This window comes from Poromitra crassiceps (genome assembly GCF_964638095.1).
Source record: "Poromitra crassiceps genome assembly, chromosome: 23".
Taxonomy (NCBI): Eukaryota; Metazoa; Chordata; class Actinopteri; order Beryciformes; family Melamphaidae; genus Poromitra; species Poromitra crassiceps.
This window is the reverse complement of record NC_139639.1, coordinates 7,723,369-7,780,868: the sequence shown is the minus strand read 5'-3', so window position 1 is coordinate 7,780,868 and position 57,500 is coordinate 7,723,369. Positions and strand designations below refer to the sequence as shown.

Here is a 57,500-nt window from a genome sequence, read left to right as displayed (position 1 = left end):
AGGGTGCTAGGCTACCAAATGGATGAAATAATGAAACAATGCAGACTATTTGAAGTGAATAAAGCATGCTATCTTGTACCATAACACAATACACTCATGTGGAGCCATGCATGTACAGAAAAGCTCTCAGACAATTGTGCTTCACTGTCTCGTTAGTGTGTGTACTCCTTTGGTGGTGATTTTTTTTTTTTTTGCCAGTCTACTCTGATGTCTTCTTCTGTAGTCTTTTCCTTTCTTCTTCAGCCACGGTGATGAACAGAAGAAGCAAAACATTTCATGAACTGGCTATAATATTAGGTGACTTTATTAGGTGACTTGTGTTCTATATAAGAGTAGCAACATGGGAATTTATTTCAATGAAGATGTGACAGGTTATGACTTTAATGCACAGACAGAATGAATTGATACCATGTAGAATCAGGACAACTATCATCCCCAACATTTGACACAAAATAAAACTGTGTTCACTTCAGATGGTCCCAGTGGTTAAACTAAAACTGTGTTCACTTCAGATGGTCCACAGTGTTTAAACTAAAACTGTGTTCACTTCAGATGGTCCACAGTGTTTAAACTAAAACTGTGTTCACTTCAGATGGTCCAGTGTTTAAACTAAAACTGTGTTCACGTTAGATGGTCCATAGTGGTTAAACTAAAACTGTGTTCACTTCAGATGGTCCACAGTGGTTAAACTAAAACTGTGTTCACTTCAGATGGTCCACAGTGTTTAAACTAAAACTGTGTTCACTTCAGATGGTCCCAGTGGTTAAACTAAAACTGTGTTCACGTTAGATGGTCCATAGTGGTTAAACTAAAACTGTGTTCACTTCAGATGGTCCAGTGGTTAAACTAAAACTGTGTTCACGTTAGATGGTCCACAGTGTTTAAACTAAAACTGTGTTCACTTCAGATGGTCCCAGTGGTTAAACTAAAACTGTGTTCACTTCAGATGGTCCCAGTGGTTAAACTAAAACTGTGTTCACTTCAGATGGTCCCAGTGGTTAAACTAAAACTGTGTTCACTTCAGATGGTCCAGTGTTTAAACTAAAACTGTGTTCACTTCAGATGGTCCAGTGTTTAAACTAAAACTGTGTTCACTTCAGATGGTCCATAGTGGTTAAACTAAAACTGTGTTCACTTCAGATGGTCCATAGTGGTTAAACTAAAACTGTGTTCACTTCAGATGGTCCAGTGGTTAAACTAAAACTGTGTTCACGTTAGATGGTCCACAGTGTTTAAACTAAAACTGTGTTCACTTCAGATGGTCCCAGTGGTTAAACTAAAACTGTGTTCACTTCAGATGGTCCCAGTGGTTAAACTAAAACTGTGTTCACTTCAGATGGTCAACAGTGTTTAAACTAAAACTGTGTTCACTTCAGATGGTCCACAGTGTTTAAACTAAAACTGTGTTCACTTCAGATGGTCCACAGTGTTTAAACTAAAACTGTGTTCACTTCAGATGGTCCCAGTGGTTAAACTAAAACTGTGTTCACGTTAGATGGTCCACAGTGTTTAAACTAAAACTGTGTTCACTTCAGATGGTCCCAGTGGTTAAACTAAAACTGTGTTCACTTCAGATGGTCCACAGTGTTTAAACTAAAACTGTGTTCACTTCAGATGGTCCACAGTGTTTAAACTAAAACTGTGTTCACTTCAGATGGTCAACAGTGTTTAAACTAAAACTGTGTTCACTTCAGATGGTCCCAGTGTTTAAACTAAAACTGTGTTCACTTCAGATGCTCCAGTGTTTAAACTAAAACTGTGTTCACTTCAGATGCTCCAGTGTTTAAACTAAAACTGTGTTCACTTCAGATGGTCCCAGTGGTTAAACTAAAACTGTGTTCACTTCAGATGGTCCACAGTGTTTAAACTAAAACTGTGTTCACTTCAGATGGTCCACAGTGTTTAAACTAAAACTGTGTTCACGTTAGATGGTCCACAGTGGTTAGACTCGGCATAGAGGCTAAATAGCCAGATGGATTCTCTCGCGAGATCTCTTGACGAGATTTTTTTGTGTTGTGAAAACAACACCGCCCCCATCTGGCAGCATCAGGTTAAAATAGCCTGCCCTATAGGGTAAATAGCCTATGTTCAGTTTTAAAACAGCCGAGTTGCTCTTTTAGGCTGTTCAGCGACAACTTAAACGCTCATAAGTAACTCTGTGGCTTCTGTATAGTCCAAAAGCTTTTAGAGAGTTTTTAATTTCAAAATAACAATCAGATGTCATTACAGCCATTTGCATTTAATTAGGAGTTCTTCTAATGGCCTATTAAGTGCCAGGCTTTCTCTGGCACCAACATGGCCTCCGCTCAGTATGGTTTGGGGGGGCAGCTGACTTGATCTCTGGCACCAACATGGCGTCCTCTCCGTATGGTTTGGGGGGGGCGGGGGGGGGGGGCTCTGGCTGTAGGTGTAACTTTGTGGAGCACATGTTGAATGGAGCGCTGTGAGCACGACCCAGCAGCCCTATAAAAAGAAAAAAGGAAAATAGTCGTGGGTTTAAGTATTAATTTCAAAAGCACACTGACACATTGCTGCGCTATTCGTGGTTTGGCGGTTTTGATTGGTGTGTTCGTTTAAAGAGCTTATGTGCACTGCAGGCCTGCAGTATCTCAATCTGGACTTTTTATGATTCATAAAAATAAATTGATTGAATTCAAGAATAGAATTTACTGGGCTAATTTCACATGTCATGGATCAAACTTATTCTTTTATACATTTATTTTCAGTGAAGTTTTCAACGGAAAAGTTGTAACCGAGTTCAGGCTTAAAACTTTATTTTCCTTCTCAGGCTCTCTGCTCTCTGTTGGACACACACAGACACACACACATGCACACGCGCGCACACACACGCACACACACACATCACACGCACACGCACGCACGCACACGCACACACACACACACACACACACACACACACACACACACACACACACACACACACACACACACACACACACACACACACACACACACACACAGGCTCTCTGTAGGATGGAGTGTTTTAGCAGGAAAACTTATGAGGGCCTACAGGGAAATTGTGAGCGACAGAGTGGCCCTGTGGACTAGTTACTGTGTGTGTGTGTGTGTGTGTGTGTGTGTGTGTGTGTGTGTGTGTGTGTGTGTGTGTGTGAAGCACTAGTGCTAAAGTGTTGCAGTACTGTAGCTCACATGTCTTAAAAGTGTCTACATGTCCAGCGTGTCACTCAACATGTCACATGTCATCAGGTTAACTGTCTGTATTGCTGTCGCCATGTCAGTCAACCATTTAGTATCTATTATAGTACAGATCTATAGTATCTATAAGTCCCACACACACACACACACACACACACACTCTCTCTCTCTCTCTCTCACACACACACACACACACACACACACACACACACACACACACACACACACACACACACACACACACACACACTCTCTCTCTCTCTCTCTCTCACACACACATGCACACAGATGTATTTCATATTACAGCAGGCAGCATGTCTAAGCATCACTGAGGGTTGCCCTGTCTGTCTGTCTGTCTGTCTGTCCAGTGGAGCAGCTTCTCTCCTGAGCGTGACGGCTAAAGCTGCGCTGATCAAACTTTACGGAACAGAAAATCTATTCCACAGATTCAGCAGGATCTCATCTTCACTTCACAAACTGTGTCACTGTCCTATTTGGACAAGTCAGCAATTCAACAACACACATTCAGCTGATTGAGATCCAGCGTTCAATTGGCACCAAGCTGAGCATAAACAAACAAGTTTCATTCATCTCATCTGCTGCATCATGTACTAAAATCGTCTTCATAATCAAATCAATGACGTGGCTATGAAATGGTTTGTATTGATTGGCAGCATTGTGCTGATGTTGTGGTACTGCAGGTCCAGCCAACCTGTGTCCACTCCAGACAACCAGGTCCTGTAGCATGTGTCTCCAGCTGTGTGTACATACAAGCCTGAGCAAGAAATAAACTAACAAATTAGAGCTGAAGAAACAAACACAATTTGCCAGCTGGACAAACTCAGGTGGCCGTGGGCACAGCGTGGGGGTGGGGGCACAGTGTGGGGGTGGGGGCGGGGGCACAGCGTGGGGGTGGGGGCACAGTGTGGGGGTGGGGGGGGGGGCACAGTGTGGGGGTGGGGGCACAGCGTGGGGGTGGGGGCACAGTGTGGGGGTGGGGGGGGGGGGGCACAGTGTGGGGGTGGGGGCACAGCGTGGGGGTGGGGGCACAGTGTGGGGGTGGGGGCACAGTGTGGGGGTGGGGGCACAGTGTGGGGGTGGGGGCACAGCTTGGAGGCGGGGGCACAGTGTGGGGGTGGGGGCACAGTGTGGGGGTGGGGGCACAGTGTGGGGGTGGGGGCACAGCTTGGAGGCGGGGGCACAGTGTGGGGGTGGGGGCACAGTGTGGGGGTGGGGGCACAGTGTGGGGGTGGGGGCACAGCGTGGGGGTGGGGGCACAGCTTGGAGGCGGGGGCACAGCTTGGAGGCGGGGGCACAGTGTGGGGGTGGGGGCACAGTGTGGGGGTGGGGGCACAGCTTGGAGGCGGGGGGCACAGTGTGGGGGTGGGGGCACAGTGTGGGGGTGGGGGCACAGTGTGGGGGTGGGGGCACAGCGTGGGGGTGGGGGCACAGCTTGGGGGTGGGGGCACAGTGTGGGGGTGGGGGCACAGTGTGGGGGTGGGGGCACAGCGTGGGGGTGGGGGCACAGCTTGGGGGTGGGGGCACAGTGTGGGGGTGGGGGCACAGTGTGGGGGTGGGGGCACAGTGTGGGGGTGGGGGCACAGCTTGGGGGTGGGGGCACAGCTTGGGGGTGGGGGCACAGTGTGGGGGTGGGGGCACAGCTTGGAGGCGGGGGCACAGTGTGGGGGTGGGGGCACAGCTTGGAGGCGGGGGCACAGCTTGGGGGTGGGGGCACAGTGTGGGGGTGGGGGCACAGCTTGGGGGTGGGGGCACAGCTTGGGGGTGGGGGCACAGTGTGGGGGTGGGGGCACAGCTTGGAGGCGGGGGCACAGCTTGGGTGCGGGGGCACAGCTTGGGGGTGGGGGTGGGGTTGGGGGGTGGTTCAGCTCAAATGTGAACAAACTGCTTCTTGAACTATTTCGCTGAAGAGTAAAGCTTCGTTTACATGGCAGCATTTCTTCAAAGATGGGCCAAGAACCAAATGGGTCACTGCACTGGCATGTTTCAGTGGGTCTCTACATGTTTCAGTGGGTCTCTACATGTTTCAGTGGGTCTCTACATGTTTCAGTGGGTCTCTACATGTTTCAGTGGGTCTCTACATGTTTCAGTGGGTCTCTGCATGTTTCATTTGGTCTCTACATGTTTCAGTTGGTCTCTACATGTTTCAGTTGGTCTCTGCATGTTTCATTTGGTCTCTACATGTTTCAGTTGGTCTCTACATGTTTCAGTGGGTCTCTGCATGTTTCATTTGGTCTCTACATGTTTCAGTTGGTCTCTACATGTTTCAGTGGGTCTCTACATGTTTCAGTGGGTCTCTACATGTTTCAGTGGGTCTCTACATGTTTCAGTGGGTCTCTACATGTTTCATTTGGTCTCTACATGTTTCAGTTGGTCTCTACATGTTTCAGTGGGTCTCTACATGTTTCAGTGGGTCTCTACATGTTTCAGTGGGTCTCTACATGTTTCAGTGGGTCTCTACATGTTTCAGTGGGTCTCTACATGTGTCAGTTGGTCTCTACATGTTTCAGTGGGTCTCTACATGTGTCAGTGGGTCTCTACATGTTTCAGTGGGTCTCTACATGTTTCAGTGGGTCTCTACATGTTTCAGTGGGTCTCTACATGTTTCAGTGGGTCTCTACATGTTTCAGTGGGTCTCTACATGTTTCATTTGGTCTCTACATGTTTCAGTTGGTCTCTACATGTTTCAGTGGGTCTCTACATGTTTCAGTGGGTCTCTACATGTTTCAGTGGGTCTCTACATGTTTCAGTGGGTCTCTACATGTTTCAGTGGGTCTCTACATGTGTCAGTTGGTCTCTACATGTTTCAGTGGGTCTCTACATGTGTCAGTGGGTCTCTACATGTTTCAGTGGGTCTCTACATGTTTCAGTGGGTCTCTACATGTTTCAGTGGGTCTCTACATGTTTCAGTGGGTCTCTACATGTTTCAGTGGGTCTCTACATGTTTCAGTGGGTCTCTACATGTTTCAGTTGGTCTCTGCATGTGTCAGTGGGTCTCTACATGTTTCAGTGGGTCTCTACATGTTTCAGTGGGTCTCTACATGTTTCAGTGGGTCTCTACATGTGTCAGTTGGTCTCTACATGTTTCAGTGGGTCTCTACATGTTTCAGTGGGTCTCTACATGTTTCAGTGGGTCTCTACATGTTTCAGTGGGTCTCTACATGTTTCAGTGGGTCTCTACATGTTTCAGTTGGTCTCTACATGTTTCAGTGGGTCTCTACATGTTTCAGTGGGTCTCTACATGTTTCAGTGGGTCTCTACATGTTTCAGTGGGTCTCTACATGTTTCAGTGGGTCTCTCTACATGTTTCAGTGGGTCTCTACATGTTTCAGTGGGTCTCTACATGTTTCAGTGGGTCTCTACATGTTTCATTTGGTCTCTACATGTTTCAGTTGGTCTCTACATGTTTCAGTGGGTCTCTACATGTTTCAGTGGGTCTCTACATGTTTCAGTGGGTCTCTACATGTTTCAGTGGGTCTCTCTACATGTTTCAGTGGGTCTCTACATGTTTCAGTGGGTCTCTACATGTTTCAGTGGGTCTCTACATGTTTCATTTGGTCTCTACATGTTTCAGTTGGTCTCTACATGTGTCAGTGGGTCTCTACATGTTTCAGTGGGTCTCTACATGTTTCAGTAGGTCTCTACATGTTTCAGTGGGTCTCTACATGTTTCATTTGGTCTCTACATGTTTCAGTTGGTCTCTACATGTTTCAGTGGGTCTCTACATGTTTCAGTGGGTCTCTACATGTTTCATTTGGTCTCTACATGTTTCAGTTGGTCTCTACATGTTTCAGTGGGTCTCTACATGTTTCAGTGGGTCTCTACATGTTTCAGTGGGTCTCTACATGTTTCATTTGGTCTCTACATGTTTCAGTTGGTCTCTACATGTTTCAGTGGGTCTCTACATGTTTCAGTGGGTCTCTACATGTTTCATTTGGTCTCTACATGTTTCAGTTGGTCTCTACATGTTTCAGTTGGTCTCTACATGTTTCAGTGGGTCTCTACATGTTTCAGTGGGTCTCTACATGTTTCAGTGGGTCTCTACATGTGTCAGTGGGTCTCTACATGTTTCAGTGGGTCTCTACATGTTTCAGTGGGTCTCTACATGTTTCAGTGGGTCTCTACATGTTTCAGTGGGTCTCTACATGTTTCAGTGGGTCTCTCTACATGTTTCAGTGGGTCTCTACATGTTTCAGTGGGTCTCTACATGTTTCAGTGGGTCTCTCTACATGTTTCAGTGGGTCTCTACATGTTTCAGTGGGTCTCTACATGTTTCAGTGGGTCTCTCTACATGTATCAGTGGGTCTCTACATGTTTCAGTGGGTCTCTACATGTTTCAGTGGGTCTCTGCATGTTTCATTTGGTCTCTACATGTTTCAGTTGGTCTCTACATGTTTCAGTGGGTCTCTACATGTTTCAGTGGGTCTCTACATGTTTCATTTGGTCTCTACATGTTTCAGTTGGTCTCTACATGTTTCAGTGGGTCTCTACATGTTTCAGTGGGTCTCTACATGTTTCAGTGGGTCTCTACATGTTTCATTTGGTCTCTACATGTTTCAGTTGGTCTCTACATGTTTCAGTGGGTCTCTACATGTTTCAGTGGGTCTCTACATGTTTCAGTGGGTCTCTACATGTTTCATTTGGTCTCTACATGTTTCAGTTGGTCTCTACATGTTTCAGTGGGTCTCTACATGTTTCAGTGGGTCTCTACATGTTTCATTTGGTCTCTACATGTTTCAGTTGGTCTCTACATGTTTCAGTTGGTCTCTACATGTTTCAGTGGGTCTCTACATGTTTCAGTGGGTCTCTACATGTTTCAGTTGGTCTCTACATGTTTCAGTGGGTCTCTACATGTGTCAGTGGGTCTCTACATGTTTCAGTGGGTCTCTACATGTTTCAGTGGGCCTCTACATGTTTCAGTGGGTCTCTACATGTTTCAGTGGGTCTCTACATGTTTCAGTGGGTCTCTACATGTGTCAGTGGGTCTCTGCATGTTTCAGTGGATCTCTACATGTGTCAGTGGGTCTCTACATGTGTCAGTGGGTCTCTGCATGTTTCAGTGGATCTCTACATGTGTCAGTGGGTCTCTACATGTGTCAGTGGGTCTCTACATGTTTCAGTGGGTCTCTACATGTCTCTACATGTTTCAGTGGGTCTCTACATGTTTCAGTGGGTCTCTACATGTTTCAGTGGGTCTCTACATGTGTCAGTGGGTCTCTACATGTGTCAGTGGGTCTCTACATGTTTCAGTGGGTCTCTACATGTCTCTACATGTTTCAGTGGGTCTCTACATGTTTCAGTGGGTCTCTACATGTTTCAGTGGGTCTCTACATGTTTCAGTGGGTCTCTACATGTTTCAGTGGGTCTCTACATGTTTCAGTGGGTCTCTACATGTTTCAGTGGGTCTCTACATGTTTCAGTTGGTCTCTACATGTTTCAGTGGGTCTCTACTTGTTTCAGTGGGTCTCTACATGTTTCAGTGGGTCTCTACATGTTTCAGTGGGTCTCTACATGTTTCAGTGGGTCTCTACATGTTTCAGTGGGTCTCTACATGTGTCAGTGGGTCTCTACATGTTTCAGTGGGTCTCTACATGTTTCAGTGGGTCTCTACATGTGTCAGTGGGTCTCTACATGTTTCAGTGGGTCTCTACATGTCTCTACATGTTTCAGTGGGTCTCTACATGTTTCAGTGGGTCTCTACATGTTTCAGTGGGTCTCTCTACATGTTTCAGTGGGTCTCTACATGTTTCAGTGGGTCTCTACATGTTTCAGTGGGTCTCTGCATGTTTCATTTGGTCTCTACATGTTTCAGTTGGTCTCTACATGTTTCAGTTGGTCTCTGCATGTTTCATTTGGTCTCTGCATGTTTCATTTGGTCTCTACATGTTTCAGTTGGTCTCTACATGTTTCAGTGGGTCTCTACATGTTTCAGTGGGTCTCTACATGTTTCAGTGGGTCTCTACATGTTTCAGTGGGTCTCTACATGTTTCATTTGGTCTCTACATGTTTCAGTTGGTCTCTACATGTTTCAGTGGGTCTCTACATGTTTCAGTGGGTCTCTACATGTTTCAGTGGGTCTCTACATGTTTCAGTGGGTCTCTACATGTTTCAGTGGGTCTCTACATGTGTCAGTTGGTCTCTACATGTTTCAGTGGGTCTCTACATGTGTCAGTGGGTCTCTACATGTTTCAGTGGGTCTCTACATGTTTCAGTGGGTCTCTACATGTTTCAGTGGGTCTCTACATGTTTCAGTGGGTCTCTACATGTTTCAGTGGGTCTCTACATGTTTCATTTGGTCTCTACATGTTTCAGTTGGTCTCTACATGTTTCAGTGGGTCTCTACATGTTTCAGTGGGTCTCTACATGTTTCAGTGGGTCTCTACATGTTTCAGTGGGTCTCTACATGTTTCAGTGGGTCTCTACATGTGTCAGTTGGTCTCTACATGTTTCAGTGGGTCTCTACATGTGTCAGTGGGTCTCTACATGTTTCAGTGGGTCTCTACATGTTTCAGTGGGTCTCTACATGTTTCAGTGGGTCTCTACATGTTTCAGTGGGTCTCTACATGTTTCAGTGGGTCTCTACATGTTTCAGTGGGTCTCTACATGTTTCAGTTGGTCTCTGCATGTGTCAGTGGGTCTCTACATGTTTCAGTGGGTCTCTACATGTTTCAGTGGGTCTCTACATGTTTCAGTGGGTCTCTACATGTGTCAGTTGGTCTCTACATGTTTCAGTGGGTCTCTACATGTTTCAGTGGGTCTCTACATGTTTCAGTGGGTCTCTACATGTTTCAGTGGGTCTCTACATGTTTCAGTGGGTCTCTACATGTTTCAGTGGGTCTCTACATGTTTCAGTTGGTCTCTACATGTTTCAGTGGGTCTCTACATGTTTCAGTGGGTCTCTACATGTTTCAGTGGGTCTCTACATGTTTCAGTGGGTCTCTACATGTTTCAGTGGGTCTCTCTACATGTTTCAGTGGGTCTCTACATGTTTCAGTGGGTCTCTACATGTTTCAGTGGGTCTCTACATGTTTCATTTGGTCTCTACATGTTTCAGTTGGTCTCTACATGTTTCAGTGGGTCTCTACATGTTTCAGTGGGTCTCTACATGTTTCAGTGGGTCTCTACATGTTTCAGTGGGTCTCTCTACATGTTTCAGTGGGTCTCTACATGTTTCAGTGGGTCTCTACATGTTTCAGTGGGTCTCTACATGTTTCATTTGGTCTCTACATGTTTCAGTTGGTCTCTACATGTGTCAGTGGGTCTCTACATGTTTCAGTGGGTCTCTACATGTTTCAGTAGGTCTCTACATGTTTCAGTGGGTCTCTACATGTTTCATTTGGTCTCTACATGTTTCAGTTGGTCTCTACATGTTTCAGTGGGTCTCTACATGTTTCAGTGGGTCTCTACATGTTTCATTTGGTCTCTACATGTTTCAGTTGGTCTCTACATGTTTCAGTGGGTCTCTACATGTTTCAGTGGGTCTCTACATGTTTCAGTGGGTCTCTACATGTTTCATTTGGTCTCTACATGTTTCAGTTGGTCTCTACATGTTTCAGTGGGTCTCTACATGTTTCAGTGGGTCTCTACATGTTTCATTTGGTCTCTACATGTTTCAGTTGGTCTCTACATGTTTCAGTTGGTCTCTACATGTTTCAGTGGGTCTCTACATGTTTCAGTGGGTCTCTACATGTTTCAGTTGGTCTCTACATGTTTCAGTGGGTCTCTACATGTGTCAGTGGGTCTCTACATGTTTCAGTGGGTCTCTACATGTTTCAGTGGGTCTCTACATGTTTCAGTGGGTCTCTACATGTTTCAGTGGGTCTCTACATGTTTCAGTGGGTCTCTCTACATGTTTCAGTGGGTCTCTACATGTTTCAGTGGGTCTCTACATGTTTCAGTGGGTCTCTCTACATGTTTCAGTGGGTCTCTACATGTTTCAGTGGGTCTCTACATGTTTCAGTGGGTCTCTCTACATGTTTCAGTGGGTCTCTACATGTTTCAGTGGGTCTCTACATGTTTCAGTGGGTCTCTGCATGTTTCATTTGGTCTCTACATGTTTCAGTTGGTCTCTACATGTTTCAGTGGGTCTCTACATGTTTCAGTGGGTCTCTACATGTTTCATTTGGTCTCTACATGTTTCAGTTGGTCTCTACATGTTTCAGTGGGTCTCTACATGTTTCAGTGGGTCTCTACATGTTTCAGTGGGTCTCTACATGTTTCATTTGGTCTCTACATGTTTCAGTTGGTCTCTACATGTTTCAGTGGGTCTCTACATGTTTCAGTGGGTCTCTACATGTTTCAGTGGGTCTCTACATGTTTCATTTGGTCTCTACATGTTTCAGTTGGTCTCTACATGTTTCAGTGGGTCTCTACATGTTTCAGTGGGTCTCTACATGTTTCATTTGGTCTCTACATGTTTCAGTTGGTCTCTACATGTTTCAGTTGGTCTCTACATGTTTCAGTGGGTCTCTACATGTTTCAGTGGGTCTCTACATGTTTCAGTTGGTCTCTACATGTTTCAGTGGGTCTCTACATGTGTCAGTGGGTCTCTACATGTTTCAGTGGGTCTCTACATGTTTCAGTGGGCCTCTACATGTTTCAGTGGGTCTCTACATGTTTCAGTGGGTCTCTACATGTTTCAGTGGGTCTCTACATGTGTCAGTGGGTCTCTGCATGTTTCAGTGGATCTCTACATGTGTCAGTGGGTCTCTACATGTGTCAGTGGGTCTCTGCATGTTTCAGTGGATCTCTACATGTGTCAGTGGGTCTCTACATGTGTCAGTGGGTCTCTACATGTTTCAGTGGGTCTCTACATGTCTCTACATGTTTCAGTGGGTCTCTACATGTTTCAGTGGGTCTCTACATGTTTCAGTGGGTCTCTACATGTGTCAGTGGGTCTCTACATGTGTCAGTGGGTCTCTACATGTTTCAGTGGGTCTCTACATGTCTCTACATGTTTCAGTGGGTCTCTACATGTTTCAGTGGGTCTCTACATGTTTCAGTGGGTCTCTACATGTTTCAGTGGGTCTCTACATGTTTCAGTGGGTCTCTACATGTTTCAGTGGGTCTCTACATGTTTCAGTGGGTCTCTACATGTTTCAGTTGGTCTCTACATGTTTCAGTGGGTCTCTACATGTTTCAGTGGGTCTCTACATGTTTCAGTGGGTCTCTACATGTTTCAGTGGGTCTCTACATGTTTCAGTGGGTCTCTACATGTTTCAGTGGGTCTCTACATGTGTCAGTGGGTCTCTACATGTTTCAGTGGGTCTCTACATGTTTCAGTGGGTCTCTACATGTGTCAGTGGGTCTCTACATGTTTCAGTGGGTCTCTACATGTCTCTACATGTTTCAGTGGGTCTCTACATGTTTCAGTGGGTCTCTACATGTTTCAGTGGGTCTCTCTACATGTTTCAGTGGGTCTCTACATGTTTCAGTGGGTCTCTACATGTTTCAGTGGGTCTCTCTACATGTTTCAGTGGGTCTCTACATGTTTCAGTGGGTCTCTACATGTTTCAGTGGGTCTCTGCATGTTTCATTTGGTCTCTACATGTTTCAGTTGGTCTCTACATGTTTCAGTGGGTCTCTACATGTTTCAGTGGGTCTCTACATGTTTCATTTGGTCTCTACATGTTTCAGTTGGTCTCTACATGTTTCAGTGGGTCTCTACATGTTTCAGTGGGTCTCTACATGTTTCATTTGGTCTCTACATGTTTCAGTTGGTCTCTACATGTTTCAGTGGGTCTCTACATGTTTCAGTGGGTCTCTACATGTTTCAGTGGGTCTCTACATGTTTCATTTGGTCTCTACATGTTTCAGTTGGTCTCTACATGTTTCAGTGGGTCTCTACATGTTTCAGTGGGTCTCTACATGTTTCATTTGGTCTCTACATGTTTCAGTTGGTCTCTACATGTTTCAGTTGGTCTCTACATGTTTCAGTGGGTCTCTACATGTTTCAGTGGGTCTCTACATGTTTCAGTTGGTCTCTACATGTTTCAGTGGGTCTCTACATGTGTCAGTGGGTCTCTACATGTTTCAGTGGGTCTCTACATGTTTCAGTGGGTCTCTACATGTTTCAGTGGGTCTCTACATGTTTCAGTGGGTCTCTACATGTTTCAGTGGGTCTCTACATGTGTCAGTGGGTCTCTGCATGTTTCAGTGGATCTCTACATGTGTCAGTGGGTCTCTACATGTGTCAGTATGTCTCTGCATGTTTCAGTGGATCTCTACATGTGTCAGTGGGTCTCTACATGTGTCAGTGGGTCTCTACATGTTTCAGTGGGTCTCTACATGTCTCTACATGTTTCAGTGGGTCTCTACATGTTTCAGTGGGTCTCTACATGTTTCAGTGGGTCTCTACATGTGTCAGTGGGTCTCTACATGTGTCAGTGGGTCTCTACATGTTTCAGTGGGTCTCTACATGTCTCTACATGTTTCAGTGGGTCTCTACATGTTTCAGTGGGTCTCTACATGTTTCAGTGGGTCTCTACATGTTTCAGTGGGTCTCTACATGTTTCAGTGGGTCTCTACATGTTTCAGTGGGTCTCTACATGTTTCAGTTGGTCTCTACATGTTTCAGTGGGTCTCTACATGTTTAAGTGGGTCTCTACATGTTTCAGTGGGTCTCTACATGTTTCAGTGGGTCTCTACATGTTTCAGTGGGTCTCTGCATGTTTCAGTGGGTCTCTCTACATGTTTCAGTGGGTCTCTACATGTGTCAGTGGGTCTCTACATGTTTCAGTGGGTCTCTACATGTTTCAGTGGGTCTCTACATGTGTCAGTGGGTCTCTACATGTTTCAGTGGGTCTCTACATGTCTCTACATGTTTCAGTGGGTCTCTACATGTTTCAGTGGGTCTCTGCATGTGTCAGTGGGTCTCTGCATGTGTCAGTGGGTCTCTACATGTTTCAGTGGGTCTCTACATGTTTCAGTGGGTCTCTACATGTTTCAGTGGGTCTCTACATGTTTCAGTGGGTCTCTACATGTTTCAGTGGGTCTCTACATGTTTCAGTGGGTCTCTACATGTTTCAGTGGGTCTCTACATGTTTCAGTGGGTCTCTACATGTTTCAGTTGGTCTCTACATGTTTCAGTGGGTCTCTACATGTTTCAGTTGGTCTCTGCATGCCAAGAATACTAATATGCTTTAATGAGCCGATGTTCCACACTCACTTTCTCAGTTCAGTTTTAAAGCCTAAAGATAAAGATAAATCAAAGCAGACACCCCAACTGAACTAAATACTAAAGACCCTTTTCTGATATTGGCTCACATTACTGTAAGTAGTGGCTCTTGGTCTCAATTGAGGTGTAAGTTGTAACTGACAGTATATTGCTTTCTGTTTGTAGCTAGATTGCTCTCTGCTGGTCATATTGTATATTGCACCACAGACCAAGAAGAACACGTCCTAATTTACAGCAAGTAAGGTGTAAGTAAAGGCAACTTCCTTCGATTTTCTTTCAAATAATATCATAATAGAAGAGATCAAATCTAAAAGCAGAAGCATACATATAAATTCACATCTGACAATTACAGAACCTTTAGTTTACAGCACATTCAAAGTGAAATCTTCCTGGTTCACTCACAATAGTGTCCTTACTGAAACCTTCCCTCCACATCTGCTCTTTCATGCAAAGCAGGAATAAAAGCATTTTTTTTTTTACATTTTATGTGCCCTGCAATTTATTCTGTGCACTAATGAGTCGCTTTGGGGTGCCAAAACCACTACTACTAGCCTGCAGGTCTACTAGCCTATGGAGTTTCATCGTAGCTTCGACCAGGGGTTTTTGGAAGCTTTGGCAAGAAAACATAAATAAAATAGGGGAACATTTTAATTGACCCACCACCCATTTCTGAGGCCCCAAACTTTGAAAAGACATTTAAAATCACAGACTTAAAGGATGGCCATTAAATACTGAGTGTGTGAGAGAATTGCAAAATTACTATCATTTGCTCCCACTCAAAGCACACACAAACACAGGCCGAGAGGAGCTTTAACTTCAGGGACAGAGTGACTGACAGAGGGAAGAAACCAGGGCCTTGGTACTCCTCTTCATTCTCTCCCTTTCTTCTCCCTTTGCCCTCTGTCTCCTCCACCAGTCTGTCTCCTCACCAGTCTGTCTCCTGCCCCAGTCTGTCTCCTCCACCAGTCTGTCTCCTGCCCCAGTCGGTCTCCTCACCAGTCTGTCTCCTCCACCAGTCGGTCTCCTCCACCAGTCTGTCTCCTGCCCCAGTCTGTCTCCTCCACCAGTCGGTCTCCTCCACCAGTCTGTCTCCTGCCCCAGTCTGTCTCCTCCCCCAGTTTGTCTCCTGCCCCAGTCTGTCTCCTCACCAGTCTGTCTCCTCCCCCAGTCTGTCTCCTGCCCCAGTCTGTCTCCTCACCAGTCTGTCTCCTCACCAGTCTGTCTCCTGCCCCAGTCTGTCAAACTTCCTGGGTGGTTTGTAAGAGTGCGCTCACACATGTGTGTGTGTGTGTGTGTGTGTGTGTGTGTGTGTGTGTGTGTGTGTGTGTGTGTGTGTGTGTGTGTGTGAGTGAATGTATACACAACACACACACACAGGCATGTGTGTTTATTTAGTCTGTATAGAGGTGATGGGAACACAGCCATGGCCTCTGCCAATTTTCTTTACACTGAGAAAATAAAATCGGCCTCTGGACAGCTGGAAAAAGGGGAGCAGTTAAACAGACTCGGGGCCAACAGATACAAGGGCCCCTCCTTCCTCAAATCAACCACTGCAGAAGGAGAAAGCAGCACCTTCAACCTCTGCTGCATGCTTTACTACTTTACTGCATGCTTTACTACTTTACTGCATGCATGCTTTACTACTTTACTGCATGCTTTACTATTTACTACTTTATTGCATGCTTTACTACTTTTCCACGGCTGCAGGCTCCAGGCTAACCTGACGCTGGCAGATGGATGGGTTTGCTTCACATTTGGTGGTATTGTGAACTTGTGAACTCAATACCGCCCCATCTGGCCGAGTCCGGTTAGCTCCAGGCAGCACACTGTCAGAGTGAGAGAGAGAGAGAGAGAGAGCGAGCCCACCACTCAATGTGAAGGGCCGGCAGCAAACTTCCATCCTGCCGAAGTGCCCTTGAGCAAAAGTTTGGCTCCTTACCAGCATGAGCAAACACATGGATCAGTATGTGGGAGTTGTGTGTTATGCTGGCAAGGGTTTGTGTGAGGAAGGGCCCGTGCGGCAGGCTAACTGCTGTAACTATGCACCTAAAGAAGCTAACGTTAGCTGTGGAAGACAACTCATTTATGATCTTGGGCATGTAGATTTCAAATAGCCTGTTTCTCCCCTCACCAATGCATGTACGTTATATTTTGTACAGTGTGTGTGTGGGGTGGGGGGTACAGTAGAAGGTCTGGTTCTGATAGGCAGGGTTCGCCACTGAATATGTATATTATATCATTACATTACGTTTCATTACATACGTCTTTGGACATAAAGCTATGTAACAAAATGTTACAAATGTTAGCTTTATGTCTTTGGACATAAAGCTATGTAACAAAACGTTACAAACGTTAGCTTTATGTCTTTGGACATAAAGCTATGCAGTTTCTGTGTGAGTGTATGAATGTTTGTGGTGGAATTGGCTGTGACATGTTTTTTTTTGTTGGGTTTTTTTGGCCGGGGAAGGGAGGGAGGGAGTGTGTGTGTGGGGGGGACGGTGGGGGACGGAGGGGGGGGCAGCAAAAATCCTGCCTAGGGCACCAAATTGGTCAGGCACGCCACTGGCTCTAAGGCATAACTTACAAAGTTAGTTGAGATAGCATATCACAGTGTGTCATTGTGCTCTCTAATAGACCCATTTAACAGCAACTGTTTTGAGGTGCTAAAGCAGGTGTAACCAATAACATTAATGATGGTTCAATTCCATTTAGGTGTTCCAGTGCCAGGGCCCTCATTATTGGTTACACCTGCTTTACCACCTCAAAACCGTTGCTGTGAAAAGTGCTTATGGCCTACCACTTTCATACCAACGAGCAGTTTGACCAACCCTTCTTTTGTAAATTCACTAAGTCAGTCAACCCGGGTTAATCCCTGCTCATGACAACTCAGACCTGACCAGGGTCACAACCTGGCAGTCATGCATAACAAATTCAATGAACATTAGTAACACAATACATACTAGCATTAGCAACACTGAAATTAACCCTGGTCCAAACCACCTGTTGATGGGGGTCGCCAAGCCGGGTTAAAACGTTCATAGCGAATCAACCTGGGAAATAACCCTGATTGGACCATTGGTGTGGAAGAGGTATAAGTGAAGACAGTCACCATGACAGCAAACTCACTCTCTCTCTCCTCCCTGTGGAGTCACACAGTTGCCGTGAGAGGCTATGAGAAGATGAGGACCACCTCAATACTGAGATTTGATATACATACTGACACACACACACACACACACACACACACACACACACGCACGGTAATGGAAAAATGCTCTCACAGCACACACACACACACACACACACACACACGCACGCACGCGCATGCACGTTTATTTGAATCCAATGAACCAATCCAAATACAAGAGTTTCAAAGTGTCTTTAGAGACATTAAGTTTACAAAAATATCTAGCCTTCCTCCCTCCACACACACTTGCTTCATCTCTAGATCTCCATCAGTAATCATCAAGACATTTTTTTTCTCCTAGATTCCATTGGATTTCATTTCAAATTAAGATTGTAAGGAAATGCTCTGCGATCTGTTCCATTCCTCGGATAACGATTAGAGCAGTTTTCACAAGACTGGAGAAAGTCTGAGTGAACGGATTGATTTTCACCTCAAGAGCAACTTTTCATATCAAACGTTTGACTTGGATGTGATCGTGCAAAAGAGCAGAACACAAGTGCTTCAGTCACAACCTGTGATAAATCAGGACCAAGATCACGAGTTCATATGATGGCACAACACACACACACACGCACGCACACACACACACACACACAAATCACCACGGCCGACGAAATCAAGTAAAGAACAACAGCTTTAAACACATTTGAGGCAGACAAGAGTTCAACACTGTCCCATACAAAGCCCTGGGGGAAGTGTTGGGCATTGGAACTAGCCGCGAGAATGGATGTGAGAATGGATGTGACTGGAGGTCCCTGAAGATCATCAAAGACACAAACCATCCCCACAACAGCCTGTTCTCCCTGTTACCCTCAGGGAGGAGATACAGGCTCCCAAAAGCACGCACAAATCGCTTGAGGGACAGTTTCTTCCCGCAGGCCACGAGACTCCTTAACATAGTGTAGTAGCTGTACTGTACCGCACTGTAGATGCTACCATTATGTATGTCTAATGTTTAATTGTATGTTTAATTAGGTATATGCTATTTGCATCTGTACGTCGAATTTAAAATGTTTAAGTACGTCCAAAGTATACACATGACATGTGCAGTGAATATGCCACTGTCTCTGACTTGTCTTATCACTCTACTGCCTTATTGCTTGTTGTGTCTCTTGTTGTTTTTGCACTCATATGCCCTGTTATATTTGTACTATGTTGTAAATGGAATTCACAGCACAAGAATTTCACACGTGATACTTGTACCATGGAGTGACAATAAAAATCTTGAATCTTGAATGTGAGATTGGATGCACTGACCGACTTCTAGGAGGAAGGAGGGTAAAGAGGGAAGGAGTGGAGGCCGTGGGGTAAAGAGGATTGGATGAAGAGGGGAAGAGGAGAGCAGAGGAGGGGTGTAGAGGCTGGGGGGGGGGGGAGGGGGAGGATGAGAGAGGATGGGGGAGGGGCATACCACCCACTAAGCCAGAGCTTGTGTGTGTGTGTGTGTGTGTGTGTGGGGGGGGGTTAGGCCGCTCACAGGAAACAGTTGTGGCTCCGTCCCAGGCCTCACACCGAGCTGCTCGGGCCACCCAGTCACCAGCAGACAGACCCACCAAACAGCCCGGCCGGCCGGCCCCGCCCACACACACACACACACACACATTTGTTTATTTTTATCCTTTGGTGGTTGGGGGGGGGGGGGGGGTTGTTCGGTGCAAGCTGTTTATTGGACCTTTGATTTGTCATGTGTCAGCGTTCATGTGTGTCATGTGACAGCGTTCATGTGTGTCATGTGACAGTGTTCAGCTTGCAGGGAATGTGTTTACATGAAGCTCAGCTTGTGTATAGTTAGGAGGCCGAGGCGGGGGGGGGAGGGGTGTGTGTGAAGGGGGTGTGGGTCATTCTCCAGCTGGCTCTGCTTGTTGATGTCATGAGGGGCTGAACCCCCGGGCCTGGTGTGCATGGGGGGGGGGGGGGGAGATTCCTTCGCTCAATGGCTGAGTTGTGGTAAATGAGCTTTTAGCAGGATCTGGGCACATCTGTAGACTAATAAGTCAACAGCACTCGGAGGTATAGCGAGTGACGGGTTTAGCGTGTTATTCAGCAGAAAGGATTTATTTTTTCAGAAGAAAAATTATAAGAAAAAGACTTAATTCTTTTGTTTAACTTGTAAACGGCTTACTCTTTTTATGGGAGAAAATTTAACAGGGCAGTGCAGTAAGTAGCCTACCATGATACCCGAGTTGACATTTGCTTAAAGGCAGTTGTCGTGATAAAGAAATAGACCTACATGATGTGGTAGAAATATGTATAATAAATAATTATTTATACTTCTCAGCACAGAAAAGTTGATTGGACACACTTTCAGCGACCTGAATCCAAGACTGATGGGAGATTAGTTACATTTTCATACCATTCATATTTGCTGTTACAGCATTGCAAGTATATTTTGTATAAAGGAAGTATTGTTAGTCACTATGTGCAAGCAGAGTGGCTGGACAAACTCAGATTACAGATAGGCAATGCAAAAATAATTTAATAGAATTTTTGAAGAGATTTAACAACGTACATTGCAATCAAAACATTGTAAAACTTTATCCGCCAACAAGACTACATCCAGTAAAGGAAGCTTAACGCTGCCGTTGAGCGGAAACATTATATCTCCAAATTGAGCACATTTCTTAAATGGATTTAATGGGTACCCAATACTAACCTGTGAAAGTTTCAGGTACTTTGGATGAGCGAAATATGTTATTACCATTACACTGTTAAATGTGAATTTTTTTTCTTCCTCGTGAAAAATTGCTTTTTTGGACATACAAGGTTGCCCGACAGACGTTATGTGGACATCTTGAATTCGATGCATTTTAAAGTGATAACAAAGCTCCCCAGGGAGAGGTCAGTTCAAATGTACCAAGCTGAGATGAATGTCCTTCCCCAGGCTCAATCACTTCATTTAGATGAAAGTTGCAAAAGTACTTTAATGGGAAAAGCTTCAGGTGTGGATCTGACTTAAGGCAATTATCTGTTGTAATTGGGGGTAAGGAAAAAGCATCTTACTCTTGGTGTAAAACCTCAGTGTGAAAACTCAACACTGGCTGAACACATGCAAACCATTGCTTCTCTATACACACTTCAAGTTCACACATTTTGGAAGCATGAAAACTTGGCTCAAGGCAACAACTGAAGAGAAAAGTAAAACAGATATGTTTAGGTTTCCTTTTATCCTTTAATATAATTGGGGGATCACAATAAAATCAGGAACACCAGACAACCTTAAAATAATAGAATATAAAACATAAAACTTGAGAAACGCCTCAACGCTCACCACATGGCACCACATGAGGCACTTAGTGTTAAACAACATGGTGGTGATGATGATGTTGGTGATGTCATTTCATCCTTAATCGTTGCTCTTGTGCCACTCCAGACCTCAAAGCTTTCACAGCATCTGTGGATGACAGGTAAGATACAGGTAAGATCTACAGGTAAGATACAGGTGATCTACAGGTAAGATATACAGGTAAGATCTACTTGACATTCACTCGCACATACATCGGTCCTGCCCGCAAACAAGAGCGCGCGAGATGCCTAGTTATCCAAAACGTGCAGCAATGGGACAGAGAAAAATCCAGCTGTGTACAAACCCATCAGTTTCCCCACGTGCTCCTCGAGGTCTGGAAGGCCTGTCTCAATATCATAGGACGTGTCCTCCATTGCCTTTATGAGCTCAGTGCTCCCCTGGGAAGCAAGAAAATGAAAGAGGTGTGAGGATTAACTAAGTTAAATCATGTTAAATGAAAGAGGTGTGAGGATTAACAAAGTTAAATCATGTTAAATGAAAGAGGTGTGAGGATGAACTAAGTTAAATCATGTTAAATGAAAGAGGTGTGAGGATTAACAAAGTTAAATCATGTTAAATGAAAGAGGTGTGAGGATTAACAAAGTTAAATCATGTTAATGGCATTATGGCTTCTCTGATTAATAGGAGACTACAGTAATGAGAAGGAGAAATGATACCTGGAGCTGCACATAAACCCTCTCCTCCAGCTCTGCAACCTGAGATATGGCGTCGTACACACTGGCATCCACAGACTCCTACAGCAATGAAGAGCAGGCTTTCACAAAGCTGTACCTGATACACCATCAATACATGAGACATCATCAATAGCAATACTGATTCTGGATGTATTTGCAACCTCTTCTGATTTGCAGTCCTCTGATGAGCTATCCATGGGCTCTGGTGCCTTAGCTGCTCCACCAGCTTTGGCTGAACCATTCAGCTCCTTGACCCTGTCAAAGAGGGGGACAGACGTTTCCAGTGAGGTGAGGAAGGACTTGAGCATTTGTGTGTATCCCTTTAAGACAGCGAACCGCGTCACGCGGTCTTAACCCTAGAACACTAACGTCGGGTGATTTTCACCCGGACAAATTAATTCACGTGATTTTCATTGTCTTGCTGCTGTCTGAGGTGGGCGGGTCCTTAGGTACCTTCAGGATGCTCACTGACGTCATTGAATGTAGGTTTGTTTCCCTGCTCCCATTCATGGTTTTTTCTACCGGCTACGTGTTCGGGTGATTTTCACCCGACGTTAGTGATAGAGGGTAAAATATCTTCGCGTTAGTTACAATGGTATTGTGGTGACTTTTTTTTTTTTTTCACCACACAAGTCCCATGAATGGGTGGACCGAAGGAGAAGTTGGGAGCTCCTGTTTTTTTGGGAGGGGGATTTTTTTAATAACTATTACCTCATTTTTCCCGAATTTGACATTTTTTATAGTGTCCCCCATAATTAACTTTCTTGTGTTTTTTGTGATATTTCACATTTAAAAACAAAAGAAGAGTACCTCAATTTGCCATGTATTGTTGTACTTTAAGATATTTTGATGAGAAGTATGTTTTATGGGGTATATTGCATCGGGTGAAAAACACCCGACGTTAGTGATGGTGTGACTTTAAATCACGTTAGTGTTCTAGGGTTAAAGGGATACACACAAATGAGGGATACACAGATTTCAGATTCAGATTTCAGATTTGGGCAACACACAAATGTTGCATCAGGTATCAATGGGTTAAACAAACTGAATTACAGCAGCAAACGAGGAAGCAAATGAAGACTTTTGTCCAATTGCGTGGGAGATCCTAGTCACGATGAAAGTTTGTTAATAATGTACTTCAAATCAAGGAAAATTCATCAGTTGAACTGCCTATTTTCAAAAACCTTCAATGCCCTGATTATTAAAAAAAAATCTAATTCAATGATTTCAAGGACCTGGAACCCTGTTTGCAAGTTGGAGAATGACATTTATGGGAGTGCCTTCTAGTGGTTTATGATTTAGTTCTTACTTTGCATGAGCGGTTAAACAAACCATTTACCCGTCAGCAAGCGGTTAAACAAACTATTTACCTGTCAGCGTAGCGTAGTGTGTTCATGGTGTAGTCACATGATGCCATGCCTGGGGATACCATTGCAATCTGAGAGGAGGTAGATACACAAACAGATAATCAAATACATACTGGATATTGTAGGATTTGCTTAAGATTAATTGGTACAGCATATTCTGGGTCTTTACCTCATTAGCAGGTAGCGCACGTTACACTTTGATGATGGTCTCTCAATAAGATTCTCCAAGTATGGTGATAAAGATCTGTTTCACTGCAATCATACGTCAACCCTGCTATGCTATTCCATTTCCACCTCATGTAAACAAAACGGTGCACTTCAAAACCAAATAAAATATTCTAAACCACTGTGTGGAGCTCTTGATCTTCATTTATGCTTTAGTAACGTTTGATATACCGTGTGCTATTGAAATACTAGACTTAACAGTGAGGCATACTTTGTGCAGTCTACCGACGCCCTGTGCACATACGGTAAGCGACATTCATTTTGTATTGGATACGTCGCCAGGTATCCCCCAGCATGCTTTGCAAGGCGATGAGCGGCGGACGGCAGCTACGAGGGGAGGGGCCAATATTTGAAATCGACCAATTGAAGACGGAAATACAGCAAGACAGCCAATCGAGCTGCAACACCAAGCGACCAGCAGGTGTATGCGTCATCTTTATTTACACGGCTATATATCGTCTGCCAGAGTAACAGTATGTCAGATTTGGTGTGAAACGCACCATGCAGGTCCTGGACTTCTCTCCGATGAAGGAATCTCGGAGGACTTTGGTCAACGTGCTCATCCTGAATGGAATGTGATCGCTGTTCATTCCCAGTGAACGAATACACTCCTGAAGGAAGAAGAGTGGAAGCAACTTTAAATCACATGTTTTCAAATACCGGCTGAAGAAACCTGTACACTAAGCAGGGAGATTAGTACTGCAAAAATATAACTCTTCAAATCCACTAGCTGATGGATGGAACAAAGGCCAGGTAAGTAAATTAATACCTTTTTACATCAAAAGTCCCACTAGTACAATTTTTTTTTAACCCAGCTAATAGCAGCAGCATCAACCTTTTAGGCTTTTAGATCGCACTCTGAAGCCGTTCAGTTTCTCCACTGCTATGGGCTCTCTGTTCCCCCTCCCTTCTCCCCTTCTCAGACGGCTTGCCCAGGCCTAGCGTCAAGCCAGCCAAAACAAAATGGAAACTTCAGGTTAGAACTTGCAAAAATAATGTCATTTAAAAACAAGTAAATAACCTTACTGAAGCCCGTTGGCGAAAAAGGTGTTTCAACAAACGAAGCAGCAAACGTATCAAAATACTTGTGATGTTAAGATTACATACATGGAGTGAAACTGTGGCTGTTATTAACATTAGAAGAAGGGTTTTATTTTGATAGAGCTAAAGCGGATGACCTACTTAGTAGTACTTACATTCGTGAGGCAGTCTATTCGGCCTGTCGCTGGTACAGGAGACATGCTTTTTTCTGTTGGCATTTTACGTCAATGTGAAGTAATTAACCGTTAAGAAAATCTAATTTCAGCCTGTGGGAATCACTGAAACGTGATAGTTTGTGGATACTAGTGGGATTTTTGGCCAATCTAAAAAAGGGGCTTAAGCCAGCCAGTCTACCTTGAGAGCCAGGAGACTGCGGTTGATCTCGGCAGTCTCAACCAGAATGCTGCGTTCGTTGCTGCTGACGTCCGTGCCGCGCTCGTTGCCCGCCAGGTCGACCAAGGAGAACTTGCCATGCAGCGTGGTGGCGCGGTCACTGCGTCGCAGCGTGATCTGGAGGATGGCGTGTGAGCGGGATGAGTTGGCGTTGGCAGACGTCTGGCCTGACGTCCTGCGACAGATGTGAGGGAGGGGGGGGAAGCGCAGGCAACCAAGTCACCACCATGTGTCATTAGATGCAGCACGTGTGAGTATGAAGCTGATAAATATGTACAGTCAGCTGCTTACTTCTCAGCACACTGTATATTCACTTTATGACGCATGAACCGAACATCTGACTAAAAACCTCTTTACTAGTAAAAAGATAAATAGCATTGGAATGCAACTCATCAATGAGGGATCTCAGCTGGTAAACACTTGTCAGCATGGCTTAGATATTTGCTGACTCGTTCATGCAGAACTACGCTAGAGAACAAAAACACCACCTCTCATCCGTACCTGCAGCCAGTGCCTATCTCGATCATCTTGATGACATCTTCTGCTGTGGACACGCACACCTCCCGCAGGCCCACCACCTGAACCTGCTGCCGCTCATCCTCCAGAACACGCAGCTTGGCCTTCTTACTCAGCAGGTCGTACACCTGAATCCACAAGCAAATGTCACTTGAAGCCAGGATATCATGACAATAGAAAGTCCATTACATTTGATGACAAAGGTTTTAAATAGAGATTTGGAAGCCTATGAGAGCCTATGATTGCTACCTTGCCATTGTAAATCTCAAAGAAGCTGACATAGGGACAAAGATCCAGACTTGCATATCTCCTCTGGCTCAGAAGGGTAAAGACATCCTGGGCTGAAATGTATAAAAGTGCAGCGAATTTATTCACAATGGGCATGAAACAAGGTGGGAAAAATGCTTCAGATTAGGGCTGCACGATATTGGAAAAAACTGACATTGCGATATTCCCCACCCCTGCGATATATATTGCGATATGAAAAAATAGAGATTTTCACCAGATTACCAGAATAGCTCTATTTTAAAGAAAATAATACTTCTAGATTGATTTGGGTGATTTTGTAGAGGAGTCCATCTGATATTGGAGGGGAAATTATGTATTTTAATGTTTCTCAACCACTGGGCTGTGGCCTACTGGTAGGCCTCAGAGCACCATCTATCAGGGTTCATACACATTTTGACCAATGGATTTCCATGACTTACATACATGAAAAAGTGAGTGAGTTATGACATTCTACTTTAAAAATGTCACTAGCCTACATTTCACTTAGTGTACTGCAGCTTTTAAAGCCAGGGAAAGACAACATGTATGCCGTATCATCACCATATTTTACCATATCCAACATCTAAGACCATATAGTCTCATATCACAATATTGATATACAATTGATATATTGCCCACCCCTAATATTGAGTGCCAGAATCTACCGTTTCAATAAATCAACAATGAAACACCCCTGCCACTTTACACACTTGGTCTGACCCCCCGGAAACCCCCTCCAGAAACTACCAAGTGGTACACTCCGCATCTCTGGAGTTCCGGTTTTGGAGCGCACCGCAGTACAGACAGAGACGACGATTCACATGTAGCAGCACTGGTGACAAACAATTCATTCGTGAAAAGTAATAAATATACATTTAATTGCCAAGATATGTCTCTTGTCTTTTTATTTTCACTGAAATGTTTTGTGTAAATGAGTCGCTATGTATGATTAACTCAACCCAGGTCCTTACACATCAAGAGCGAATATATGGCACGAAATTGCGATGCGAGTTTTGACCCACCTGTCAATCACAGCCACAGATGTGTACACGTCGGAAGCGAACTACTGAAAAATCGACCATGGTTCGAAAAAATAAACACCGCAATAACGCTCGGCGAAACTTCGCCGTTGGTATGCACGGTTGCATTGACTGATATAGGTTCGGATAATATTATTGACGTGCGAATTAATCGCACGAAAAAAACGCTCCCGATGTGTAGGACCTGGCATCATCAGAGCCTGAGGGGGAGAGAGAGCTGCGGTGATACACGGACAACTTCTCAGTAATAATCACTTTAGCCTTCTTGTCATTATATTATGTTGCTGTCTTGCTTGTTGGTGTTTCAAGAGTAAATATCTCCACTCCACAGACATGTTTGAGTTACAGCAGCCAGCCTGCTAGTGCGCTGCAACCTGTGGACACATCCACCTACGCAATCACATCGTTTACATCCGACGGGCTACTGTCAGCAACGCAACATAAGCAAAAATAATTCAATTTAGCTCTGTCCATTTTGTTGTGTTGAAGCTAAGCACTAAATGAGTGAGTACAGTAGTAGGGCATCTCTCACCTTTGAGAGAGACTGCATTTCACTCAGTAGGCTACCCCTAAAGTGAGAGTTTATCAAGCAAAATGACGAGTTAATTTACTTTTAACATCGCACGCCCTGCGATGTGACTATTGCGCATGCGCACATCGCGATGACGATGTGTAAACGATATATCGTGCAGCCCTACTTCAGATTCATTTCTATTCAGTGATCCAAATGTTAAATCTCCACACCTCAAACCCTAACCCAAATAAAATCAATAATATATATATTTTTGTATATTTAGGGAGTCTGTGGAATGGACAGCTGCAAGCTACTGGGGAGAATTGTGGTCCTACCTGCCAAGGCGTAGATGCCTTTAGCGTTGTTCTGCTGCTTCCCAGTGAAATCACCTCCCATTGTCTGGGGGGCAAAAAGAGCTATATTAGAAAACACATTTTAAAATATGGTGTACAGAACAGAGCGAAAGTCCTTTTCCAAGGATGATTTGACTCATGTGAAGGTGTGCCTCAAAACATAACTTGCTTCCATCTAAATAAACAAAGCATAAAATGATGCACCATTTTGGACTAATCTGCATATTGCATATTGTGAGACTTACATGAGTCTTTCCACTTCCTGTCTGGCCGTAGGCAAAACATGTCGCCATGGCACCTTCAAAAATGGCCTGGACCAAAGGTTTGGCTGTGAACCTGAAGGAAAGAAATGGTCATTTATGTGAAATGTAATGACTTCATCCTCGAGTCCAAGAGGTGCAGCTTATCTTTGCCATCTCACACAGAAAACCTGGGATCAGATCTGGTGTCTTGCATGGATCAGATCTGGTGTCTTGCATGGATCAGATCTGGTGTCTTGCATGACAAAAGGTAAGATAAGGTAACTACCTGTAGACCAAGTCATTGGTGGTGGTCTCATCAAAGGAGTAGTCAAATTGGAACGCCTGGTTGTCCAGGTACTTGGTGAGGTCCACCTTCTGTTTTGGCTCATGGACCAGAAGACTACCGTTCCCGGGTACAGAGACCACGTCGATCACCTTCTTAGTGACCTCTGGATAAGAAAACGAGAAAGTCAAGTGGAAATACAAATTCAGTTCTGGGATTTCCAAATTGCAGACACAATGCGTTTCCTTCCAAACCAAAAGACAGTTAACTATTCTTGGACAAAACTATGTCATTAGTCACTTGCCTTGCTTGTTGAGTGGCCGCTTGCGAACGCACACACAAATCTTGTGAGTTTTAACCTGTACAAAAGCAAAGAGTGTGAAAGTGTTATGCTAATTTACAGTGAAGACAAACAAAAGCTGTGCCCATCTAAAATGGCAAAAGCCAACGAAGCTGTCCAAGTGAAAATGTACCAAGCTCTCAAATGAGACATTCGCTGTGAAAGTTTCAGTGTCACTTTGACTTTGTCACAGCTCACATCTGTGCTTATTGTGTCCATCAGCATTCAGTTCAGCACAACCAGACTGGCACACGTGTCTTCAGTCCAGTCTTACCAGGTCAGTGGGTTCAACATGGCATGATGACAGTACAACCAGACTGGCACATGTGTCTTCAGTCCAGTCTTACCAGGTCAGTGGCTGAGAGGGGGGTTATTTCCAGGGTCTCTCTGAATTCTTCGATCATCTGGTAGAATTTCTGGTTGGGTCGAGTAGCCTCTCCAAACTACAGGAGACAAAAACAAAATGTAGACATCCAAGGAACTTGTCTTTTCACCTGCCATGGTTGTGCATACCACCACTTCCTTTCAACTGGACAAGGACAGAAAGACAGAAGAATGAGAAAGAAAACTATAATCTCACCTTTCCCTTCTTGGTCCAGGGTCCAGGAGGGTCCAGGGGCTTAGCAACACTAGATACTCTTTTGTTCCCCTTGTTTAGCTCCTGGGCGGCCACAGTTCTCCTTCTGCCTGAAGTGCACAGAGATATTATCCAACATTATCATCCTTAGAAATAAAGAGGTTGATGATATAAGGGAGAAGTTAAAATTAACATCTACGGATTCAAAATATGAATCCTACTAATGAGGTCTTCTTTACTCAGAAACTTATGATGAAAATGATCTTGTCAGGTCTGTATCAGTGAACAGGTCGGGATCTTCCCTTCTTCATTGTGTACTGCTCTGTGTATAGAAGCATTCTCAATATGATCTATGTCAGTGATACTCAACCCGAGGCTCTAGAGCCACGTGCGGCTCATTTATGGGTAGTTGTGGCTCTTTTAAGTCCTACAAAGGAGAAAAAAAAGCATTGTCCGCAGAATTAATCAATATTTCATTCTCAAGTCTTCGTGTCCCTGCTCCCTCCTCCCCCACATCCCCCTGCTCTCCCTCCCCATCTCTCTCCTCCCCCCACATTTCCATCCCCTTCTCTTTCTGTCACTCATGATTGTTCAATCATGTTGTCATTATTACTACTGCAATTGCTATTGTGTCAGCTAGATTAAGCTAGACATATTCTCTGTGAAGTCCTCTTGAGACATGCTTGTGAATTACTGCTATACAAATAAACTTGACTAGACTAACTTGACTAGGGGAAAATGCATCAGTTTGCTTTGTGCTTCACAATTCAAAAAGGTCCAAATTGCAGCAGCATCACGAAACAAAGCACCCAAGGTTCAGTACAGACTTTCTGAAAGGTGAAGAGCTGGTGAGACTCAAGCTGAACCAAACTGGTTTCAGGGAGGAAAGGGACCAAAGGGTTTTTGGATTGTAGCTCTTAGAAAAATCTGTTTTTGTCAGTGTGGCTCCTGAGTAGGACAAGGTTTGAGTACCACACCTCTATGTAATCCTGTTGATTAAAAACGACGACAGTATGAAGGCGCTTTGTGTGTGAAATACACTACTGACCTGTGATTACAGGCAGAGGAGGCAGACGTTTGGCCACCTCATTTTCTTTGCTGACCTCACTGAGGGAAGCCAGCGCCGACTGCTTGGCCTCGTCCCTCCTGCGCTGCAGGTTAGGAACGGCTGCGTGAAGGAAGGACAGTGCACTTTAGAGTGGTTACACAAATAAAACAAGCCGATGTTTCAACAGAGTTCAAATGATTTGGGCATCATCACATAGGAAAGACAGTGGGAAAGCAGTTGTACAGGGCAGAAAACACCCTGCGAAGAAGACGTGGAGAATGGAGTGGACATATACAGTACACAAAACCATAAACCATTCTGTTAAGATCTAATGTAATCCAGGTAATAAATTAAATAAGTAAGTTTGGTGTTTCGGAGCAAATTCAAATGTGGATTTATTTTTCCTACAAAGCCTTCGGAAGAGCCAGTACTAGGGGTGCACCGATCACGTTTTTTGCCACCGATCACCGATCGCCTATGGGAAATATCTGCCCAACCGATCATCGCCCGATCACCGATTACCGCTCACCGATATATAAACTCCTCAAAGAAAGTTTGGAAACATTATTTTAGGTCGATTATTTCTCCCCTTTAATAATACCAATTGGCATTGTATTTTATATCGTTGGAAGGCCTGATTAGTGATAGGGCTTTTTTTTTAATTTAAAAAAAAAAAGGGGGGGGGGGGGGGGTTTAATATAAAAAAATTGCCGGTCGCCGATCGCATATTTGAGGTCCATATCGGCTGATACAGATTGCTTGCCGATCAGTGAACCCCTAGCCAGTACCAACCAGCCTTCAGAAGAGCCGGTACCAACCAGAGTTTGTGAGGACTTGTGCAGGAGGGACCTCGGGGTAGAGAGTCTCTGGGTCTGGCTGAGCGCTGTGAGCAGACTCTGGGGTGGGGACTGCTGCAGCAGCAGGGGCAGGGACCTGGAAGAGACACGTCTGCCTGGCAGCCTGAGAGCGTCCTTCCTTCTTGGCAGTGGTAACTACAGGCACAACAAGTCAAATAGCTGCAAAGTGAGTCATGGTGGCATTGGTGGCTGGTAGTGATGTTACATCCCGACACCGAAGCTCGCAAGCATGGACCTTTACTCGCTAGGCAGCTGTATCGAGCCATGGTGCCGAGACTCCCGTTGGTCCAGGAAAAGTCACTATGTCACATAATGCTGTATTTGGTTTGACAGCTTGACGCACTCACACCGTGTAAAACCAAGCACACAGTCCCCCAAAACCCAAGCAGGCTACATACTTTACCAAAATACATCATCTGTATTTGTACCAGACCGATGTGAAAATGACATGTTAAGTCCTTCTTTTTTGTATAGTACATTTCAGAAACATAACAGCAGCTTAAAATACTTTATAACAGAAATAGACCTATAGATATGGAGTTAGATCGGGCAAATAACACGGTCCAACACTAGTGCTAGCAATAATAGCAATAATGGAGCGTCTGCGTGTTGGTTGCACTACATTTATTTGTCCAGCAGATGTCGTACATGTGTGCTATGTCATTTGAGGCTTCAAGTAGCTTCGTTTGGCCATCACTTAGTGGCTGCTTCAATGTTTAGTCTATGTCAGAAACTTGCTAACCAGCATTTCTCTGGGGTTAAAAGCCTCGTCCAAACTCCTTGAAACCAAACCCAAGTGCACAATAGAAAGACAGCCTGACAAATCCCAAGTGAGCAGAAGCAAAAGGTTTGCCATTCAGAGCCTTATTCAGAGAATAACCTTTTTATCCCGTTTCAATTGTGCCACGGGGTGCAAATGTAAATTTTTGTCAATTTAAGAGGTAACTTTGCATGTCAAGAAAGTCACCGTCGTCAAACTGAAATGTAGGGGTTAGTTTCGTATAAAAACTACATAGCTTGTGGAATTGATTTTAGTGCTACATAGCCACTAAAATCTCAAGTTCATGACAATTTACGTTTGCACCCCGTGGCACAATTCAAACGGGATCAAAAGTAGCAACGTTATTCTCCGTTCACCGCCATTCATATTTATTCAGCACTGATACAGGGAGAAAAGCAGGAAGCGCCGTTCACTTTGCCTCTATCCACATTATTTTTGAATGCCCCACTGTAAAAAATAATTGTGGGAACAAGGTCCGGTTTAACGTGACTTATTGTTGCAGTTTCCCATTTCCTTTGTTATACTCGGCTGCAGACCCGAATTATAAACCGGAAGCTGGAGTCCGTTATAAAAGTTATAAATATAGTCACGTTATTAACAACTAACCAACGCTGCGGGTCCGTATGGAAACAGTGTTACTCAACATGGTTAAAAGTTAAATCAATTTGGTCATTCAGTGGCATTTTACTGCCATGTAAAGTAACTATTACGCTAGCCATTAGCATTAATAGCCACAGTAGGAGACTACCCACAATGCATTACGTTATCCCAGCACCCGAAAGACACGGCTAAACGTTTTTTTTTCCAAGAAAACAGTGTAAAAATTACACCGGAAGCGGAAGACGCACCCATCAGGCATCATGGCAGCTAGAAATAAGGTGGATAAGAGCAAAGAAAGTTTGACTGTATAATGTTACTTGTTCTAATCAGCCACAATTGAAAGCAGAGTAAAGGGGAAAAACAGAGTGCCACCTGATCCCATTAACAAAAGGTGTGATTAAAGGAGATTGATTTGAGGACAGAGGAACATGCAGGACATGCCGACCTGTCTCTTTAGCTGGGGTGGCTGATGGAGCAGAGGCTTTTGGAGGAAAACAAGCAGTTAGGAGAAAGACAATTTGAACATGTGACCAATATAGACAAATAATGTCATGAATTTACATACAGGAGGGAGGGGCAGGGATCCTGGAGGAACGCAGTCGACCCTCAAACTTCTATTGAAGAGACAAACAGAAACAGAAAGGGATTATCATTCACTTTGCTCACATGTAGAGGCTCCGTGTGCTTCTCCAACAACTCATTCTCTACGGCTCTGCAGGCCCAGTTGTCAAGATAACGTTAGGTGTGTTTACGATGGAAAATATCTTCTAATAGATCAATCAGCTAAATGCTATAAAACCTTTGCAAACATTTCATTGCACGAGGATGTTTTCTTTGGTGCGTTTGATTTTAAGATGAAAATGAAGGGACACATTTTATTAATATGCAATCTGGTCGTTTTTCATCCATAAAATTAGATTTTACATCAGTAATGGAAAATAAAAGATTGAATATTACCGTATACAGTATGTCCCTTCATTTTCATCTTAAAATCAAACATAACAAAGCGTGTTATCTTTACAGAGCCGTAAAGTCCCATAGTTTGGGAAACACTGGCTTAGAAGCTCCCATAGCAAAACAGGCCAGACTGGTCAGTGGTCACCAGTCGTCTGTTCTCATATCCAGGTCAAAACTATGGCCAATATCACTATTGAAATAGTGATTATCAGAGATGCACAAGTCAGATCAAGTTTGATGTGGTCGATCCAGCACCCTTTATTTTGATACTGGAGACGACAACGTTGTATTTAGCGGTTGTTGTTGTTTGGGCCTTGTGTGGAGTTATTATCACCAAAGGTTATGCCAAATTCCACAGCAGGTGCAGGTGTGCTGCTCACCATAGTGTCACATGATCAGAACCACAGCAGGTGCAGGTGTGCTGCTCACCATAGTGTCACATGATCAGAGCCACAGCAGCTGCAGGTGTGCTGCTCACCATAGTGTCACATGATCAGAGCCACAGCAGCTGCAGGTGTGCTGCTCACTATAGTGTCACATGATCAGAGCCACAGCAGCTGCAGGTGTGCTGCTCACTATAGTGTCACATGATCAGAGCCACAGCAGCTGCAGGTGTGCTGCTCACCATAGTGTCACATGATCAGAGTCACAGCAGCTGCAGGTGTGCTGCTCACTATAGTGTCACATGATCAGAGCCACAGCAGCTGCAGGTGTGCTGCTCACTATAGTGTCACATGATCAGAGTCACAGCAGCTGCAGGTGTGCTGCTCACCATAGTGTCACATGATCAGAGCCACAACAGCTGCAGGTGTGCTGCTCACCATAGTGTCACATGATCAGAGCCACAGCAGCTGCAGGTGTGCTGCTCACCATAGTGTCACATGATCAGAGCCACAGCAGCTGCAGGTGTGCTGCTCACCATAGTGTCACATGATCAGAGCCACAGCAGCTGCAGGTGTGCTGCTCACTATAGTGTCACATGATCAGAGCCACAGCAGCTGCAGGTGTGCTGCTCACCATAGTGTCACATGATCAGAGTCACAGCAGCTGCAGGTGTGCTGCTCACTATAGTGTCACATGATCAGAGTCACAGCAGCTGCAGGTGTGCTGCTCACCATAGTGTCACATGATCAGAGCCACAGCAGCTGCAGGTGTGCTGCTCACCATAGTGTCACATGATCAGAGTCACAGCAGCTGCAGGTGTGCTGCTCACCATAGTGTCACATGATCAGAGCCACAACAGCTGCAGGTGTGCTGCTCACCATAGTGTCACATGATCAGCGCCACAGCAGCTGCAGGTGTGCTGCTCACCATAGTGTCACATGATCAGAGTCACAGCAGCTGCAGGTGTGCTGCTCACCATAGTGTCACATGATCAGAGCCACAGCAGCTGCAGGTGTGCTGCTCACCAGTGTCACATGATCAGAGCCACAACAGCTGCAGGTGTGCTGCTCACCATAGTCACATGATCAGAGTCACAGCAGCTGCGCTGCTCACCATAGTGTCACATGATCAGAGCCACAACAGCTGCAGGTGTGCTGCTCACCATAGTGTCACATGATCAGAGCCACAGCAGCTGCAGGTGTGCTGCTCACCATAGTGTCACATGATCAGAGTTGCTGCAGCATTACTACATGCAACATTGGGGAGTTGACGGTGACACGTCGGGAAGAAGAGAAACAAGGGAAAAAATAGCAAGTTCTGATTCTGAGCAATTTAGCTATTCATAGAATTCCCATGATGTCACAAGCATTTTCCTACCAATATAGCACTACAATACACACAGCTCATTGGCTGTTTGTGTCATTTGATTGTAAGCACCAGTTAATTGATTACAATCACCGGTTACTTAGCTAATCCTACCAAAATGGCCGTGTGGTGATTTAACAGAATACTATCAATAATCACTTGAACAAAACTTTGGTCAAAATATAAGACAGGGTTATGTGGTTGATTTGACTTTCAATGACTTTTCAAGCACTTTGTTAAACAATGTCAAGGTATTCCAGTACTTGATCCCCACACACACGCACACAAAATCCAAGCACTTCAAGGCCCTTGTATGAACCACCACTCAAAAAATCCTACTATTTTGGGATGAAAAAGGTGACAAGTCACCTAAAGTTGACTAGGTAGTTTTGCATCCGTGTAAATTGCACTTGCCTTCGGTGGGGGAGGTGTGGCGGTTTTGGCAGTGACAGAGTTGATGTGGTTCACCAGCTCTGGATTGAGTGCACACAGCTCTGACACTTCAACCTGCACAACAAAGAGACACATGGCTCATCACCGTCTTACAATAATGGCAGCGACTGGTCAATTAGCCTTTTTCACTTCCCATCCAAGTCACCCATTTTGTGTCTAAAAGGCAGGAAGCAACACAGGTGCAAGCAAAAGATTAACGAGGGCCTCGGGCACTGGCTCACCTAAATGGATTGTAAGTTGGAAACCCTCATGGCCTAAATGGCCTGCATTTATATAGCGCTTTTAACCAACTCCCTGCCTTTTAGAAAATAGGTGAATAGGGTGGGAAGTGAAAAGGGCGATATATAATCTATAAAGTTATGGTCTAGGACTGGCCCTGAAGTATACCAGGTGAGGTCAACATCGTCAATATTTCAAAGTGAAGGGCTTTCTCAGTAGGCAGTCACTGGCAGGACTAGTGAATTGATTGATTGATTTTATTTGGTGAATGTCAACAAAACAGGGCACAAATACAGAAACAGAAAATCACAGAGGATAAAAACACAATAAAGCCATAGGCTTATTTCCATTGCAGTCCTCATAATGTAAGTGTGCTCTTCATACTGTGAATGTTTGTTAGCCCTGACTGAATCATTCAATCAAGTATATTTAAAAAGTAAATAGAGGTGGGTCAACTATCCAAGGTGATAGTTTATCCACCTCGTTTACCCTCATTGATTTATAGTGGTCTATAGATTAATAGGGCAGTAAACAGAGGTGGGTAAACTAAACTGCGTACTTCCTCCACTACGCCCCTGTTGCTGTTCTAAAGTACACCGTCACTGGCAGGCTCCTCTTCCTCCACTACGCCCCTGTTGCTGTTCTAAAGTACACCGTCACTGGCAGGCTCCTCTTCCTCCACTACGCCCCTGTTGCTGTTCTAAAGTACACCGTCACTGGCAGGCTCCTCTTCCTCCACTACGCCCCTGCTGCTGTCCGGCTCCTCTTGTTGGAGAAACTCACCTCCTTCCCACGAGTCATGTTCCTCTCGTGCCACTCCACCATGACGGTGGAGTTGGTGGCATCAACGGATTTGACCGACTTGATGGTGGCCGGATGCACTCGACCTGGTTTACACACAAAACAAAGCGCCAGTCAAGAAGTTATTCGTGACAGTCAGCGACGTTATTAGGCGATAGAGGAGAGGACAAGAGACAGCTCACCGTCACTCCGACTGATCTGCACCGAAAGGCCGATGAGAAGTCGTGAAAGGCTGCTGCTCGCTTCCATCTCAGCCGCTTGGAAAGATCAGTTAGCTAAAACGGTGAAACTCGCTAACGACGTTAGCTAGCCGAAGACAGAAGTATGTCGCGCTATCTCGGTCGCCGTATGTTGCTTCCTTCGAGACGAGAGCAGCACTAAAATCTCAAATTCGTATCATTTATATAAGGTGTGTGTTTCTCGAACTGACAAATTACGGCGAAGAGAAGAAACCGCCACCGCTGTTTTAAATCATGGATCATCAATGACGCTTTTTCCGGGTGTGGACGAATCTGCGCCTGCGCTTCAGTCGTCTTCTTCCTTAGTGTTTTATGGCGGTTGGCAACCAACTTAAAGGTGCATTACCGCCACCAACTGGACTGGATTGTGGAACAGGGGATTCAAAACGAAACAGAACAAACAAACCAAAACAACTACTCTTAAATTCTTGTGTCTACCCCAATTTCTTTAAGAAACTTAATAACATGCATATAAATGCTACCTGCTGTTTTCCCTAATAAACCTGGCAACGAAAAATCTTGATGTTTTGCCATTCTCAATGCCTGAAACATAGTATTCCTTTCTGTATCGTATTTCCTACAGTGTAAAAGTATATGTTCAACAGTTTCTGGTTCGCTACAGTGTATACATTTCCCATCAGGGTGCTTGCCTATTTTATGTAATGTATGATTGAGAGCTGTGTGACCTATTCTTAAACGGGTGATAATGCTTTCTTCCCTTTGTTTCCAACCCACCCTCCTTCCAGCCCCAACCTGCCTTTGTATGTTATATAGATGTCTACCAGTTTCTTGACCATCCCAGTTCTCCTGCCATACTGTATGTTATATAGATGTCTACCAGTTTCTTGACCATCCCAGTACTCCTGCCATACTGTATGTTATATAGATGTCTACCAGTTTCTTGACCATCCCAGTACTCCTGCCATACTGACTGTACGTATGTTCTAATGAATGTCTTGACTTCAGCTTTACTTAATGGAATGTTTATGTCTACCTGTTTGATTCTTAGTGATTGTTTGGCTAAGATATCCACCTGCTCATTCCCCTCCACACCAACATGAGCAGGAACCCAAAGGTAGCGTGTACAGTAGCTATGCCCTTCATCTCCAACCTGTACATTATATTGAATATTTCATTGATGATATCTGTTCTGAACGCTGATCTGCCGGATTGTATGCTTTGTAGTGATGAAAAACTATCAGATGCAATAACTGTGTTGTTTCTTTCTCTCTGCTCCACCCACCTTAATGCCAATATAATTGCCAATAGCTCCGTTGTGTATACTGAAAGATGGTCTGACACCCTTTTCTTAATACAAATTTCACCCTCTGGAATATATAGCCTACTGTTGCCCCTGCACACCCGGTTTCTGGATCTTTGGAGCCGTCTGTAAATACAAACACTGAGTCTGAATAATGCTGTTCAAAATAGCTCTGGACTACATACCATGTTGGAATTTGCTTTGCCTTGTCCTTTAATTCCTGCTGAATGTTGAGGTCTACCTTTGGCAAGGGGAATAACCAGGGAGGAATTGAAGATATTGCAACTGTGGGGCTGTATTGTAATTTACCCAATCCTATATGTTCTGCCTCTCCATTACCAACCCATCCTAAACTTGTGATATTTGACTCATTGTGTTCCCAACAGTCCTTCAAAATGCTCTTGGCAGGATGTGTGTCACTATGACCCTGGAGATTAGCTCCGTTCTATAAACGAATATAAAACTTCCGGTTTACTTCCGGTTTGCGGAGCTAGCGAATATAAGACCTCCGGTTACCTTCAGAGTAAAAGCGGCGTAATCATGTTTTTAAAATTCATAGAAAAATGGTTAGTTGGCAGATTAAAACAATAAACAAAGCATCTAAACGAAGGTATACAATACACATTATGTTTCTGTTTAACACCAACTGTTTTAATAACATTGAGAACGCTCTTCTCAGTATGTAAATGGATAAAACCTGTTCACTGGAGTGCTAGCGTTTACAAATTGGACACTGTACACCCCTGTGTCGAAAGTGGCAGCACAAACGATATATATATATGTGTGTGTGTGTGTGTGTGTGTGTGTGTGTGTGTGTGTGTGTGTGTGTGTGTGTGTGTGTGTGTGTGTGTGTGTGTGTGTGTGTGTGTGTGTGTGCGTGTGTGTGTGTGTGTGTGTGTGTGTGTGTGTGTGTGTGTGTGTGTGCATTGTATTTTATATCATTTTCCAAGCCATACTCGGTGCATATTGCAAGGAGCTGCTGAAGACCAGCGCTACTCGGGCTGAGGACGGCCAAGTCATCTGCGTACATCAGATGGTTCAATCATGCACCCAGTCTTACAGGCGTTCAGTCTCTTGGACAGGTCGTCAACATAAAGATTGAACAGAACAGGGGACAAAATCCCTCCCTGCCTGACCCCATTGCTTACCCTAAATGGGCCAGATACACTATCTCCCCATTTCACCTGCATAGTTTGGTTGGCATACCAGTACACTAGAATCCTTACCAAGTATCCAGGCACACCTCTTTCTCTCAACTTTGTAAATAGTTTACAGTGGTTAACCCGATCAAAGGCTTTGGAAGCATCAATAAAACATATAAACACAGATGACTTCAGGCCTTTGTATTTGTTCACAATCTCCTTCAGTGCATAAACACACAGGTCAGTGCCATGTTTGGCTTTAAAACCAAACTGGTTATCTGTGGAGTGGATACACTCATTGATTTTATCCAAGATAATTAATTCAAGGACTTTAGATAGGATGCTAGCAAGAGCTATAGGCCTGTAGTTATCTAGGCTACTTATTTTCCCACTTTTGTCCTTGACAACAGGTACTAATAAGACAGAATTGACACGCTGAAGAAGGCCGTTAGGCTGAAACGTCCGCGTGTGTGCTGTACCTGGTGTCAAGCTGGAATAAACTAAACGAAAGGACATTTTTGTGTGCTGGCTCTCTCTCTCCTACTAATAAGACAGAAAGCATTGAGTCAGGCAACAGGCCATGGACCATAAACCCAGTAAAGCATAAAGAGAGAAGAGGAGCTGTTCTCAGACTGGCATATTTGAGGTGTTCGGCTGAAGAGCCAATGATGACAGACTTCAAAACAGTTTACAGTTTTCTGATATACTACTGATGTTCTAATGATACAAAGCTGGTTGAAAATGGGCGGAGTGTTCCTTTAAATGAAAAAGTGTTAGCTTCCCCCTCTCACCTGCCTCATGACCATGTTTAAGGTCATGATGTGAGAACGGTGGCCTTAGTGCTACTTTGACCTGCATTCACTTGCGGCTTACTCTCCCTAATTAATGCCACTATGTATGTTAATACCATCATTGCTCATCCCAATAGCTTAGCCTAGCCACTATTATAGGTGGCTGGCATCTCTCAAACACTGAGCATGCGACTGACTCCAATCACCCACATTTAACACACTTTAAAACACTTTTAAACACTATTCTCATTTGATCAAGAAATATAACTGACCATATATAACTGATCTTCCCAGAAGAAAGCCTCATTAGGCTGAAACATCTGTATTATACTGCTGTGCGTCATTAAATTAACTCTAAACTAGATTGTGAGTTCTGCCATTCTGTATATAGGCCTATGCAATTTCTGTACAGACTGTTTCTCATATTTTTTTATATAATACCTTTTTGGTTTTGTCTCTGTGTGTGTGTGTGTGTGTGTGTGTGTGTGTGTGTGTGTGTGTGTGTGTGTGTATGTATGTATGTATGTGTGTGTGTGTGTGTGTGTGTGTGTGTGTGTGTGTGTGTGTGTGTGTGTGTGCGCTTTGGTTTGTTTGTTTGATTGAATAACTACTTGTTTGTACTGTCCAGGTATTTGTATGTGTCTGACACTGTACATGAAGTGCAAGCTATGACTGTCATACATAGTCATGTGTTTAGTCTTATTGAGTGACTGCCTATAGGCTTCCCCTCTGACACTGCCTCGTCTATCTATGTATTATGTTCACTTGTTTGTACATAAGACTATTCAATAAAAGATATTTGGAAAAAATAAAGAAACCTGATGATTGATTGATTGCTTTATTGCAGACTCATGGTCCATAGAAAAAACATACATACATAAATACATAGATACACACAAATAACATAAAAAATATACATTTCACTTTAAAAAACAACTGGTCAAATAAAGAAACATTAAAATAAATTCATATGCAGGCTTTTAAGCCAATGTGCCCTGAGACTGGACGTATATCGAGTGCAGCTCTTGACTGGGTTAGTGAGAGCCACAATTATGCTGTTTCCAGACACATCCAGAATAGTTAACACACTTTAAAACACTTTTAAACACTATTCTCATTTGATCTATGGAATATTTCCCTTTAACTAACTGCTTATAAATGGCTTATAGTAGATGAACGTTCTTATAAAGTGTAACCTTTATCAGAGGGAGTATAACATTACCCCCTCTTCTACACCTGGCCCCGTGACCAGGTGACAACAGTTGCCTAATTTAGGCTACTATTGTCTCTACATAAGTGATGGAATGTTTTTGTCTTCTCTGCCAGGGATGAAGTGACCTGTAAATGATTCAAATTAGCATTGCCCAGCTCTGATTCGCCCTCACAGGAACAAGGTGTGTCATCCAGTTTGCTTAAAATGAGTTTACTTTGCCACATTCAGGTCAGATCTCCTGGAGTAAGGTAAGACATTTGTGGCTTTCTTGTGTGTGACTACCATTGCCAAAATCTGTTGTATCTATCAAACATACTGGCATATTTTGGTGTCAGGTATTTCTTCATTCAGTTTGCATGTTGGCTAACAGTACAGATATTCTGCTCATGTCAGAAACTGGCCTACAGTAAATTCTAACACATAGCAACCATTGGTTATGCACATACATTATTTATTTTTGTTTCAGAAAAGAGAAAAATATTACATTTAGATTAACATTTAGGTTTCAGATGTCATTACGGTAACACTTTCTATGAAGGGCATGTCTATAAGCCATTATCACAAGGCATTATAATGCATTTATAAGGCTTTATAAGACTTGTTATTGTTATAAAGCCTTATGAATTTGCTCATAATGCTTTATAGACATTTTGTACTTTTTACTTATGTTTCTTGTGTGTGTGGCGATAACACCGTCCAATGACCATCATCAATAAGCAGGTTTCCAGCAGCAACTTTTGTTAGTGGGGCCACTCAAATATTTATATTTCTTCTTATTTTTCACAGTGATGGCATCTTACGGAAAGCGTCACAAAGTCCAGCAGTGGCCACGGTCAAAGATCACAGGCAAGTGTCATCGGACACTCATTCCATCGGAGGATGTGATCAAGGAGAAAGGCCTGGGATATTTGGTCTCATAGGCATGGCTAGGAAAATTAACAATAGTCAATTTCAATATTTGAAAGTTAAAAAATGCTAATATGGGTCTGACTTGAACTTACTTTCAATGTGTTGTTTCAATGTTATTATTGTTATTGTCATTATAACATGTCTTTATACAGTTGTCAACAGCAAGAGTCACAAATCCTCTCCTGAATGATGTGATGATGTGTTGTGTGCCACTCATATTGTCATTTCTGGACAAATATTGAACACTGTACACCCCTGTGTCGTTGCATTCAAATGGGTCTTGACTGTTTTTTTGTGTGCACAGTTCGTCCTGGTGATTGGAGACTCCCACCTACGCTCTCTGGTCGATGGTGTTGTGGACATGCCATCCGGCAGGCTGACGTTTGGCTTCATGCCAACTCCATCTGGAGATGCTGATGACCTCAGAAAGGAGATATGCCATGCTAGAGACCTGCCTTGCCCACCTGATGTTGTCTGCATCCTGGCACCAAGCAACAACCTGACGTCAAGTCTCACAATCGACCATGCTGCCAAAGCGTTCGAGGGTCTTCTTCGCACAGCTTTGTACAAGTGGCCAAAGGTATACAATCACATCTACTGAAATGTGACCACATACATAACGTCTCTTTCTGTGCAGACTGTATATATATATATCTTTATCTTTATTGTTTATTTGAGCAGGGACAGTACACAATAAACATATTGCACCAGAGATAGCTAAGAGCTAATTTGCATCTGTAGTCCCTGCGCCGCACATAGTACATATCAAATACAGAAATAAAAGAAAATCCTAGTGTCTAAACAATCAATATACATGGTATATATATATATATATATATATATATATATATATATATATATATATATATATATATATTATTTTTGTTTTTGTTTTATAGGTCTTTGTTCTGGACTTCCCCCTCCGTCGGTTTGATGTTGAGGATAAGGACATATGCCTGGAGTACCAACAACACCTGAAGGATGAGTATCACAGAGTATCTGCTCGGATGGGGGTACGCTACCTGTCTACAGAAAGAAACTTCCCTCACTCAGAGAGGTAAGAGAATACTGCAGCTTGTGTAAAAGTGACATGTTTTATGTCATACATTTCTTAACGAACATAATGACCTTTAAAGAGGGTGTCAATGTCCTAGCTCAATCAGCGGGCAGAGCACTGGGTTCTGTATTGAACAAAGTTAAACACTGTGGCAATCTGGGTTTTCATACTTACACACAACTGTATAACTCATGTGTCTGTCCGGTGTCGGACTTTGTGACACCCGAGAGACTATGAGTAATATGTTCTGTTTGTATAAAGATAAATTGTCTGTCAACTTATGGTATAAACCACAATTAAGAACTTATCGTCTCATAAAAGACAGTTACGGTGTCACTATGTGAAGTTTGATTTGAACAGACAAAAAAGATCCCTGTGTGCTCAACTGTGCTCTGGAACTCTTCCATTAGCACTAGAGACTGGTAGGTTTAACGCAACCCCTGAAGAAGATAGACTCTGTTTAGTATGTGAATTACGCAAAATTGAAAACAAAATTAATTTCTTGTTCTACTGTACTGCTTATGATGGCGCAAGGGAAGTACTCTTTAGTCAAATGTCCTCCATTTATGCTGACTTATTTGAATTGGACAATTATGAGAAACTTGAGCTGTGGTTTAAAAAAGCGACCTTCCCCACAGCAGAGTTTATTTGTCAGGCATGGGAGCAAAGACAAAACTTTTTGTTTAGTAATTGATATATTGCTCTGTACTGCTGTCTGAGCAGTACGCTGACCTGTGACCTGTTTTTATTTAAATGTACCACTGTATCAATGCTGTATTGTTGTATTTTGTTGTGTGTCTTGGGTTGGGCATGATGGGTGCATGACACTTTAATAAATTAATCAATCAATCAATCCTAACTGATTACTGGTTCTCCACTAGCTTCCTGTGGTGCCAGGACAGAGTCAGCCGGACACTTCTGGGCACATTTGCTTTATGCCCATGTTGTAATTAAAGCAGATGATGGTACAATATGCATCATAACAACAGCAAACGCAAAGCAACAGGCAAGCAAGAATGGGTACATATTTTTCTATGCCAAATCTAATGATGCACCACTTAATGGTGCACTTAATTTGGAAGATATTGATTCGGCCCTCCCAGTAATAGCGGGCACCCTCTCTAAGATCAACTCTCATCCATCTTATGATCATGATGCAGATGTTCATGTTTTATCCATTGAAAGACCAAATCACAATATGTGTGAGGCCATACCAATCCTAACATTTCTAAAAACTACATCTGCTTTCCAAAAATGCCACACAAGGCTTGCAGCAGCAGCGGTGGAGTCCCCAGCATTGTTTACAATAGCGCTTGAGAAAATCAATGTAGTCAATAATGATTTGGTATCATTAGTTTCTCAGCGATTTTCTATGACAGAAGTATGCACCATGTTAAACAGCTTTGTGAAAGACACCCTTGGGGCTTCTTTCCTTGGAAATGACCTGCTGTGTCTTAAAAGTCTCAGTCGCTATCTTTGTAGTCAATGTGGTGACCAGGCCGTACCATCTAGTAAGACCATGTCACAACTCATAGTGCAGCCACATGAGGTTTCACAAAAAGGCATCTTGGACACACTGGCACAAGAATTCCATGTGCAATATGGCCAATGCAAAACATGTAAGCATGAAATCAGATCATCAGCCTGTAAAGTAATCCACAGCCCACAGTCTTTACTTATCTTGTTAAAAGCCGGCATAGACATTCCCAAAACGTTCACTCTCTCCTGTCTGTACAACCAAAATGATTATGCTGTGTCCAGTGTTTGTGCATTTTTTGACAAGCCACCATATGTGTCATTGTACACCTGTAAAGATCAGGACTGGCATATCATGACAAAGGTATCGAATGACACAGTAGGCTATAGCTTTGAGCTGATGCAGAAAATACTGACCACAGCTAGTTTCTTTTTTGTGTCATACGAGAAAACTAAGAGTGTGAAACACATCAACTTTCAGCAGGTTGGACAAAAACATAAATGCACAGATAGATGCAAACAACAAAAGCAGACAAGTGAGACACAAATGAGACATGTTCCAAAGCTAATGAACACTCATACAGGTACATCACGTCTTTCTGCTGAAGACATTGCTAGTGTGAGGAATGGTGGGTGGCTGAGTGATTGGACGATCGATGTGTACCATCAGCTCTTGCTCTCTAGTGTTGACAAAATGGCACACATTTGTCACAGCACTTTTGTAAGCCAAGAGTTAAGGAGTCTTTGGTGTGATGACATTAGTGTTCTCCCAGATGTACCACGGGCATCACTTAATTGGTGGAACTTTGAGTTGGTGATATTGCCCGTCCATGCAAAGTCCCATTGGGGATCCATCGTCATAGATTTCACCAATAAGACAGTGAAGGATAATGGCATAGTATTAGATGTTGTGATAATGGATTCACTACGTGTGTATGAACAGGAGCTGGTTAAGGTATTCTATCCACTGCAAAGGTACTTAGCCTTACAGTACTTTGCATTGCACGGTAGAAGTACGGGTATCACATTTAGATATGAATGTTATCACAGATGTCCCAACTTCATACCACAAAATGATGGCAACAGCTGTGGTATTTTCACTTGTTTGTTTTCCAAAGCCGTTCTGTTTGATGTGAGCCTCAACACTTTCGAAAGCGAGAGTGGAAAGCGAGAGTGTTTTATGTATGAGTTGTCAGAGGGAAAGTTACTTCTCTGAGTACATAGTTTAAGCATGTACTGGCTTACCTTGGACAAACTACCTAAAAGGCTCTGTTGTGTCTATGTTGTAGGAGAACGGCACAAATGGAGGATGCAAGGGACCCCAACCGACATTTTCAAAAGACACCAGGAGTGAACGTCATTTTGGCTTTGTTTACTTTTTACTTTGGATTTTTTTTTTAAGTCTTTGTATATTTTGGACATATGTATTTTTCATTAGTTAATAGCATCTTTGCTGTAGACTGATCCTTGCACATTTTTGAATTGCTCTTTTGTTTATTCAGATGCTTTGAACTTTTACAGTAATGTGTTTCTTTCATTATTGATATGTCAGTATTTTTGCATTACTCTATGTGTAATAATGTGATACATTGAGTATCCACTTCATTCACATAACCCTGTCTATTGATATATTATGCTCTTTTGCACGTCACTCAGTTAATAGGCTGCCTATAGCCCACACCATGTGTCATAGCAAAACAGTATCAATACAATATCTGTATACCGGTACTTGTGAAATTGTACATATCAGAAAATTCAACAAATCAGATCAGGAATATGATTCAGAGTATGCACTGCATTATCACAACCCTGTCTGTTGGTATATAGAAAACAGAGTTTGTTTTATTTTGTATTCATTTGACTGTGCTATTTATTTTTAATTGATTAAATCTTTCTGTTTCAAATAGAAATGTATATTTTCTGTGCATATACATAGGCAATAGCTTCTGGGTGGGTTTGATGGCCTGGCATGGTTGTTTTTACCCCTCCCCAGGTTAGCTGACAGTGTGATGTCACAGAGGAGGTCTATCAGAGCGCGTGCATACATCGTTTGTGCTGCCACTAGGGGTGTACAGTGTTCAATATTACTCCAGAAATGACAATATGAGTGACCTCTGGGCTCTGGGTGGGTTTGACGGCCTGGCATGGTTGTTTTTACCCCTCCCCAGGTTAGCTGACAGTGTGATGTCACAGAGGAGGTCTATCAGAGCGCGTGCATACATCGTTTGTGCTGCCACTAGGGGTGTACAGTGTTCAATATTACTCCAGAAATGACAATATGACCTCTGGGCTCTGGGTGGGTTTGACGGCCTGGCATGGTTGTTTTTACCCCTCCCCAGGTTAGCTGACAGTGTGATGTCACAGAGGAGGTCTATTAGAGCGCGTGCATACATCGTTTGTGCTGCCACTAGGGGTGTACAGTGTTCAATATTACTCCAGAAATGACAATATGAGTGACCTCTGGGCTCTGGGTGGGTTTGACGGCCTGGCATGGTTGTTTTTACCCCTCCCCAGGTTAGCTGACAGTGTGATGTCACAGAGGAGGTCTATTAGAGCGCGTGCATACATCGTTTGTGCTGCCACTAGGGGTGTACAGTGTTCAATATTACTCCAGAAATGACAATATGACCTCTGGGCTCTGGGTGGGTTTGACGGCCTGGCATGGTTGGTTTTACCCCTCCCCAGGTTAGCTGACAGTGTGATGTCACAGAGGAGGTCTATCAGAGCGCGTGCATACATCGTTTGTGCTGCCACTAGGGGTGTACAGTGTTCAATATTACTCCAGAAATGACAATATGAGTGACCTCTGGGCTCTGGGTGGGTTTGACGGCCTGGCATGGTTGTTTTTACCCCTCCCCAGGTTAGCTGACAGTGTGATGTCACAGAGGAGGTCTATCAGAGCGCGTGCATACATCGTTTGTGCTGCCACTAGGGGTGTACAGTGTTCAATATTACTCCAGAAATGACAATATGACCTCTGGGCTCTGGGTGGGTTTGACGGCCTGGCATGGTTGTTTTTACCCCTCCCCAGGTTAGCTGACAGTGTGATGTCACAGAGGAGGTCTATTAGAGCGCGTGCATACATCGTTTGTGCTGCCACTAGGGGTGTACAGTGTTCAATATTACTCCAGAAATGACAATATGACCTCTGGGCTCTGGGTGGGTTTGACGGCCTGGCATGGTTGTTTTTACCCCTCCCCAGGTTAGCTGACAGTGTGATGTCACAGAGGAGGTCTATCAGAGCGCGTGCATACATCGTTTGTGCTGCCACTAGGGGTGTACAGTGTTCAATATTACTCCAGAAATGACAATATGACCTCTGGGCTCTGGGTGGGTTTGACGGCCTGGCATGGTTGTTTTTACCCCTCCCCAGGTTAGCTGACAGTGTGATGTCACAGAGGAGGTCTATTAGAGCGCGTGCATACATCGTTTGTGCTGCCACTAGGGGTGTACAGTGTTCAATATTACTCCAGAAATGACAATATGAGTGACCTCTGGGCTCTGGGTGGGTTTGACGGCCTGGCATGGTTGTTTTTACCCCTCCCCAGGTTAGCTGACAGTGTGATGTCACAGAGGAGGTCTATTAGAGCGCGTGCATACATCGTTTGTGCTGCCACTAGGGGTGTACAGTGTTCAATATTACTCCAGAAATGACAATATGACCTCTGGGCTCTGGGTGGGTTTGACGGCCTGGCATGGTTGTTTTTACCCCTCCCCAGGTTAGCTGACAGTGTGATGTCACAGAGGAGGTCTATCAGAGCGCGTGCATACATCGTTTGTGCTGCCACTAGGGGTGTACAGTGTTCAATATTACTCCAGAAATGACAATATGACCTCTGGGCTCTGGGTGGGTTTGACGGCCTGGCATGGTTGTTTTTACCCCTCCCCAGGTTAGCTGACAGTGTGATGTCACAGAGGAGGTCTATTAGAGCGCGTGCATACATCGTTTGTGCTGCCACTAGGGGTGTACAGTGTTCAATATTACTCCAGAAATGACAATATGAGTGACCTCTGGGCTCTGGGTGGGTTTGACGGCCTGGCATGGTTGTTTTTACCCCTCCCCAGGTTAGCTGACAGTGTGATGTCACAGAGGAGGTCTATTAGAGCGCGTGCATATGTTTGGCAAGCTCCCACTTTGAACACAAACCTGTCCAGTGTCCAATTTGTAAAGGCTATGCACTCCAGTGAACAGCTTTTATCTATTAAGATAATGAGAAGAACGTTCTCAATGTTATTGAAACAGTTATTGTCATACATAAACATCATTTGTATTATATAGCTTCATTTAAATGCTTAGTTTATTAGTTTAATGTGGAAAATAATGATTTTTCAATCGCCCCTGTCTGCTCTATAATTGTGCAGAATCGTTCTTTTACTTTGAAGTTTTTTGAAAAATCTCACCGGAACTTCTTATATTCGCTAGCTCTTATATTCGCTCACAGAACACAGGTCTGGAGATTAACCCAGTATGCCAGCATTAACTTCACCCTCCTAATCCTCAGAGGCATGTCTCCCATCTCCACCTGCATTGCTGCCACTGGAGATGTTTTGAAAGATCCACTGCAGATTATCAACGCCTGAGCTTGTAACGACTCTAATTTCTTGAGGTTTGACTCTGCTGCTGACATGTAAGCTACACACCCATAATCAAAGACACATCTCATGAGTGCCCAGTATATATTTTGTAGTGATGTTCTACTTGCTCCCCACTCCTGTCCAGACAAACATCGGAGTATGTTGATGACCTTTTGACACTTAGTCTTAACTTTATCCAAATGAACTCTCCACGTGAGCTTTTCATCAAACCATACACCAAGAAATCTAATAACTTTTACCTGCTCAAGAGGTTGTTCATACAATTTCAGGGAGATGGGCGCGATTTTATGCCGCCTTGAAAAACAAATTACTTGTGCTACAGAGAGTTTGAATCCCCATTTAGCCCTCACCTGGCTCCACAGCTCTACAACAGGGAGAAGACAGAGAGTTGTGGCTAATAGCATAGCACATGGAAAGATATTACATCTGGGGTTCCACAAGGGGGCGTCATTTCACCTTACCTGTTCCTGTTATATACTGTATGTCCATCCGATCAGTCCTGTTCAATGATACACTTGATATAGGGTATGCTGACGATATAGGGCTGTCCCGTGTCATTAGATTCTCTGACATAGGAACTGATACATCAATAGCAGGTGAAGCAAAGCGGCTTGAGGAATGGGCTGCAGCAAATAACATGCTTCTCAATGGCAACAAGTCAATAGAGCTTCACTAAGGACCCTCCCCAGCCAGCCCCTCTAATCCTCAACGGCCAGGTTGTCCCTGTTGTCACAAGCACAAAATACCTGGGTTTCCACCTGGACAATCAGCTCAGTGGAGATGTTCACTGGGTTTCCACCTGGACAATCAGCTCAGTGGAGATGTTCACTGGGTTTCCACCTGGACAATCAGCTCAGTGGAGATGTTCACGTTGAGGAGGCTGTGAAAAAAGCCTCCAAGCGTCTGCATTTTCTCACTGTGATGGCAAGAAATGGGCTCCCTGTAGAAGACCTGGTCGATATCTATAACAAACACACTGATCAGACCATGTCTAGAATATGGGAGTGTACTGCCTGTGGGCTGTACGGCTAAACAACGAGCCACCATGGACAGGGTTCAGAAAAGGGCTGTCAAAATAATGATGAGGTTCAAGGACGTCTCTTTGCATCTTCCTGATCTGCAGACAGGAAGAGAACAGGCCACTGTGAAGCTGATTCAGTACATGTCATGCAGCAGCCTAACCACCCGCTCCACCACATCCTCCCTCCTAGTAAGAAAGAAAGGCCTGGCCGTGTTCTGCACAGAGGCAATCAGTTGTCTTTGCCAAAAACCAGAACAAATAGACTGAGAAACTCCACCATCTCTTGAGGCGTCAGGCTTTTTAATGGGCTGTAGCGTTGATTGTATTTTTGATGTTGGGGTCTGTTTTAATAATGCATAATGTATGTGTATTTTTTGTTGTTGTTTTTCGAGTGTACATTCTGCATAATTCAATCATGTATTGCAAGCCAGAATGATTCAACTCAAACTCAAAACTCAAAACTTACTAGCCCAGTTTTCCACTTCAAGTACTGCCTCTTGCATTTTCTTATTAACATAAGATACATTACGGCCTCTTATCCAGATAGCACCATCATTAGCATACAAAGACTTACCTACACTTTCCTGAACCCGAGAAAAGATATCATGGATCATTACATTAAATAACACTGGACTACATACACTTCCTTGTGGTGTTCCATTCTCCACCATATACATACTGGAATACTCTGCCCCCACTCTTACACACCAAACAGTGATCATCAATATATTCTTCAACAACTATACCATTTGTGTCTGTATTATTGCTCCCCCATAATGAATTATGGGAATTGAAGTCCCCACACCATATTACACTCTCTTGCACAGACCCTCTACCCCCAACATCTTCTAGTATAGCTTGACTTAGTCTCTCACACGGATTATAATAGTTAATGATATCTATACTACCTTTGTCTGTCCATACTTTCACCCTAATTGATTCATGATTTGGGCTTACACATATAACCTTATAACTCATGCCATTCTGTATGAAAGTCGCAACCCCTCCTCCTCTACCAGATTCTCTATCTCTTCTAATTGCAGTGTACCCCTTTATAATAAAATCCAATTGTGGTTTCAACCATGTCTCCTGTATACAGAGAACATCAGGCTTTTCTCCCAAATTATCAATATAATTCTTAAACTCTTGGCCATTTGCAATTAAGCTCCTTGCATTCCACTGAAGCAAGGCTAACACCATTAAGATCCACCACATCATGCCTGAGATGATTGAGTATCTGCATTCAGAATATCTCTAACAGTTTCCCAGTGCAGCCCTGTTGTGGAAAAATAAAATGAAATGCCTTGTTGATCCACCAATAAGCCCTTTCACAGCAAGGTACCTCTCAGCTGACTTGACCTCTCAGCCCAAATTGGGCTTCAAACGGCCCAAATCTGGCTTCAAATGGCCCAAATTGGGCTTCAAACGGCCCAAATCTGGCTTCAAACGGCCCAAATTGAGCTTTAAACGGCCCAAATTTTTCGGACGCCAGCACGCGCGTCGGCCCGTATCGGCCTGGCCTGCTTGGTATCTAATGCCCGGCCTGAATTATGATCCCAGTCCGCCCCTGAACAAGATGCTGTCGAAAAAGAGAAAGGTTGACACGGAATGCAGGCAGTTTCAAGAGAAATGGAAAGAGCAGTATTTCTTTTGTGAAGTAAATGGGTAAATGAGTCGAATTGATTTTAGTAAAAAAAAAATCCGGCCCCCATGAGGTCTCAGTTGAACAAATCCGGCCCTCTACCTAATATGAGTCTGACACCCCTGCTCTAACCCCTCTCACCAATTTTCTGTCACGAGTCAAAGAGCATTGCACGTCCTGGCCACCAATTTTATTCATTCTCATTGCTTTCCCTTGTTGTCCTCCCTACTTACAAAAAATCAACAAAGATCCATCTCTCATAGTTTTAGCACTCTTTACCTCCCCGACTTCCTTACGTAAAGACTTAGTTAGCAATACTGGATTCCAGTCGCGGAAGCAAGCCCCCTCTTGCAGCAACTGAACAATTACTTTGTAGTCATCTTTGCTCCTTTGTTCCACTGAGCTGCCTTGTACTACAGTAACAGCAACTTCACCACTTTCACTATCATCAGATTTACCATGTTGTCCTTTCTTTTTGCGTTTTTTCCCCTTCCCAGATTTATTTCCTTTTCCATTTCCAAATCTCCCGCCGCATTCTACTCCATCCATCTCTTCACTTCCTGAACTACCACAGCTATCACCTGACATCTCCTGCCCAGTCACAGCTATCACCTGACATCTCCTGCCCAGTCACAGTCCAGTATTGCCAACCCGCCTCAGCTCGCAGATTCTACCTCGTCTTCTCCACCGACTGTAGAAAATGCGCCTCCTCCCGGCAGACCTCCTTGACCCCCATATTGGATTATTGTTGCGCAAACTACAATGATATAACACGACGACATACCGCCACCTGGCGACTGGGAGTATAAACTGACAAGTAGACTAACCTCGCGTCACCAGGCTCTTCTCGGCGAGGAAGAGCCTGGCCTCCGTTCACAAGTGATTTTGTCACCCTGCCTGCTTCCGGCCTAGAGCCCGCCCTAGACAGGAAGCAACAGCGGAAATAGCTCGTTAACTTGACAATTAGACACAACGAATCAGAAAATAAAACAACAAACAACAACAAAACAAAAGATGGACGTACCGAACAAAGTTTTTGAAGAAGTTCTTGTAGAAACATTGCGGATTCACAATCTCACATATTTTAAGCCAATACAGAAGCTTTACTTTTCTAACAAATGGCCAGTTGATGGAATAGTTATAACGCTAGTTGTCTGTCCGCTGTTATCGATAATGGAGGATCGAGTACAACAGTTGAAGCATCTCTGCTGCCTGTGCTGGGAAAGACATGGACATTGATCATAAGATTTCACATGGCGAGTACTCCATTGTCTTTGGCTCTCCAGAAACCTTCCTCGGCAGTGACTAGAAATGTGCTAACGCTACTATACAACTTGTGTTGTTGTTCTTTTCAGGCTGTAGTTAACGTAACCTCGCCGCGTCAAGCTAACGGCAACAAAGACGTTTTTTGGCGCACTTATTTCCGGTGTTGTTTCCAGTTCCTTGGTTTACGCCCCCATGACATGAAAGGTGCCCAGACTACAAGTAGACGATGTACATCAGATCAAAAACTACCCAGGTCCCAGCCAGGACAGGACATGATCAAACATAGAAGCTGACATCATGCATGTCTTGCACTTTATACCCACTAAAGAAGTGGGTATAAAGTGCGTTTACTTTTTTTTCTCCAGTGGCCTGTCCAGCAAATGATGACATCACAAATGCTTGAGGACATCAGATGCGTCAGGCCCGGCTCCAGACCCAAGTTACAGAGGGGGCCTGCCCCTAGCTTGGGTGGGCCAAGCTACCCAAGGGGGGTCCGGGGGGATTCTCCCCCGGAAGAAGATTTTGTACATTTTAAAGTCAAATTCGTCAACCTGGTGCATTTGAGAGCGAAATCAAAAAAAAAGAGGCTAAATCTGTGAAGAACTACACACATCTCTAATGTGTTGTGACTTTACAAATAATTAGGCCTAAACAATTAATATTAAGTGTATTTACACATTGTGCACAAATTGCATTCATTGTGACAAATTTACAATAGTTAATATCCAGCCAGAATCATTGCAAATGGATGTTCAAAGTAACAGTTAGCAATAGCATTCAGTTAATCAATGCCTAATGACAGCCAGATTCAATGTTAAACTTTAAAACAGAAAAACGGAAAAACGTTTTTTTTTTTTTTTTTTTTTTTTTTTGAATGGGGGGGCCAGTTTGTTGAATGGGGGGGCCCGGCCCGGTCAGGCCCGCCCCTAACGCCGGGCCTGAGATGCGTGCGTTATTATGGGGAGTTGTGCGCAGAACACGCCCTGCGCCCCGCCCCTACGCAGCATTCAAGCACCGGGATTGGCCTGGAGCGAGCGAGCCATATGCCACGGTCACATTTATGACTTATGACCACATTACAGCTGCTTTTATCTGGTTCAAACAATCATAAGGTTTGCACCTTATGATGAACGTTGAACACTTTATGTCCGTGGTAATAGCAAAGGCTTATTGTGAGACTTTAGCCTCTGTTGTATTCACTGAATAAGTTGTGGCCCAAGTGTTTGCAGTTGAAGCGTAATCAGGCATTAACCTCACATTTACATGGTTACATTTACAAGCCTATAGTAATGTTTTCGATGTTTATGTGTTTGGTATGTCTAATATGTTTAGGCCTGGATTTGGAAACTACACTATAATCTACATTATTTATGGATGGGTTTTTTATGTAAAACAGAAAATCTTTCAAAATTGTATTTTTACCTTGTATTTATACTTGATGGTTATGTAACATTTTTGTCTACTATATGTGTCTGTTGTTGTACATCTGTGGCTTGTTTGTAACTTTGATGTATCCTGCCTGGAGTCATGTGACTATCACGTGACCGGGTCATTGGTGTATTTAAACATGGGGTCTTGCTAACTTTTTTCATGTCTGAGGAAGAGCGATAGCTCGAAACGTCACTTGCTGGATGGCTAAATAAAGGGTGTTGTCAGTGTGCGGACCTTCCCTTTTTTCATACTGTAGGGCAGGCTACTATTTTTTGGTTCCTGCACCTGCTTTACATTTGTTTGGATGTGCGCGAATAACAAATACTTTGTTACTTCAAACCACACCATGGTTTGGTTATAACAATGTACACCCAGCTCAAATAAATACAGCAGAATTGACAAAACAAACAATAGATTTTGTTGTTGTTGTTTTTCATAAAGCAGAAGACCACAGTTTTTAATCAGCCAATCAAAGGAAAGCATCAAGACAAAAATTGGTTTTGGACTAAAGCAGTGGTTTGGTTCATGTCGCACAAAAATGTATCAATACCAACTGTAAAGCCCTGCTGCAGATGTTAATAGGAAGAAATTTGAACTTTGACAATAACAATTTTCTCTTTCCAGGCTATGTTATAATGAATTATTGTCAAAGCCTTGCTTGCGCACTGGCAGTCCTTGGCGTGCGCTGCAATCTGGATGTCCCTATAGTTTCGCAACCCTAACTACGGCCTTGGACCTGACGAAGATCCAATGTAGGATTGAAGTTGTCCATTTATCTTTTGTCCTCAGTAAACTACGGTTTGGAGTAAGTGTGCAGGCTCTAAAATGTCAATTTGTAGCAGAGCTTGTGACAAGCACATACAACCTCCTCGGGGCCCGTAGACACTAGGGCGGGGAAGACATTGTATCTCCCGCCGCTTGTGACCTGTGTGGGCTCGGGCCAGGCTAATCCTTGGGCTTCACATGCCCTACATAGGATGTCATGGAGAGCGCCTGGTGAGGGGTGGTCCTTCCATGGAAGTGGAATCAGTCACGGAATTGCTGTCAACGAGCATGCCGAAGCCAGCCTCATCCTCATCGCTTTTGTCCTCAGACGAACGAGCGCAGGAGAGACCGTCAGCGTCAGCGCTTAGTTCCAATTCCAAAACGTCATCCATGATGCCCCCCGGGGAGCGGGTTATTCAGCTCGGACTGTGAGCCCCAGCCTCGCGGGCTGGAGGGGCCTTCGCCTCGCTCCCGTCCCCCGTCGTCGTGCCCACGCGGTGACAGTGGAGGGGGTGCGAGGGTGAACCTCATCTTGCAGGTGAATCGCCTTGAAGAGGCATTTCCATAATTCTTTCATCCAATACTGGGAACATTGCGCGCACGAACCGGGGTTATAGATGTCTTGGACAGTGTGAAACCAACCCAGGCAACGAATGCAGGCGTGCTGTGGATCCTTGCCTGCTATAAGGTTCTGTCCACATATCATACAGATACTAGGGTCTGCACGACTCCTGGTTTTCCCCGAAGTCAACTGCTTGTGTGTAGGTTAGTTTATTTTGTATTGAGCTTGCATTTCTTCTATGTGGTAGCAAACACAGCTTGGTTTAAACTGGCACAGACGCATTGAAAGAACATAGCACACATCAAAACCACACCAGGAAACTAAGTACTGAGCCCTGCAAGACAGAGACAGAGAGATAGAGATAGACGCAGAGAGAGAGAATATCATCTGTTGAATTTATTTAGATTTATGCATATATATATTATTATTATTTTTGCTGTGATAACTGTTAACTCTTGTTGAGGAGTTTGTGCTTATTCACAAGGTTGTTAAGAGTTAAAATAGAGACTTAGGCTACAATCTGTAGTTTCAGCTTTGAGTGACATTTGTTTCCGTGGGGGTGGAGGGTTGTTGTGATCATAGTTTCTCTGTTACAGTATCTCTAGCTACAATACAGTCATGGAACTCTGGACAAAATCATACCCAGAAATATCCACAGATTTTGGTTTGAGAGACAAAATATCATCAAAGGGGCCCATGCGGACTAAATAGGGGTCCTTGATATAAAAAAAAAAAAAAAGTTGAGAATCACTGGCCTGTAGGGGACCTAGATCTCTCTCTTTCTCTCTCTCTCTCTCTCTCTCTCTCTCTCTCTCTCTCTCTCTCTCTCTCTCTCTCTCTAAATAATGACATTGACAAATTAAGTAGCCTATAAATAAACAAACCTAAAAATGTGTCCTTCTTTACTTTTGTGCTAATTCAATAGCAAACATTTTGATTTTGATTTGAGGCAAGTGAGTGATCATTAAAAACCAGACACTTATCATAGTGCATCAGTGCATCAACAGTGAAGACCCAAAGTTGGTCATTTATATTTGTGCTTCGGTGATACCATCTATAGTGTTTTCTATGGTTTTCTATGGTGTTTTCTGTTGTGCTGTGAGTGTGTGTGAACCCATGAGCAGAGACGACAGAGGCAGGAATCAGGTAAACATCTTTTACTGAGACTTGGACAAAAGAATAAACAAACAAGGAACAGCAATAAAGCTTCAAGCTAAATCTAGTCCAGGGGTGGGCAACTGGCAGCACGCGGGCCCCCGACCTTACTCAGTGTGGCCCCTGAGTCAATTTTATCTTCTTTCTTTTTTTTACAAGGCAGACGTTTTTGGTTAGGTTAGGTTAGACCAACAAAGTCTGTGTTTTTATTTGACTGTACAAGCCAGAACATGGCGCTAATGGCGTTAGCATTGTCCATCCACGTACTGTTTAACGTTAGCATTTGAGCTAACGCTATTGTAACAAACTATATTCAGGATGCACATTAGACATGCAACATTACTAATCTGATTAGACATATTTGGGTGATGTACCCCAACAAATTGCTGTAGCGGGCTGTTTTAAAGCTAGAGCAAAGTTTCTGGTGTCATCTGAGTGGAAGAATGACTAAATTTGAATAGGAAAAATATAAATGTTGGTATAATAAACTTTGATTACCAGTCCTTTTCATCAAATTAGTAGATATAATTGGGAGTGATGGGGTTACAGTAGGCTACTGGTGGAAGTGCACGGTCACAATCTGGCCCTTTTTGTGGCTCTCTCTATCATAAAAGTTGCCCATCCCTGATCTAGTCTATACTGTGTCGGGCGGCCGACTAACTAAACTAAGGTTTCTTGGCAGAGCAAAAACAGGAAAAGTCCACAGGAGCCTTTCAGCATGGAATCTGGAACAGGAGTAGTCAGGACACAGCAACAGAGAGGTAGCAGAAATGATTATATAGGCTGCCAGCCAGGTGCAGAGAATCACAGTAAAT

General features: G+C 43.8%; 1 protein-coding gene across 1 annotated transcript; it reads right to left on the bottom strand.

The window, feature by feature from the left end:
• Positions 1-20,169: 20,169 nt before the first annotated feature.
• Positions 20,170-36,408, bottom strand: LOC310797406 (kinesin-like protein KIF2C; the record flags this gene model as incomplete). Its single annotated transcript, XM_083659775.1, has 22 exons — positions 20,170-20,949; positions 21,146-21,239; positions 21,519-21,596; positions 21,698-21,791; positions 22,907-22,974; positions 23,629-23,739; positions 24,524-24,737; positions 25,064-25,206; positions 25,328-25,419; positions 27,235-27,298; positions 27,498-27,588; positions 27,781-27,943; positions 28,082-28,136; positions 28,465-28,560; positions 28,698-28,804; positions 29,743-29,862; positions 30,561-30,734; positions 32,426-32,461; positions 32,546-32,594; positions 35,101-35,193; positions 36,142-36,245; positions 36,342-36,408. 22 exons carry the CDS (start codon positions 36,406-36,408, stop codon positions 20,891-20,893), a joined length of 2,172 nt encoding a protein of 723 aa, XP_083515901.1. The 3' UTR covers positions 20,170-20,890.
• Positions 36,409-57,500: the final 21,092 nt, after the last annotated feature.